Raw genomic sequence first — 72,089 nt, 5'->3', positions numbered from 1 at the left:
GTGGCTTGATCTTCGATCCTGAAACGCGTTACCAAAATTACAGGCTGCAGTGCTCATTCTCATAGCATAGTTAAAACATCAAACAGTACAAATGAGAGACAAATACTTCTAAATGTATTCCAAGTCAACTGTATAAAGGAAATTTACAACAACAGACCGTTTTCAAACATTTTTCGTTACCCTTCTTATCCACACCCCCATCCCTGCCAATAGTGGAGAATCTTACTCACACGGAGTTTTCACACAGAGTTATTTAAGTCATGAAGCTAATAAATTTTGTTGAAATTGCTACAGGTGTTCCTGAGTTATGATTCACTGTTACCCCGTTTTTATTACAACCTCTATGGGAAGTATTAGGTTCTGAGCCCCATAGTGCTTACTGAGCAATAAGTAACCAGCAAATCCCTGATTCTTTAAAGAAGCGAACTCCCTCACTTGAAGACTAGTTTGATGCTGCTCCCATGCTACTCTATCGTGTGGAAGCCTCTTCATCTGAATAATTATTGCAAAACTTACATCCTTCTGTACTTTCTTGCTGTATTCCTCTCTAGGTCCCCATGCACGATTTTATCCGTCCCCCCACAACTCTCTCTCTCTCTCTCTCTCTCTCTCTCTCTCTCTCTCTCTCTCTCTCTCCCTCTCCCTCCCTCTCTTTCTCTCTCTCTCACTTCCCTCCAATTCTAGTGATCAATTGATGTCTCAGAAAGTGTCCTATCAACCCATTCCTTCTCCTACTCAGACTGTCCCCCGTTCTATTCAGTATCTTCTCATTAGTAATGTGATGTACGCATCTAATCTTCAGCATGCTTATGTAACACCGTATTTCAAAAACTCCTGTGCTTCTCTTGTCTAAACTGTTTATCACCCATGTTTCACTTCCATACATGGCTACACTCCGTACGAATACTTTTCGAAAAGACTTCCTGACACTTAAATCTATGTTCAATGTCACCACATTTCCCTTCTTCAGAAATACTTTTCTTGCATTTACCAGTCTACATGTTATTTTCTTTCTACTTTGGCCATCATACGTTATTTTACTGCCTAAATAGCAAAACCCATCTACTATTTAAAGCGCCTCCTTTCCTAATCTACTTCCCTCAGCTTCAGCTCATTTAATTCGACTACATTCCATTATGCTTCTTCTCCTTTTTTTATGTTCATCTTACATCTACCTTTCACGACACTGCCCATTCCGTTCGACTACTCTTCCAAGTCTTGTAATGTTCCTGATAAAATTACAATGTCTTTGTCAAACCTCAAAGTTTCCATTTCTTCTCCCTGAACTTCACTTCCTACTCCAATTTTGTCTTTGGTTTTCTTTACTGCTTGCTCAATGTACAGATTGAATAATATCGTCGATGGGCTACAACCCTGCCTCACTCCCTTCTCAACCCCAGCATCTTTTTCATGCCCCTCGACTCCTATAACTGCCGCCTGGCTTCTATATCAATTGTAAATACCCTTTCGCTCTCCATATTTTGCAGTTGCTACTTTCAGAATTTGAAAGAGAGTATTCCAGCCAACACTGTTAAAAGCTTTCTCTAAGTCTACAAATGTTACAAACGTAGGTTTGTCTTTTCTTAATTTATGTTCTAAGTTAAGTCACAGGGTTAGTATTCCCTCACGTGTTCCTACATTTCTCTGGAATCTAAACTGATCTTCCCTCAGGGCGGCTCCTGTCGGTTTTTCCATTTTTCTGTAAAGAATTCGTGTTAGTATTTTGCAGCCCTGACTTGTTAAACTCATTGTTCGGTAGTGGTCACACCTGTCAGCACCTTTGGATTTATTACATTCTTCTTAAAGCCTACATCTGCATCTACATGGATACTCTGCAAATCTCATTTAAGTGCCTAGCACAATGTCCGGAAGTACTCGCACCAGTCAGCACCTGCCTTCTTTGGATTTAGAATTATTACATTCTTCTTAAAATCTACATCTACATGGATAGTCTGCAAATCACATTTAAGTGCTGGCACAATTCTCTGTTATTCCAACGTCGTATAACGCGCGGGAAAAACGAGCACCTATATCTTTCCGTACGAGTTCTGATTTCCCTTATTCTATCATGGTGACCGTTTCTCTCTATGTAGGTCGGCGTCAACAAAATATTTTCGCATTCGGAGGGGACAATGGTTCAAATGGCTCTGAGCACTATGGGACTTAACTGCTGGGGTCGTCAGTCCCCTAGAACTTACAACTACTTAAACCTAACTAAGCTAAGGACATCACACACATCCATGCCCGAGGCAGGATTCGAACCTCCGGTTGCGCGGTTCCCGACTGTAGCGCTTAGAGCCGCTTGGCTACTCCGGCCGGCAGGAGACAATTGGTGACTGGAATTTTGTGAGGAGATCCCTCCGCAACGTAAAACGCCTTTGTTTTAATTATGTCCATTAGAAATCCCGCATCATTTCAGTGACACTCTCTCCCCTATTTCGTGATCATACAAAAAGTGCTGCCCTTCTTTGAACTTTTTCGACATACTCCGCCAATACTATCTGGTAAGCATCCCACACCCCGCAGCAGTATTCTAAAAGAGGACAGACAACCGTCCTGCAGACAGTCTGCTTAGTAGATATGTTACATTTTCTAAGTCTCCAGCCAATAAAACGCAATCTTTGGTTAGCCTTCCCCACAACATTTTCTGTGTGTTTCTTCCAATTTAAGTTGTTTGTAATTGTAATTTCTAGGTATTTAGTTGAATTTACAGCATTTAGATTTTAATGTTTTATCGTGTGATCGAATTTAAACGGATTCCCTTTAGCACTCATGTGGATGACCTCACACTTCTCGTTATTTGCGGTCAATTGTCTGAGGGTATTTCGCCTGTCTCATACGTCTTGCACCAGATGAAAGAGTTTTGTCATGGCTGGCTCTCCCAAGGCTACCAGTAGTTCTGACAGAGTGCCACCTACTCCAGGGGTCTTGTTTCGTCTTAGGTCTTTCAGTGCTCTGTCAAATTCTTCTCGCAGTATCATATCTCCCATCTCATCATCATCTACTTCCCCTTCCATTTCCATAATACCGTATTCAAGTTTATCTCCCTGACATAGACGCTCTACATACTCCTTCAACCTTCCAACTTTCCTTTCTTTGATTAGAACTGGTTTTCCGTTGAAGCTCTTTCATATTCATGAAGCTGATTCTCTTCGCTTTTCTCCAAAGCTAAACTAAACCAAACTCCGTCCCAACAGGCCTTGGAAGGCCCAACGGCACCGACCGACCGCCGTGTCATCCTCAGCCCACAGGCGTCACTGGATGCAGATTGGAGGGGCATGTGGTCAGCACACCGCTCACCCAGCCGTATGTCAGTTTATGAGACTTGAGCTGCTACTTCTCAATCAAGTAGTTCCTCAGTTTGGCTCACAAGGACTGAGTGCATCCCGCTTGGCAACAGCGGTTGGTAGACCGAGTGGTGACCCATCCAAGTGCTAGCCCAACCCGACAGCGCTTAACTTCGGTGATCTGACGGGAACCGGTGTTACCATTGTGGCAAGGCCATTGGCCTCTTTCATCTAAAGAGCTCTTTAATTTTCTTATAGACGGAATTTACCTTTCCCCTGAAAATGTGTGCTTCTAACTACTTATTTTGTCCTCTACCATTCCTGCCTAACCAATTTTATATGTTTGTATTCCCTTTCACCTTCTTCGTTTGTTGCATTTTTATATTTTTTCCTATCATCAATTAAATTCAATCTCTCCTGTGCCATCCAAGAATTTCTATTGTGCCTTGTCTTCTTACGTATTTGATCCTTTGTTGCCTTTGCTGTTTGAGGCGTCCAGCAGTGAGTGCGTCAGAACATTTTTTTTTTTTTCTTCAGGAAACGCAAGAAACTTTACATCTTTCGTATCGCATGTATTCTTAATTCCTTTTCATCATAGATTTATGCTTACCTAAGGAGTATATTTCTGACAATCCCCGAGATATTAAGCTTTCCTTTTACTATTTATAGTCTAAAATAATTTTATTCATCGAGTTTTGCATCTGTTCTCACAGACCTACAGAGTTTTGTTTCTGTAGAGATGGGTGTGAGTATATTATCATAACATAACAATAAAAAAGACACCTTAATACCGGTACAAATGAGAAATTTAATGACTACAGTTGATTGTGATTAGAAAGTATGTGACTTTAAACAAAAGTTTGAAAGTAGTCACAAGCTCCCAAGTCCTGTCCTATCCCGTTTAAATTACACAGGCAACTCACTATCCTCTGAATGAATTCAAAGTCTGAATCCTTCTCAGCATTCTTCACAGTACAGATTCTTGTGGAATGTAATATTTTCATTTCCGTTCCAAGTCTGCCCGAAATGCTTTCTGATCAGAAAATCAACTTTCACTTTGGATAACATTTGGTTCCACGGACGAGTGGATTTCGTCTAGTCTGAACATCCCACCTGCTTCACCAGCGTCTGTTCTGTGGACTACTCCACTTCTTAGCAGTGCATTTTCATATTTATTTCTGGCGATCACAACCCGTTTTACAAGGGCATATCTGAAGTGCCATTGACTAGGTAGCTTAATGATATCAACAACTGCGTCCTTCCTACTGTAGCCATCTATTACTGATTGTAAAACTATTCCATCATCCTCGAACACTTAATTGTACTCTATTGGTGTGATAATTGTGACTTTAGACATGCGAATATTTTCTATTCAACCAAAAATTCTGGTCACCATCATCCCAGTCGCAAATTGATGTCAATTACTGGCAGCAGCTGGAAGCCAACCTGCAGAAGACGTAGCCAGCTCCCGTCTAGCACGCCCTGCCACGCAGTCGGAGCAGAGGTCACAAACACGGTAGGCCGAGAACCAGGAGAATGCAGACAAAACCAGCTTCCACCCCGCACTACCTCCCATGCGGTCTGAGTATCGGCTTCCACCTATCATCATGGAGGTTAAAAAGAACTACAAGGGATTCGTGCAGTCCATCAAACAGTGGACGACAGCCGTTTTCACTGTGACGGTGTGCGAGTCTAACTATCAAGTGTCAAAGACTTCACGAAAGTCGCAAGCAAAGAAGCAGCTCTTACTTATTTTTTTAACATTTACACTGTTGTTCCAGACAATCCCACCAAGGCGGTCTTCAAGGGTTCTCCAAAGTGTGCAGACCTCCTAAAAAAGGCACCATAGAACATCTCCCCCCCCCCCCATGAACCATGGACCTTGCCGTTGGTGGGGAGGCTTGCGTGCCTCAGCGATACAGATAGCCGTACCGTAGGTGCAACCACAACGGAGGGGTATCTGTTGAGAGGCCAGACAAACGTGTGGTTCCTGAAGAGGGGCAGCAGCCTTTTCAGTAGTTGCAAGGGCAACAGTCTGGATGATTGACTGATCTGGCCTTGTAACAATAACCAAAACGGCCTTGCTGTGCTGGTACTGCGAACGGCTGAAAGCAAGGGGAAACTACAGCCGTAATTTTTCCCGAGGGCATGCAGCTTTACTGTATGATTACATGATGATAGCGTCCTCTTGGGTAAAATATTCCGGAGGTAAAATAGTCCCCCATTCGGATCTCCGGGCGGGGACTACTCAAGAGGATGTCGTTATCAGGAGAAAGAAAACTGGCGTTCTACGGATCGGAGCGTGGAATGTCAGATCCCTTAATCGGGCAGGTAGGTTAGAAAATTTAAAAAGGGAAATGGATAGGTTGAAGTTAGATATAGTGGGAATTAGTGAAGTTCGGTGGCAGGAGGAACAAGACTTCTGGTCAGGTGACTACAGGGTTATAAACACAAAATCAAATAGGGGTAATGCAGGAGTAGGTTTAATAATGAATAGGAAAATAGGAATGCGGGTAAGCTACTACAAACAGCATAGTGAACGCATTATTGTGGCCAAGATAAATACGAAGCCCACACCTACTACAGTAGTACAAATTTATATGCCAACTAGCTCTGCAGATGACGAAGAAATTGAAGAAATGTATGATGAAATAAAAGAAATTATTCAGATTGTGAAGGGAGACGAAAATTTAATAGTCATGGGTGACTGGAATTCGAGTGTAGGAAAAGGGAGAGAAGGAAACATAGTAGGTGAATATGGATTGGGGGACAGAAATGAAAGAGGAAGCCGCCTGGTAGAATTTTGCACAGAGCACAACATAATCATAACTAACACTTGGTTTAAGAATCATGAAAGAAGGTTGTATACATGGAAGAACCCTGGAGATACTAAAAGGTATCAGATAGATTATATAATGGTAAGACAGAGATTTAGGAACCAGGTTTTAAATTGTAAGACATTTCCAGGGGCAGATGTGGACTCTGACCACCATCTATTGGTTATGACCTGTAGATTAAAACTGAAGAAACTGCAAAAAGGTGGGAATTTAAGGAGATGGGACCTGGATAAACTAAAAGAACCAGAGGTTGTACAGAGATTCAGGGAGAGCATAAGGGAGCAATTGACAGGAATGGGGGAAATAAATACAGTAGAAGAAGAATGGGTAGCTTTGAGGGATGAAGTAGTGAAGGCAGCAGAGGATCAAGTAGGTAAAAAGACGAGGGCTAGTAGAAATCCTTGGGTAACAGAAGAAATATTGAATTTAATTGATGAAAGGAGAAAATATAAAAATGCAGTAAGTGAAACAGGCAAAAAGGAATACAAACGTCTCAAAAATGAGATCGACAGGAAGTGCAAAATGGCTAAGCAGGGATGGCTAGAGGACAAATGTAAGGATGTAGAGGCCTATCTCACTAGGGGTAAGATAGATACCGCCTACAGGAAAATTAAAGAGATCTTTGGAGATAAGAGAACCACTTGTATGAATATCAAGAGCTCAGATGGAAACCCAGTTCTAAGCAAAGAAGGGAGAGCAGAAAGGTGGAAGGAGTATATAGAGGGTCTATACAAGGGTGATGTACTTGAGGACAATATTATGGAAATGGAAGAGGATGTAGATGAAGATGAAATGGGAGATAAGATACTGCGTGAAGAGTTTGACAGAGCACTGAAAGACCTGAGTCGAAACAAGGCCCCCGGAGTAGACAATATTCCATTGGAACTACTGACGGCCGTGGGAGAGCCAGTCCTGACAAAACTCTACCATCTGGTGAGCAAGATTTATGAAACAGGTGAAATACCCTCAGACTTCAAGAAGAATATAATAATTCCAATCCCAAAGAAAGCAGGTGTTGACAGATGTGAAAATTACCGAACTATCAGCTTAATAAGTCACAGCTGCAAAATACTAACACGAATTCTTTACAGACGAATGGAAAAACTAGTAGAAGCCAACCTCGGGGAAGATCAGTTTGGATTCCGTAGAAACACTGGAACACGTGAGGCAATACTGACCTTACGACTTATCTTAGAAGAAAGATTAAGGAAAGGCAAACCTACGTTTCTAGCATTTGTAGACTTAGAGAAAGCTTTTGACAATGTTGACTGGAATACTCTCTTTCAAATTCTAAAGGTGGCAGTGGTAAAATACAGGGAGCGAAAGGCTATTTACAATTTGTACAGAAACCAGATGGCAGTTATAAGAGTCGAGGGACATGAAAGGGAAGCAGTGGTTGGGAAGGGAGTAAGACAGGGTTGTAGCCTCTCCCCGATGTTGTTCAATCTGTATATTGAGCAAGCAGTAAAGGAAACAAAAGAAAAATTCGGAGTAGGTATTAAAATTCATGGAGAAGAAATAAAAACTTTGAGGTTCGCCGATGACATTGTAATTCTGTCAGAGACAGCAAAGGACTTGGAAGAGCAGTTGAATGGAATGGACAGTGTCTTGAAAGGAGGATATAAGATGAACATCAACAAAAGCAAAACAAGGATAATGGAATGTAGTCTAATTCAGTCGGGTGATGCTGAGGGAATTAGATTAGGAAATGAGGCAGTTAAAGTAGTAAAGGAGTTTTGCTATTTGGGGAGCAAAATAACTGATGATGGTCGAAGTAGAGAGGATATAAAATGTAGGCTGGCAATGGCAAGGAAAGCGTTTCTGAAGAAGAGAAATTTGTTAACATCCAGTATTGATTTAAGTGTCAGGAAGTCATTTCTGACAGTATTTGTATGGAGTGTAGCCATGTATGGAAGTGAAACATGGACGATAAATAGTTTGGACAAGAAGAGAATAGAAGCTTTCGAAATGTGGTGCTACAGAAGAATGCTGAAGATTAGATGGGTAGATCACATAACTAATGAGGAAGTATTGAATAGGATTGGGGAGAAGAGAAGTTTGTGGCACAACTTGACCAGAAGAAGGGATCGGTTGGTAGGACATGTTCTGAGGCATCAAGGGATCACCAATTTAGTATTGTAGGGCAGCGTGGAGGGTAAAAATCGTAGAGGGAGACCAAGAGATGAATACACTAAGCAGATTCAGAAGGATGTAGGTTGCAGTAGGTACTGGGAGATGAAAAAGCTTGCACAGGATAGAGTAGCATGGAGAGCTGCATCAAACCAGTCTCAGGACTGAAGACCACAACAACAACAACAGAACATCTTCACTCTTGGTGATCAGCAACAACAACAACAACCAGCAGAACAAGATACTCTTTGAAGTGAAGAGAGTGGCCGAAACTCAGGTCACCGTCGAACGTCTACGGAACAAGAAAGTCCCACTCCAGTGCTTCCGCTGCCCAGGAGTGGGACCTGTGGCCTGCCACTGTACCTGCCCTAGGCATGAGTGAACTGCCATGGCTGTAAACTGTAAGGCCACACTAGCCCTCCACGGCGGAGCCCCAGTTGAAAAGAAGGCCGACCGGCGCGACCGACGTCCTCACCCAGGGGCCCTATTGTGCATCGTTCATACTGATCGGTGTAGTAGATTAGTCTCGGTAGTGACGTCATTTTCTGTTCTTTATCGAAATATCCTATTCAGTAAGCTTCTGAGACCTGTTACCGAACGGTCCTCCCACCGATTTTACGACAATTGTACCGAGAGCTTTTTGATTTCGGTGTGGCCCTGTCGATCGGTGAGCTGTGGTTTATGTACACGTATAATTTGTTATTTTTAACATACTTAGCGGGGTTAGCGTTGGATTTAGTGATTGTGTTACTAAAGAATCACCAGAGGACGCATCTGCTCGGAAAGTGAGTTCATAATAGACTATTTTCCTTTGTTAGAAATATAGTTAGGTTTGGTTGTTACTGTGAATGATTACATCCAAAAAAAACTTTTTCGGTCAATATTCTCTCAAAGTATGTGTTATTTTTTATGCAAATAAGAGTTTAAAGATCATTAAATATGAAGACATCGGCTCTGCTTACATATATTGCATGAGTGTAAACTGACGTTACTAGTGACTTTGTGTACTTTTTCCCACAAATTGTTTAGTTAGTAATTATCGAAATGTGTTTAAAACTTTCAAGTAACAATGGAAAGCAGTTATGTGAAGCTTGACATTGGAAACCTTCCAAACTATGACGCATTTATGACTTACGCAGCACCATTTGGCAACGAAGTCAGCCTATGTTCCTCTCCGCAATAGTACAAGAATTGAGCTTTGCAGTACAGATGTTTGGCGTGGCCAAAAACACGGGTTTGAGCACGAATGGGGTACAATTTTTTTCTTTTCACATATGCAAGACGTTCTAAGGCGATGTTATTCGTGTAAGTGAAGATTTTTCTGCCATATTTGTTATTACTTACATTTAAGAGCGCACTTCCTCAGTAATGATTTCGTGATTCCTGTGTGTTTAAAAATCGAAATATGAAATTGCTGTGAGTGAAACAACCGACAGCGACCTATATATTTTTTCTTATCAGAAATAATTCACCATTTTTTCCGGATACGTAGCGATTTCCGAGTATGCGGTTAGACAGGAATCACGCAACCAGAAATGGGCACACCGACTTTTGCAACTGTAGGGTATCTTGCAGGTATGTTTGAGGGCAGACACAAGCTGTTTTGATCGTGTTTTAAGCGTGTAATCGATAGCGGCAGAACAGAGAACAAAATGGTGCCAACAACTTATTTTATTGAAATAGTGAATTTTTCCTGGAGGCCTCATTTAATCTCTCAGAGCTACCCTTTCGTCTTCTATTGTATTTCTTTCCCCTGTTCTTGCTAAATGTTTCCTAATGCTCCCTCTGAAACTTCCAACGAACATTGGTTCTTTCAACCTAATCGGGTCCCATCTCCTTATTTTCCTACCCTTTTGAAATTTCTTCTGTTTTAATCTACAGTTCATAACCAATAAATTGTAGTCAGAGTCCACATCTGCCCCAGGAAATGTCTTACAATTTAAAATTTCCTCCTCTGATGTCTCCGGGAAGCTGAAAGAAATAATTTTAATGTACCATTACCTGCCCGCTTAAATGCCGGAAAACTGCTTTCATTCAATTATAATTTGAATTTGCCGCGGTAGCGGCTCCCGCGATCGCGGCGCAGCTCTGCTTCATGAAAAATTTTAAATATGCTCAAAACGGCTAAAAATGTGGCCTGCAGGTGTAGGGAAAGCAGTTTTTGGACGAACCTCTGGAGCAACCTCTAACTGATGATAACCAATTGTCAAATCCATCGTAGAAAAGTACTGGCACTGTCCTAAGTGGTCTGCAGTCTCCGATATGTTTGGAATGGGGTACGCGTCCGTTACTGTCTTATTATTGAGGTCTCGGTAGTCACAACAGAACCTGTATTTCTTAGTCCCATCGGTAGATTTTTTAGACACAACGACAATGCCTGCTCCCCAGAAACTATTACTATGCTCTATAATACCGTCCGCAAGCTGCTGATCAATGAAATCCTCCACAATCGGCTGCAAATACCTCGGTATTCTGTATGGTTTACGGTAAACAGGTGCTTCTTTCCCTGTTGGTATCCTATGTTGAACTAACGGAGTTGCTGGTAACGGCCCTTGTGGAAAAAAAACAAATCCTTAAATTCCCATAATAATTCTTCCATATGATCTCTTTCTCCTACTTTCAAATGCTTAATTTTGTCACGCAATGCAGTTCTATCGGCAGTTAGTGGTTGATCGCTTCGCCTGCCTCTCGAACACCAGTCTTCGTCATCTGGCACATACAAATTTTCTACTAAAACTCCTTTCCTCAAATTCGCGTCTACAGTGCTAAAATTATCCACGTTCACGGGAACTACTCGCCCGTCGTTCCCCTCCTGTATGCGCACAACACTGCGGTACACAAAACAACCCAATGAACCTAAATCTTCATTATCCTTTAATGGTTCAATAATACATACTGTACCCACAGGTAGATTTGACTCCACACTTACCCAAAGTGACTTCCTGGTGCCACTAGACACACACTCATGCGAATTAAGTCTTAATGCTAATGTACGCGATTCAATTGGTTTGTTCATATGCGTTGAACGTCCCTCGCGACAGCTCTGCATTGACAACAGTTTCCCCTAGCGGAAATAACATTCCACCAAGTTCCACAGTTCGTTGTCCAAGGTCAATTTTGGCCTGATGTTGATGCAAGAAATCTACTCCTTGGATCATGTCGTAGCCCTCGCTAACCCATGGTAGTACCTCCATGCATGCATTAAATCGGACTTTCAAATAGAGAAAGTCAACTGTCACCGACGCCAAAGGCGTGACCTCCTTATCCCCCACTCTACACAATCTGTAACATGGTGGGTCTAACTTCCTTCGTCTCATTATATTCTTAGTAGCCACTGATACTTGCGCCCCTGTGTCCAACAAAATCTTAAACTTTTTAGTTCCTATGGATCCTACCACTGAACATTCCACCTCTGCATACATATTCTTAGCATTGAAATTAAACGGGAGCTCCCTTAGGTGGGTCTTGCGCCCCCTCTGCCGTTTAACGCTTGTCCACCTCTCCTATCTCCACTTCTCCATCCTCCACGCCGCTGATTTCGACCCCTTCCTTTATTCCTCAGTGATTGGGTACATTGCCTCTGCACATATCCCGTAAGACCACACTTATAAAATTTTATACTTGCTGCAAATACTGTTTGCCTCTCGTGTACCCCTGTTGCCACGTTTATTTCCTCACACTGAACTGCCAGCTGAATGGCCGAAAAAAAATCATTCGGAGTCCCTTCACGCACTTTCCGTGGCATATGCGCCGGTAACCCTCTCAAAACTACATCAGGTGCCCTTTGCTCGGCCTCCTGCAACAGAACACTATTCGCTTCATCGCTCTGACCCAGCTCGTAACTATACTCATTAATTTCCCTTATCCTGTCCGCAAATTTCTCCACCATCTCCCCCTGTCTCCTTGTCATTGTACTTAACCTCTCCCTAAAATACCGAGCGCTATTCTGTTTGTTGTACCTTTGTAAAAGCCCTTCCTTTAACTGCTCAAACTGTCCTGCCTTCCTTAAGGCCTCAGAACACCTTACATATGTTTTCACTTCACACGTTAATCAAATCTTGGCTATATGTAACAACTGCTCAACAGACCAACCATTCATCACCGCTGAAGTCTCCAAGTCCTCCACAAACAGACGCACGTCCTCAGATGCCTTGCCAGGAAACAGAATAATAAGACTCGCGGCAGCTGGATCAATCTAGGCAACAACGACTGATCAGATGCGGTTTCCCGCTCACTTCTAGATGTTAATTCATTTCTCAACTGCGTACTGTCTGCTGTCAATTGTGCTACTTTTTCTAACAAAATCCGCACCACTTCTGGTCCCGACACACCTTGTGTCCTCAACTCTGCCATTGTGTTGCTTTCGTTCCCAGTTAGTCGTTTTGTTTCGGGATTAAGTACAAGAATAATCTGAATTCCTACAGCCCCATATTGTTATACTCAGTATCATCATAAACCAATACAAAAGTAATCAAATGCCACAAAAAACAACATCTTACTGCCCCGAAAACACTAACACTTATTCTGACACAATAAATAACATGCATACGAAAAACATCTAAAACATGGCTTGTCCAGAGCCATACTCGAAAAAACAAAAAAGAAAGAAACCGTCCGACACTCAGAAAGAACAATTTTGTCAGCACTCACATCTTGTGACTGTACTGCAGGTGGTGGGCTCAAACGTCATACTGGACAGATGACATCCGCTATTCTGACACCAAATGTTATGGCGACTTCTACCACCGAATGTATCAGGATGACCAAATGTAGCGGGAAGACACCAAATGTAGTGGATGGGTGTCAGGAGGTGCCATAGTAAAACTCGGCGAGAACTTTCCAAATGATTTATTTGCTTCCACAACAGTGCTCCGTTCACCTCGGCTGCGTCACTGGGTCCCACAATGCGGAAGCCACCACCCCGGTGCTACGTGCTGTATCAAGCCGGCCTTGTATGCCAGCTGCAGAGTTCCGATTATGTGAGGCAGGCTGCGCCAGCAGCCGACTCAGTGGCCACTGTCATTGTCCCCGCGCTGCTCCGCCGGGAGCCGTAGGCGGGCCCGCTGCTGCTTCTTCCTTGCTGGTGTAGCTGAGAATGCGGCAGCAATGACTGCACGCGATCCGGCATCCGAATCTGTGGCCCTCACCTCGAAAGTATCCAGTGTGTGTCAGGAGCTGAGACGACTGCCCGTGGTAGTGAGCCGAAGAGTGGCCGCCGCTAGCTGGCTGCGGACCCCGTATCGGCCTCAGAGGGTCAAACCAATGACCAGCCGTGGACTGGGATGCCGTTGCCCCATTTTCTGTTGCTTCATGAAGCCTGGCAGTGTGACACGACCCACCGTCCAGGGGAGGTGCCACACTGGAATGAATCTCGTTAGAAAACGGCACCTATTTATACTTGGCTCTGCACCTCTGTTTTGTCAAGTGTGCCGCATCATGTATGCATAACACTTATGTTGGCCAGTGGCACTCTTCTGCCTGTGACTTGCGCCATGGGAACTGCTGTGTGCGCCCTCTCTGGCATTTCTACACCCCTGTGGCCTCTATTTGCCTTCGCAACTGCTGGTATGTGTAACTTACTGCAATCTGCCCCACACCTGGGTATAACTCGTGCTCCAAATATCGCACCAAACTAACTTTCCCTATCCTAAATGGTGGTGCCACTACAGCTGTGTCGTAGTGGTTATTGTGTTACATCCTGTGTATGATTTAGAAATCTCATTTTTATTTCTATGTATATTAGGTTCAGAGGCAAGTATAACAGAGTGAGTTCCATCACCTGGTATGGTTTGATACTTCTGGAAGAATCTAATATAGTTCTCAGAAACACTGGGTGACAGAAATGATTCCTACAGTAGAGCAGATCTACTTTCACAAGGTTTGTCCATAAAGTACCCATGCTCATCTTCCTTATGATAACACTGAGCTCATTGTAAAAGCTCTACCTGACTCAACAATCAGAAAATTGGAGTATGATTATGGTAAAATGTCTGTCTCTCTAATATGTTCACATGTTTTCTGAACATGATTGTGTATAATGCAGATGTTTACAACACTGTGCTACTCACCCTCACATCACTCCATGTAAATGCACGTGTGTTTTAGTGATATACTAGCTGGATTGGGGTTCTGTATCAAAGCTGGATGGTATACCCAACAACAGCAGCCATGCCTGGTTGTGTAAGAAATAAAAAGAAAAAATGATGGGAAGTTATTGAAAAGTATGCAAAAATGTCAGAAAACTTGGTAAAAAATGGTGACAGAACATGGTCATATTCAATATCTGTGCTTAGAGTATAGTCAAAATGCACAGAGATCTCTCTTTCATAGAAAGCTACAGGGACAAGTGTTCTGTTTTGATTCCAAATTGACGGAGATCTGTGCTACAGGTCATACAGACCTCTTGGAACTAAATATAAGAATTTTGTTATTTATACAGAGGGAGGGATAGATTGGTTATCACACAAATACCTAGAAATAAAACAAAATTATTACACAGATGGGGTAATCAGTTTTGAGGAGGTGCATGAGATGGACTGACAGCCTGTGTGATTTAATGGCTGGTGGATGATGTAATCTAGAGACAGTGACATGTTATACTCCCATCAGTTCCATGCATGTATGAGGAACTGTTATATAGGGTGTACATAAAGTGTGGGAACACTTTCAATTATTTATTGCACAAGAAGCAACATTGTGCGGATATCATAAATATGAGATTTTGAAGAGAAACCCTGAAAGTCTTTTTTCATGTATACCACCACAGCATAGTTTGGTAATTTGCTGATAGTCACTGTTAGTTGCAAACATGGTGGCTGTGCTACAGGAGGGGACAGCTGTTTCATGAATTGGGCTCCCCGGTCATCAGATCTCACTCTGTGTGACTTTTTTCTGTGGGGACACATTAAAGATCTGGTGTATGTACCTCCTCTACCACGTGATGTAGAAAAGTTGCGGGAGAGAACATGGGAAGCGACTGCCACAGTCAACGATGCCATGCTGGGATGGGTATGGCAAGAATTCGATTACCGTATTGATGTCTGCCGAGTCACTCATGGTTCGTATATTGAATGTTTGTAAAAAAACTTTCATTGTTTCTCTTAAAAATGCAATATGGCATCTGTACAATATTTAGTTCTTGTGTAATAAATAATTGAATGTGTTCCCAGACTTTATGTACACCCAGTAGTATGTTTATCCATTTTTCTCTCTCATCATGTCAGTTGTGGGAGGGATTTAGTGCCTTCAACACTTATAATGCTTTTTTTTATTAATATGAATTTGCTCTTTTACGTACTTCGTATCCCATTGTCAGAACCACTGAAATTTCTGTACACCATTTTAAAATGATTGTGTACCATTTCTTGGACTTATTAAAGCATCTTCTTGACTGAAGTGTGGAAGGAACAGGAACTAGGAAATCCTGTGGAAATTCTTCAATTTAAAGTATATCCTCGCCATCAAACATAAGCTCCACATCCAGTCGAAACCAATATGTGCGTAAAGTTGAGGTAAAAACAGAATATTGTGAAGAAATATGAAGAATACATACAACTGATGTAAATACGAAAAAAATGCAGAAAAAGTGAAATTGGATGAAATACTGGATACAATGTGGTACAACTTGAAACTGAGTGATAATTACAACACACATACACACAAAACAGTGTAAGTGGGATTGCAAGTTCAATCACGTTTTAGATGGTAAGAGCATACGATCACTCGACTAGAAGTGTCATAATGATCTTTGTCTGATGGTTTGCTGCTGCTAAATATTTTCACTTAGTTAATGTTTCTTGCGACAGCGTATAGGATTTCTAGTTCTATTTATGTGTATTTGGTAAGATTTATCAGGACTCCCTCCAGCTCGCTACTGCCTTTATGTGAACAACTTCTTCACCTATGAACATACATCTAAACAAATACCCTATGGTGGACTGATATCTGCTGGAAAAGTTAGATGTTCTATGTTAATTGTGAATCATTTTATAATTTATACAAATTTCCTGGAAATGTTTGATGTATATATTCATCATTTATATATTTTGAGATATAAGATATTTGCAGTTGTATGTAATGAGGGGTGTTCTCTGAACTGCAGGGAATGCTTTACAGTGGAAACCCATCAACTCATATGCATGAAGGGGCTGGGGTTTTGTCTGTGTTCTGGTATTAATCAAAATGCATGTGGAACTATTAGTTTCCAAGATCTTGCGTTTTTTGGTCTTTAGGAGGTATTACTTTCAACCGTTGCTGTGTTAGGGAGGAAGGGGGGGGGGGGGGGGGAGAGAGATTGTAGGAATCTAGTGTTACCCTGCTAGGACAATAACAGCTTCCATGCAACAATACTCTGGGTATTGTCGTGAAGTAGCTATGGTCATCTTCCTTATGATAATGCTAAGCACATATTCCAACATGTTTGATGTCGTACGAAACATTGTGTTCGGTTTATAGGGGTAATGATCAGACTTTACGTATCCTCCTGACTGCATTCATGTTATTGGCCAACTTGTAGTCATGATGGATGTGAGATAGCATTGTCATGTTCAAACTATGAGGTAAAATTAGGATCTTGTGTGCTCGTCGTAAGACAGCCCTGAAAGTTGATGGAGGGCTTAGATTTTTCTCAAATGGTTCTTGGAAAAGTATTTGACAACAATCCATTGCTATATGGTTGAGTTGTTCTTTGACTTCATAAAATATTCCCACAATGACTGATGTGTAGGAATGCAGGAAAGAGGTAGAGTATAGAAGAAGTGGATGGATGACAGATTTGTTGGATAATGATATGTACTGTAGAAGTATACTGTTCTGTAATGTTCTAGAGGACACTAGTAGGATCAATTTTCAACAGGTATTGAACTAAATCAGATATGTTGACCTAGGAGCATAACATTTATTGATCCTACAGCTTTCATGCAATAATTTTCATGGTTTTCTTTCATTAGGTGATGAAGATATCTGGGTTGTCCTACTGTAAAACAAGCAGTTTTTGCAATTTTTCCAGTGAGTTATAAGAATACCACATTATGTTTTGTTAGTTTTACCATTAGTATCAACAACATTATTGTCTTCTTTAACACTGAATCGAAACTGTAACATATCTGATATACTTTTATTCTGTTTAGACATAAATGGAATCGGTCTGTTTCCAGGCCAAATTTGACATTATATTTGCCATGACATTTCATTACAAAAATAGAATAGCACACCATTATATCAATGTCCTTTTCAAATGTTAGCATGATTATGACTAATAAGGATGAATTGTGCATTTTGTAACATGAAACAGATTTAGCAATAGTGACATATTATTGTACCCATAATTTTAATACAATGTAGTTGTTAATATTCCAACTTGACCACTCCAATAAGATGCTGCTGTGTTGGTAGGATTTACAGACTAGCGGTTAACACTATAGGACTATGACACAATCATGTGATAATGAGAGCGGTGATAATGGCAGGTGCTGTAGATTGGGCAATATTTTCCTAGGGATTGTACATATCTTGTATGAGATTTTGGAACAGTTAAAAGATGGATTGATACAATGTATTGCCCTGTAATGTGTAGGTCTAAGGGGTGAAGTCAGCACGATGGGAAAAGTTGCTCAGAACTGAACTGGAGTAGGGTGACAAAAAAATATCGCCTTTCCCAGAGAGGAGGGGGAGGGGGTGGCGGGTTTCTCAGAAGGACATATTATCCCCAGAGGGTCATAAATCAAAGGAGATCACAAACCACTTAGCACAACAATAGGTTAAGGGGAGGGGGAGATGTGGTTTAATTGATCGATTTAATTAATTATTATAGCAATTTTATATCAAGAGTGTGCCAGAAGCCTCTTTGTCCCAGTACTTTACCTAACTAACAGTGCCATAACTGTTTACTACTGAACTTGTGTAGTCATGTACACTGAACAGTACAGATGGTGTAAGGTGCATCTCAAACCATAGCCGTCATATTGCAATTTAGCTGTTACTTGTAACCCAGTTAGTTAAGACTTACAGCACCAGTTATTGGTAAATTTTCGTTAATTTTTTTTTCTTTTTGTTCCACAACTTTTCACCCTGCATCAGTAATAGGCTATTTATATTTGATGTTATTCTGAGCAGTGGTTCACTTTCTACAGCGTTTTGAAACAAGAACTTTGATTACGGACACCCTGTATTATAACTTATTAGTAATGTCCAGAATCTGTTGACATGTAATCTTTGATTCTTTATCAGCTGCACATTATGTCAAGTATTCTAATCCCTAATATTCTGATTACCAAAGTCAAAGTAGTCCATACTCATGGAATGATCATTTGGGAGGAGGTCCATGAATGCTGCATCATCACTTTAGGCAAGGTGCTAGTGGAGCTGGTTCACCATCATCTTCTTCATACCAGTTATGGTCAAGACTGTGTCTGTATGGTCTGGATGACTATTGAGTATTTGTACATTTTAGTGTTGGGTTTGAATTGTTATGAATGAAATTGAGGGTGAGGATGAAATCCAGTACTGACCTGCAACCCGTACGCTGAATGTTATACACTTATAGGTAGTCCAATACTATGCCATGGTTGGAACTACTAGAGGCACACTGTTAAATGATAAACACTTTATTAACAGAATCTCTTTACACAAAAAAGAAAAAACGCATCAGATCCCAAAAATGACATGCAACATGGTTCAACGTGAGCACACTGAAAGTAAGACAAAGAAGTTAGTCTTCGCAAAGGTGGTGGTCAGCTCATACTGAGTTGACTGTCGCCACAGAGCCTCAATTCCTCTGGTAGTGCAGAGCATGGGGAGGTTGTAGGACAGAGGAGTTTCTGATATGATGAGAGGCAGTCTGACCCTGGAGGAGTCAGTGGAGGCAGTATGTTGGCACAGTCTGCGAAAGGAGGTAAAGGGTAATGTTTGAGAACGTTTCTGTAAGCAGTGTTGGGGTCATTGAAGCAGTGGGGAGGGGTATGGAGAAGGAAGAGGGTACTGTCGAGGGTTTGGATCAAAAAATCTTTGGAGGTGAATGGCAAGACATCGATGGGGATGGTTGCAACATTCAGCAGTGCTGATGAGAGATGAGACATTGTAATGAGCACATGAGACTCAATTGTTCTGAGCACAATACTGATGGAATCACCATAGCAGTTGGAGGGAGGGGGTCTGAAGAGGTTGTAATAATCAGTGCGGTTTGATATAACAATGAGTCACAACACTCAACTGGAGCAAGTTCACTGGGTGACTGGTCTTGTGTCGTGGTGTCTTCAATTGTCAAGGACCGGTTTTAATCTTTGCAAGGACATCTTTTGTGGCTTACTGTTGAGGAAAATAACAGAGGACTCTCATGAATATGATGGAGTATCTATCAGAATACCAAAGTATCGTGCTGCACATGTTAGCCCTCTACTTAGCCATATTTGTAATTTTTCCTTTAGGAATTCTTTCCTGAACAATTAACGTACGCAGTAGTAAAGCTGCTTTATAAAAAGGGAGAAAGGGATAATGTAGATAATTTTAGACCTATTTCTATGCCATCAGTGTTTGCTGAGACTGAAAGGCTGTAGATTTGAGAATAATTGAGCATTTCATTTCACATAATTTGCTGTGAAACGTACAGTTTGGTTTCAAAATTGGTTTAACAATTGAAAGTGCTACATTCCATTTTCACTGTGGAGTACTGGATGAATTAAACAAAAAGTTTTGAGCACTTTGCTTGTTTTTAACTAAGGCATTTGATTGTGTTGATTATAAAAATTTGCACCAGAAGCTGGACCATTATGGAATACACGGAGTAGCTCACGACGGCTCATCTCTTACCTTAAAGAACATACAACAAAAGGTCATTCTCCACAGTATTGAAAATGGCTATGATGTGGGGTCTGAGTGGGGTGCAGTTAAATTGGGATGCCCCAGGGATCAGTGCAGGAAACACTCCTGTTCCTTATTTAAGTAAATGATACGCTTTCTAGTACTACAGGTGATTCTAAAATATTTTATGACACTAGCTTGGTAGTGCAATGTTGGCACTGTTTCAAATAGAGCAGTTCAAGACATAAATTCATGGTTTGTAGAAAATAAACTAGCACTAAATCACAGTAAGACTCAGTTTTTACGGTTTCTAACACACAATTCAAAACTCGACATTCTGATTAGACAGAATAGGTATATGGTTAGCGAGACTGAACATTTCAAATTTTTAGGTTTTCATATAGACAGTAAACTGTCATATAAAGCCCATGTTCAGGGTCTTCCTCAAAGACTTAATGTTGCTGTTTTTACTATTAGAACAGCATCTGAAGTAAGTGATAGTTCAACACAAAATGTAGTCTACTTTGCTTATTTTCATTAGTTTTTTATTGCATGGTACTATATTTCAGGGTAACTCTTCCCATTATCAAAGGGCATTTTCGGCTCAGAAACAGGCGGCTCAGGCAAAAATGGTCTAAGCTTGTAAACCTCTTGTTGACCCTGTTCATTGGTCTGGGTATTCTGACATTGGCTACTCCATATATATATTCTTCAGTGTCATTTCTTGTTAAAAATATCAACTTATTCCAAGAATTAGAAACTTCCACCCAGTTAATACTAACACAGAAATACAATCGGCATTTGGTTAACACCTCCTTGACTCTTGTACAGAAAGGTATGCAATATTCTGCAGCACCCATTTACAATAAGCTATCACAAGAATTCAAAAATCTTTGCAGTATGCCGGGTGCTTTCAAATCTAAACTGAAGAGTTTCCTCATGGTCACTCCTCCTATTCTGTTGAGGAGTTCCTTGAAAAACTAAGCTAATTCCTGTGCTACATTGCTGATTACATTTTCATAAACTTGTTCTTATGCCCTGCTGTCTTTTTAGGATTCATAAAGATTTTGTTTTATCTAGTCTTACTTTCTGTTGTAATTTCATGTACTGACAAGTTCCACAACCATGTAGATTTACTCCTCAGTTTAGTCCTACAGAAATAGATGTGTAAAATTTAAAAAAATGCTAGAGTGTGTGATAACCTTGTGAAGGCCCAAATGAGGGGCTGCAAAGCCATGCAAACTGAGTCATCACAGAGCAAAACATAGTCGCAATTGGCAAGGTAGTTGTGAATGAAGATGCGCAACGCTGTGTGGGCATGGAAGGGCTCTTGCCGAATGCATGAGATGTGTGAGTGGACACGCTCGAGTAACATGGGTGGGTTGAAGTGGGGAACAGGATCCGAGTCCTAAACATACTCTGCAGGAAGGACCAAAGGTTTGCTGTACAGCATCTCAGCTAAAGATGATTGAAGATGCTCTTTATAGGTGGTACATTCCACAAGTTCATTATATTGTGGATAGTAGGCAGAAAACCAACCCCCCAAGAATCATGGACCTTGCCATTGGTGGGGAGGCTTGCGTGCCTCAGCGATACAGATAGCCGTACTGTAGGTGCAACCACAACAGAGGGGTATCTGCTGAGAGGCCAGACAAACGTGTGGTTCCTGAAGAGGGGCAGCAGCCTTTTCAGTAGTTGCAGGGGCAGCAGTCTGGATGATTGACTGATCTGGCCTTGTAACACTAACCAGATCGGGCTTGCTGTACTGGTACTGTGAATGGCTGAAAGCAAGGGGAAACTACAGCCATAATTTTTCCCGAGGGCATGCAGCTTTACTGTATGGTTCAATGATGATGGCGTCCCCTTGGGTAAAATATTCCGGAGGTAAAATAGTCCCCCATTCGGATCTCCGGGCGGGGACTTCTCAGGAGGACGTCGTTATCAGGAGAAAGAAAACTGGCATTCTACGGATCGGAGCGTGGAATGTCAGATGCCTTAATCAAGCAGGTAGGTCAGAAAATTTAAAAAGGGAAATGGATAGGTTAAATTAGATATGGTAGGAATTAGTGAAGTTCGCTGGCAGGAGGAACAAGACTTTTGGTCAGGCGAATACAGGGTTATATGTGCAAAATCAAATAGGGGTAATGCAAGAGTTGGTGTAATAATGAATAAAAAAATAGGAATGCAGGTAAGCTACTACAAACAGCATAGTGAACGCATTATTGTGGCCAAGATAGACACGAAACCCAAGCCTACTACAGTAGTACAAGTTTATATGCCAACTAGCTCTGCAGATAACCAAGAAATTGAAGAAATGTATGATGAAATAAAAGAAATTATTCAGATAGTGAAGGGAGACGAAAATTTAATAGTCATGGGTGACTGGAATTCTGCAGTACGAAAAGGGAGAGAAGGAAACGTAGTAGGTGAATATGGTTTGCGGTTAAGAAATGAAAGAGGAAGCCGCCTGATAAAATTTTGCACAGAGCACAACTTAATCATAGCTAACACTTGATTCAAGAATCTTAAAAGAAGGTTGTATACATGGAAGAAGCCTGGAGATACTGGCAGGTTTCAGATAGATTATATAATGGTAAGACAGAGATTTAGGAACCAGGTTTTAAATTTTAAGACATTTCCAGGGGCAGATGTGGACTCTGACCACAATCTATTGGTTATGAACTATAGATTAAAACTGAAGAAACTGCAAAAAGGTGGGAATTTAAGGAGATGGGACCTGGCTAAACTAAAAGAACCAGAGGTTGTACAGAGTTTCAGGGAGAGCATAAGGGAACAGTTGACAGGAATGGGGGAAATAAGTACTGTAGAAGAAGAATGGGTAGCCTTGAGAGATGAAGTAGTGAAGGCAGCAGAGGATCTAGTAGGTAAAAAGATGAGGTCTAGTAGAAATCCTTGGGTAACAGAAGATATATTGAATTTAATTGATGAAAGGAGAAAATATAAAAATGAAGCAGGCAAAAAGGAATACAAACGTCTCAAAAATGAGATCGACATGAAGTGCAAAACGGCTAAGCAGGGATGGCTACAGGACAAATGTAAGGATGTAGAGGCTTATATCACTAGGGGTAAGATAGATACTGCCTACAGGATAATTAAAGAGGCCTTTGGAGAAAAGAGAACTACTTGTATGAATATCAAGAGCTCAGATGGAAACCCAGTTCTAAGCAAACAAGTGAAAGCAGAAAGGTGGAAGGAGTATACAGAGGGTCTATACAAGGGCAATGTACTTGAGGACAATATTATGGAAATGGAAGAGGATGTAGATGAAGATGAAATGGGAGATACGATACTGCGTGAAGAGTTTGACAGAGCACTGAAAGACCTGAGTCGAAACAAGGCCCCGGGAGTAGACAACAGTCCACTAGAACTACTGATGGCCTTGGGAGACCCAGTCCTGACAAAACTCTACCATCTGGTGAGCAATATGTATGAGACAGGTGAAATACCCTCAGACTTCAAGAAGAATATAATAATTCCAATCCCAAAGAAAGCAGGTGCTGACAGATGTGAAAATTACCGAACAATCAGTTTAATAAGTCACGGATGCAAAATACTAACGCGAATTCTTTACAGACAAATGGAAAAACTGGTAGAAGCCGACCTCGGGGAAGATCAGTTTGGATTCCGTAGAAATATTGGAACACGTGAGGCAATACTGACCCTACGACTTATCTTAGGTGATAGATTAAGGAAAGGCAAACCTACATTTCTAGCATTTGTGGACTTAGAGAAAGCTTTTGACAATGTTGACTGGAATACTCTCATTCAAATACTAAAGGTGGCAGGGGTAAAATAAAGGGAGCGAGAGGCTATTTACGATTTGTACAGAAAACAGATGGCAGTTATCAGAGTCGAGGGGCATGAAAGGGAAACAATGATTGGGAAGGGAGTGAGACAGGGTTGTAGCCTCTCCCTGATGTTATTCAATCTGTATATTGAGCAAGCAGTAAAGGAAACAAAAGAAAAATTCGGAGTAGGTATTAAAATCCATGGATAAGAAATAAAAACTTTGAGGTTCACCGATGACATTGTAATTATGTCAGAGACAGCAAAGGACTTGGAAAAGCAGTTGAACGGAATGGACAGTGTCTTGAAAGGAGGATATAATATGAACATCAACAAAAGCAAAATGAAGATACTGGAATATAGTCGAATTAAGTCGGGTGATGCTGAGGGAATTAGATTAGGAAATGGGACACTTAAAGTGGTTAAGGAGTTTTCCTATTTGGGGAGCAAAATAACTGATGATGGTCGAAGTAGAGAGGATATAAAATGTAGACCGGCAATGGCAAGGAAAGCATTTCTGAAGAAGAGAAATTTTTTAACATCGAGTATAGATTCAAGTGTCAGGAAGTTGTATCTGAAAGTATTTTAATGGAGCGTAGCCATGTACGGAAGTGAAACATGGACGATAACTAGTTTGGACAAGAAGAGAATAGAAGCTTTTGAAATGTGGTGCTACAGAAAAATGCTGAAGATTAGATGGGTAGATCATATAACTAATGAGGAGGTATTGAATAGGATTGGGGAGAAGAGGAGCTTGTGGCACAACTTGAGTAGAAGAAGGGATCAGTTGGTAGGACATGTTCAGAGGCACCAAGGAATCACCAATTTAGTATTGGAGGGCAGCGTGGAGGGTAAAAATCGTAAAGGGAGACCAAGAGATGAATAAACTAAACAGATTCAGGACGATGTAGGTTGCAGTAGGTACTGGGAAATGAAGAAGCTTGCACAGGATAGAGTAGCATGGTGAGCTGCATCAAACCAGTCTCAGGACTGAACACCACAACAACAACGGTAGGCAGAAATGATGAGCAAAAAATATTGGTACAACAAAATTTCGATATTTATTGAAAATAATATCATTGTATGCCATCGATAAATTATCAACATATTGATTAATCGATATTTGATACTGAATATCAAAGGCAATTTTTTTTCTGTCATTTCTTGATTCATAGGTTCTATAGTCTTCATCAGCATATTTCTTGCTCATGTCAGCTACTACCAATCTTTGCAATACGACAGTAAATGTCTTGCAATGGGCTTAATTTAATGTCATATTCAGTACTACAAATGAGCACCAGATTTGAACATGAATGTGTCTGTACTGCATATTCATCATTGGTTGTTACTTCCATGTGTCATTTCCACCACTGCAAATGATAGGTACAAGGTGCAAAATGCACACATATAGTGACAGACTGTATGAGAATGGTTGACATTATTACTCCCTGCTCCCAGCCATGAGGCAGAGTGTGCGCTTCTCTTACCTCCTGATTGCTTGGATCAAGGAAAGATAGACACACTGTAAAAATAATGTATAGTCAGCACAAAAATCACAAACATTACTGCAATGGAATTTAATAGAAAATGGACTCTGTTGTCTGAAATTTTTAGCCATTATTCCACACCTGTTTTGTCAGATATTGTTAAAAAATGCTTAATATTCCAATATTATTTTGTTTCATCTGAAAGAGTGGCTTCCTTAATACACTTGGTTGTGACAGATGACAGAAGCAGACTGACAGGGGAACATATTAAACGAAGAGTTAAGTTAATGTCCATCGATGATGATTATTGGTTTCATTAATTAGTTTTTTGTGAATAAGTGAGTTTATAATACAGTGTGTGTCTTTTATTGGTTAATGTTATATGTAATAAAGTATTTATCAGCTTTTTAATGTTTCTTATTCTTTTCTGTGACTTTGATCAGTTTTTTTTTTTTTTTTTTTTTTTTAAATAATGAAAATATCGATTGATTTATTGAAATATCAATAGTTTTCTCTTGATAATATCCATATCCTTCATAAGTATTGATACAATGAAAATGAATATTTTTAAAAATTTGCCCATCCCTAGTAGGCAGTGGTACAGAATATGGCAATGCCGAATAGAGTGCAGAGCTTAGCGAAAAGATGCAATTTGAATTGCCGACCCTGTTCTGAAGTGACTGATGATGGGCAGCCAAAGCAGGCTGGATAGTTTTGAACAAAAGCACAGGCTACCAAGTTGGCCAGTATGTCGGCAAGGGAGCTGCTTCACCAACCTAGTAGTCCAGTCAATCATAGAAATAACATATTTGAAACCTCCCAAGGGAGGTAGGGAACCAACTAGGCTGAGATTTAAAAGTCCTTTTGGGATGTCAAAACATCCTGCAGGAAGTACCGCATATCAACCGACCTTTCTACATTGAAAGGGAATGCACGCACATGCCCATGCACTGGAGCCACTTTTGATGTTCAGCCAAACGAAGCTCTCAGTAAGCAGGTGCATCATGGCTTTGATGCCTGGATGGACCAGGTCACGAGTGGCATTGAAGATCGTGTGTTGCAGGGCAGAAGGAACTACGGGATGCGGTGTGCCAGTAGAAGTGTCACAGAACACTTGAGTAGCTCAACTAGTTAGGAGTCAGGATTCTACTATAGGGGATGCAGACAAGTCTTCTAACAAATTCTGTACATTGGGATTTTGTTTCTGCAAGTGAGCCAGCTTTTCCAGGCTATAATGGGTCACCTTCCTCTAACACTGCCTTTCTTTGTATAGAAATAACTGATACCATGTATACTATTGATTCTAGTACAGGCGAACATTATATCATATGAACTTCATATGATTTTGTATATGATGTGTAACAATATTATGAGAAGGAAAGTTGCTACTCACCATATAGCAGAGATGCTGAGTCGCAGATAGGCACAACAAAAGGATTTTCACACTTAAGCTTTCAGCCAATGGCCTTTGTCAACAATAGACACACATACGCGCACACACACTCACGCAAACACAACTCACACACACGACTGCACTCTCAGGCAACTGAAACCACACAGCAAGCAGCAGCACCAGTGCATGATGGGAGTGGTGACTGGGTGGGGGAAAGGAGGAGGCTGGGACAGGGAGGGGGAGGGATAATATGGTGGGATGACGGACAGTGGAAGTGCTGCAGGTTGGGCGGCGGGGGGCGGAGTGGGGGGGGGGGGGGGGGGGGGGGAAGTAGAAGAAAAGGAAATTAAGAGATAGAAATAAAATAATAATAATAAAATAAATAAATAAATGACTGGGTGTGGTGGTGGAATGATGGCTGCGTAGTGCTGGAATGGGAGCAGGAAAGGGGCTGGATGGGTGAGGACAGCAACTAACGAAGGTTGAGGCCAGGAGGGTTATGGGAACATAGGATGCATTGCAAGGAAAGTTCCCACCTGCGCAACTCAGAAAAGCTGGTGTTGGTGGGAAGGATCCATATGGCACTGGCTGTGAAGCAGTTGTGGCGGTTATCGACTGCAAGAGTCGACCACCTCATCTTTGAGAATGAACTTCTTTGAAAACTGTTGATCTCAGTGTGTTCCAAACTCTGTATTCAAGCGGATGTGTTTGTACCGACATGATTAAAATAAAGTTAATTCATTATAAACGTTCGAATACTTAATGTTGGGTTCGATATTACTATATGTAACATCGCGATTCCCACTCTGATGACCCCGACGCTCACGAACACCGCTTACGACGCCAGAAATGTGTACTGGAACATTGCCATGGACAAACAATGCAGCAACCCTTTGTCGGATTTCTACGTCCATTGACTTCACATCGCACCGCATCTGGATGCAGTGTACAGGAAGTGTAATTAGTGTGTAAATTCCCGACTCTTGTGTGAATCATGCTTTTTGGTAACTTTCGTCACCTTCTCACACATCGACAATGCGATCAAAGCGCACACGTCGTCCATCGAAACCCGCTCAACGCATTGGTATTTTCACATCCGGACAGTGCAGTGCTCCTTCGCCGATTAATTTGGACAATTTTGACTTGCTTTTGTGTAATGCATTAACTTTGTTAAGTGCTTCGACATTGGACAATCATGCCAAACAATGGACTACAACAAACAGGGACTATTTTGCAAATCCCAGTTCGCACGAACTTCAAACTACGGCTAAATCGCTTGCCTGGTCGAATTCACAGGAACAATTTCATCGATGACATCCTACCGATCAACGACAATGCACCAATTACACCGACGACAATGCCGGCAGTTTCTCAGTGCAACGCTGGACGTGCCACACCTCCCTCTACAGAGCACCCGCCGAGCCACACCGACTCTGACCGACAGCGACGTCATGGCCGCCGCCTGCTGGCTCACTGACTTCGACCCAGTCAAAACAAACAGCTGCACGACATACGATGCCGCAATGGCTACTGCACCCGCATCTTGTCAACAACTCACCGACACTATGCACACTTACTGCCCGGCCGTTCACTTCTGGATGCCCGGCCGTTCACTTCTGGATCGCGCCCGCAACTTCTTCACCCACCCCAGAAGACGATTTCAGCCGTATCAATGCTTCATACAGCACTGAACATGTTCTCACTCTGCCTCCGCCAAGTACTGAGTTTCACATTCGCGAACGCACACACGATCACTTCTACTCGAACTGTTACATCAATACTGTGCCGTCGAGCTAGTCTTGTACGCCAGGTTATCCTTTGATAGAGGCAGATTCTGATTTCGACCCCATCTTACTCAGTGATACACAGCAGAATGCTTCACGACACACATTTTCGCCTGAACAACTGCAACAGCTACGTGAGCAAATTGCGACATACAACTTGTTGGTACAAGATCAGTTACACATGCTGCAGCCGACATCAACCGAGCACGACATGCAACGAGATGCTCCTGTCATTGTTCTGCCTCCAACTGCTGATGATCCTTCGCTGTCACTACCAGCTACAACTAATACCCTGACAATCACGCTACATAGATCTATGTCCTATATGTCGCAACTGTCATCATCACGCCGCCTCAAGTGGAAATTCTATGTTACTGATGTGATACAAGCAACTTATTTACGCCACTGCCACCTTTTCTTGGTAGTTCCAGACACTTCGTTTCTGTACCATGGCATAACCAGCCGCATTCCAGTGCCGCTTGCTTTGCCGCCCTCTTCACTGCCTCCACAGTGTACGACCAACACATCTGCTGTTTCTGCTTTGACGAGTGAGCATCTTTCCGCTCCGACACACGACTGTGCAGCAGTTTCGCTCGAGCAGCTTGCAGCCTTACGACTCGACCGCAGCGCCGACAGTGACAGCACACACGCTTCTCCAGTTCCATCGAACTGTGTCGCCTCTCCGCCACGGACCAGTAGTTCATCCACTGATTCGACTTCTTCACGTTCACATTACATCTCATCACCTTCCTGCTCCAACCACGCTTTCGCCAACCACGTCCACCTTCCACCACTCTCGTCGTCGCTATGCCTCATGCACAGGGCTCACGGCAATGCCCCCCAACCTTCGATCATGGCTGTTTCGCACATCAAAACACCGACAGTGTCAACTCCGCTTGGAACATCCTGCCATCTACCGCTGTAACACACTCACCATCCACGGACTCTGAGATGATGCTTCCGTCTATACCGAAGTCATCTGCCACCAAGGTCAGTCATGTGCAGCATGCTGTTTTCTCCCCTGCTGCGACATCAAGCGCCTCTGTAACTCTGTCATTACCGCGAGTGTTGCTCATCCGGCATCTCTTAAGCAACCTGTTAAGCCACAGCATTCTTGCTCCTTTATGTCATACGGCCAATAACAAACTGTTACCAGACACGTTGCACTTACCGCGGCGTTCGCCAGCAAATACTTTGGCAATACATCGCATCGCATCTTCGATGCACTCCGTGCCTTTGATCAGATCAAAACCCCGTTGCGCCGCACGGCCTCGGCACGACGATGTTCTCCCCACCGACACGCCGCCACCTTCTGCTTCCACCATGCCATCAGCAGCATGGCACGGTCAACCTGTGGACGCCTTCTGCGCCTCCTTCCCTCCGCTGGTCGCGCCTACCAAGACATCGAGAAACGGTCCGATGGCGCCTCGCACTAGCGCCTGCCACGACACGATCGGTCACGCGCACCTGCATCATCAGCCGGCCGGATGCACACACGTCTCTCATCATCTTTACCGTGCTCCGCACTACTGGTGGGGGCTCTGTGGCAGTTATCGACTGCAAGAGTCGACCGCCTCATCTTTTAGAATGAACTTCTTTGAAAACTGTTGATCTCAGTGTGTTCCGAACTCTGTATTCGAGCAGATGAGTTTGTACCGACATGATTAAAATAAAGTTAATTCATTATAAACGATCAAATACTTAATGTTGGGTTCGATATTACCGTACGTAACATCGCAATCTCCACACAGTCATTGAAATGAAGGATATCATGTTTGGCAGTGTGTTCAGCAACAGGGTGGGCCACTTGTTTCTTAGCCACAGTTTGTCGGTGGCCATTCATGCAGACAGACAGTTTGTTGTTTGTCATGCCTACACAGAATGCAGCACAGTGGCTGCAGTTTAGCTTGTAGACCACATGACTGGTTTCACAGGTAGCCCTGTGATGTTAGTGACCGGACTGGAGTAGGTGGTGATGGTGGGAGGATGTATGGTGCAGGTCTTGCATCTAGGTCTATTACAGGGGTGTGAGCCATGAGGTAATGGATTGGGAGCAAGGGTTGTGTACGGATGGACGAGTATATTGTGTAAGTTCAGTGGACGGTGGAATACCTATGTGGGAGGGGTGGGAAGGATAGTGGGCAGGACATTTCTCATTTCAGGGCATGAGGAGAGGTAATCAAAACCCTGGCAGAGAACGTAATTCAGTTGCTCCAGTTCTGGGTGGTACTGAATTACGAGGGGAATGCGCTTCTGTGACTGGACAGTGGGGCTTTGGGAGGTGGTGGGAGACTGGAAAGATAAGGCATGGGAGATTTTTTTTTTTTTTTTTACAAGGTCGGGAGGATAGTTACAGTCAGCGATGACTTCAGTGAGACCCACAGTATATTCTGACAAGGAAACCTCCCCATCGCACCCCCCTCAGATTTAGATATAAGTTGGCACACTGGATAGGCCTTGAAGAACTGAACACAGATCAATCAAGAAAACAGGAAGAAGTTGTGTGGAACTATGAAAAAATAAGCAAAATATACCAACTGAGTAGTCCATGCGTAAGATAGGCAACATCAAGGCTAATGTGAGCTCAGGAGCGCCGTGGTTAGCGTGAGCAGCTACGGAACGAGAGGTCCTTGGTTCAAGTCTTCCCTCCAGTGAAATTTTAATTTCTTTATTTTCGCAAAGTTATGATCTGTCCGTTCGTTCATTGACGTCTCTGTTCACTGTAATAAGTTTAGTGTCTGTGTTTTGCGACTGACCGGTAAACCGTGCGATTAGTAGATGAAAGGACGTGCCTCTCCAATGGGAACCGAAAATATTGGATCGTAAGGTCATAGGTCAACCGATTCCTCCACAGGAAAACGCGTCTGATATATTCTATACGACACTGGTGACGGCATGTGCGTCACATGACAGGAATATGATGTCGACCCACCTAACTTGTACACTTGATGAATGGGTAAAAAGAATCTTCTACCTTACCCGATTTCGGTTTTCTTGTGGATGTGATAATCACTTCCAAAAAAGTGATGAAAACATAAGAGTTTGTCACATAAATTGAAAATAAAAAATTAAACTTTTCACTGGAGGGAAGACTTGAACCAAGGACCTCTCATTCCGCATCTGCTCACGCTAACCACAGGACCACGGTGCTCCTGAGCTCATATCAGCCTTGATGTTGCCTATCTTGCGCATGGACTACTCAGTTTGTATATTTTGCTTATTTTTTCGTAGTTCCACACAACTTCTTCCTGTTTTCTCGATTGATCTATGTTCAGTTTTTCAAGACCTATCCACTGTGCCAACTTATAACTAAAGCTGAGGGGGGTGCAATGGGGAGGTTCCCTTGTGAGAGGGACTGCTCATCACTGCAGATGCAGCAATCACGGGTGGGTAGATTGTACGGAAGGGACTTCTTGGTTTGGAATGGGTGGCAGCTGTCGAAGTGGAGGTATTGCTGGTGGTTAGTAGGTTTGATATGGATGGAGGTACTGATGTAGCAATCTTCGAGGTGGAGGCCAACATCTAGGAAGGTGGCTTTATGTTTCAGGTTAAAATATGTAAAAAGAAATCAATTTATAGGTACTCTGTACATGTAGTTTAGAAAATAATGATATAAATTAGTAAAGATTCTTTTTGTGTCAAGAAAGTTTGTAAACTCTTTTGCTTTTTAAATGTTTGGAATATTGTTAGTATTGCAGAAAGTTAGTAGTGGTGGGCATGCCTCTGATGGAAGTAGACATTTTTCTAAGTTTGTCAACCAACAATGTAATTACTGGTTTTTTTGAAAGAGAAATTGTAAAGTTGGTGTGATTTATAAGAATGGGATCAAATAAAAAGATATTTATAGTAACAGGCAAATCTTCATCAGTTATTCAGTTTAATAAGAACCCTCAACATTATAAAAATTACAGCCTCAAGAATGTACCACCAGACAAAACAAGTATTAAAGCCATCAACAACAAGAAGAGAAAATGAAGATAAGTAAAAAGTTCTTCTTTTGTATATCTTATGCCTCTCAAAGCTTTCTAAACATTTTGCAGAGACATAGAACTTTAATGGCGATGTGTGGGAGGTTATGATTACAAGGCCCAGGGGTGAAGTAATGGAGTTAATTCTCAACATGTAGTCTGCGGTGACAATGTCAGCACCTTTCATATAAGGGACATCTGTAGTGTACTGAAAAATGAGATTCATATGATGAGGGGAGAAATTTGGTGCAAGGGTTACGTAGTGCACCCACGAGGGGGTGGCAGCCTGTAAAGGTGGTAACATCACAGTCTTCATTGTCTTCTCGGAAGTATTTGACTACCTCATAAATGGTGTATAGCTCTCTGTCAAAATCAGACCATTTGCACTGAGAGCAAGAGAATTTCTTGGAGAAGCAAAGAGGTTGTGAGATGTCGCCTATATGTTGCCGATGCACAGTGCTGATGAGGGATCACAGGAACTGTGACAGGAAGGGGACACTAATGCGGTAATGTTGAGTTTTATCATGATTAATTTCAACACCATCATTCATGAGGGCTTGTAAGACACGCAATAAGCATTTCTCGTATACCTTGTCGAAAGAGGAAAAGACAAGTATTTCATCCAGATATGTATAGCGGAATGACAACAGGAACAGTAGAGAATCAATAAAGCACTGCACAGGTTTGGGCAACATTATTCAGTCTGTAAGGCATGAAACAACATTCAAATAAACATTCAACTGAGTGGTGTAATGATGGCTGTTTTCAGGATGTCATCAGCATGCTTAGGAATTTGACGGTAAGCCCTGAGGCAGTCTGTGATGCTAAACACATGTGCTCCATGCAGTTGTTTTGTGAAGTCTTGGATGTGAGGAATGGGATAGTTGTCAGTTACTGTGCACACGTTCAGTTTGTGGTAGTCTCCGCACAACCTTTAGGTCCCGTCTTTCCTAGGGACCAAATGCATAGGCGAAGACAAGATACTAGGAGAAGAGCAGCCTATACCTGTGTGTAACAGTTCCTACACAGCAGTCTTTGCCTGGCACAGTTTGTTAGCTGTCAGACAGCTTGCCTTGTAATGGGCACGAGAGCCTTCTGTGGTCATTAAGCTATAATAGGTACTATTTGAAGAGGTGATGAGAGCATCACACACAACACTGATACATGGAGAGTCACTGACCTGTCGAGTCTGCAACACAACAGAATGTGTGTTGTCAGCCAGAGTTGCAGTAGGCAGTATCATGGCAGGAAGAGCACTGGTCACTCTCTGTGGATGTGTCAGGTAGTCGGAAGCATCCACAACCAGCCAATGGGGTGTGTTGTTGCTGGCATGAAAGGCATCAATGTCCTAATATTGGAGTAAAAGCTTAACAAAGGAGTTGGTGAGTTGAGCTGTCAGAATTACATACTCAGATGATGGATGGATGAGCACGTTCATCAAGGTGTAGGATCTGTAGCCATTGGAGCAGGAGCGTGTGCCTGAAGTATGGCGCAACAGCACAGCTGTCTGAAAGTCCGGCAAGAGACCGAAGTGCTTAACCCCTGAATAGGCATGCCATTTTTCATAACATGAGTGGGTGTATGGTGCACTTTGTACACGTGTAAAGAATAGCTGCCTTTATGTTACCAAGGTAAACATGCATGAGCAAAATTAAAGCTTAATCTTAGTTTGATTAAACAGCAAGGTTATACAAGCTAAAACATTTTAAACTAAACAATAATAAAATAAACCTTTCATTCTATCACTCTGTTGCCACACGCAGATGTTACTATACAATAGCGATCCACTAAAAATCTTAAAAAGAGCAGTGTCATTAGCTCCTTGTCAGCCACTTAGTTGATTACTAATTATCTTGAAGACAGCTGTCTTGTAGTGGGATCTTGCTGCTGGCTCCCAATCTAGGTTATTTTCTGGCATGGATCGTAAATTTTGTCTCTTCCTAGCTTGCTGTTTGAAGAGGTGATGAGAGCATCACACACAACACTGATACATGAATATTACTGCTGTTCACCCGGATGTATAACAACACAACTTATCACTGTGTTAGCTGAAGCAATAATGAAGAGTTATGTACAGGCTCGAAACTGTAAAACAATGATGGAATGGTACAAAACAATGTTGTTTTTGATTGGTGCACTTTATACACAGGCACGACCACTTGAGTGTTAAGGAAGTCTTCCGATGTCCACCATGTGGAAGATACATGGGAACTGCATATCAGGAGTGAGCTGAAACTGTAGCATGGCTGCACGATGGATATTGATATCTGAATTATTAGCTGCTTGGAGTGTACCAGGCAAGGGCAGGTTTCTCGATGGAGTGAGAGAGAGTGGGATAATGTTTGCATTTGCCCCAGTGTTAATCAGGATGCACATGTTTTTTAACCTGTCTAGCACAATGAGGTGTCCAGATGCAAGGTGATCATTTTATGATAACTCATTTTGGAGGTGGGGCACTGGAGAAGAAGTACAGGATGTGGCACCTACTGTGGCCCAGGTGGTGACTTTTCCATCACTCATGGAGTGTGGCAGTTACTGGCAGTAACCCCCAAGTTCGCATGGAACCAACGCAGTGAATAGGCAGGGTGAGGAGGAAGACGTGAAGTTGTGATGTCCACCACTGCACTGCACTGGGGAGTGGGGGGCATGGAGTACAGGTAGTGTGGCTCATCTGCCACTTGGTCATTGCACTGCTCTGTCTTCTGATGCACGAGGTCTCACATGACATACTCTGTGTAGGTGAGGAGGAAGGGCAGCTGTATCCACAGCAGAGCTGCAAACATAAGTAGCAGAATCTGTTCTTGTAGAAGAGATGAGCTAGCAGTGCCACTTGACATGACAAAGTCTACGTTCCAATGGTTCTGTAGACAAGATAAGAATTGCAGCTGGATGTCATATTGAAGCTTGATGATCCAAATGGCCCATAAGGCAGAGTTTGACAGGATTTTAGAATCAACAAGGGCATTTAGGTGATCCCAGAATTGAGAGGATGTCCTGTTGCCATCTTGTTCCATGCGAATTACATGAAGTGCTTTTGCCAGTGAATGAGAAAGACACTCAATGATGATCTGCCTCACGCTGAGGTATCTGAGGGGGTAGGGGGTGGGAGAGGGGGGGGGGGGGGGGGGAGATGGGATCAGGATGATATCGCTGACAAGTTCCAGATCAGCATGTGAGTGTCCAATGAGGCAAATAAAGTGTGCATCATCACTGGTGATGCAGCTAATGTCCAGAATAGAATCTTCTAGGGTGAACTATGTTAGAGGGCTATCCTTGCTGGGGGGAGGCAGTTTAGTCAAGTGGCTAGGGAGAATGAGATTTCTTAAAGAAACAGATGGGGATTTTAAATTAAGCTTTTTGTAATTTCTGTTACAAAGTCCTATAAAGTTTTTCCATTACTATACTGTAATTTATTTTATAACTCGGTTTACATATGTTTTACATTATTTTTAAGCAATAATATTTATATCTTCAGATCATTTTAGTGATAATTTCCTATAGGTCATAATAACACATGGCCTGTGGTTACAGGTGCTTTCCATATTTATGATACATGAATTCTCACTAGGGGTAACTGCCCTCATTGCCAATTCCCCCCCTCCCTCCCCCCCCCCCCCCCCCCCCCCTCCCATGCAGGCACTACTCATCATTAACAAAATATCATTAGTAGCAACAACATCGAACATTCTTTCACAAAACACTCTTCATTTCAAAGTCATCACAGATGGTATTGTAACTCTCAGTTCAGGATGTGCAGAAGCGAGTGAAGAGACATGCACAAACTCGTAGCATTCTGCCTAGCGGAGCAGAGCAATGAGGACTTTGAAGAACAGACACTCTTCCTCTGTTGACATTTTCTGGAGTTCGTAAAGTACAAGGGCAACAAGTTGACTTCTTCTTCATAACAGATGCAGTTGTGCAAAAAGAGTTAACCCACCAAAGTACTGAGCCGCGATCAAGTATCAAATCATTATGCTCGACAATGAACTGGAACAGTCATTGGCCAGTGATAACAGATTCATTTCTTTTGAAATAATGTTGAACAGTGAAAACATGATGCAGAACTGTCCATGGCACTATTGTTATTGAAACTGGACAGTCTAACAGACAGAATAACTGTGCTCGGGGGTTACTTACTGCTCCCCTCCACTTCTATTACGGAAATCAAATCCATGCATTCATTTTGACCCACCCTATATCACAGCTCAAAAAGCACATTCACTTGGTTTAAAAATTCAGATATATAAATTTATTTTCTCTATCTTAATTTTGTTTAATGTTTCAAATGAAACAGTCTGACAGTTAATAATCACATGTACATAAATTTGTTGAGTTTGAGTTTGATTAATAAGTTCACAGAATATCAAATAGATGAATGAATTGAAATGATTTAATAGGAAGCTCCCAAAGTGGCACACAAACTAAATGCTGAACCGGTTTCTCTCAAGTAATAATATACTTCATCCAAGAAGAAAACTGACACAACTTCAGTACAGTGAAACATTGTGAAGAAGTTTTCTTAGAGCCCAAAATGAACTACAAAGCTTCTTTTTCAAATTCTAGACCCGGCATTAATTGCTTTGGCTGTTTCAGTAGTACATTATTTATAAAGGGGGAGTCAAATAAAAATGAGACAGTTGTAAAAACTGAGTAAACTGTTCATTATTTCAAAAGAAATCACCATAGCTGTTAATACAAGGGGTGACCAATAAATATGTTTCTCTGTTTTCACAAAAAATATTAAACACTATTTATCATGTTGAAATAATTTTCTTAATACTGTACAATGCTTCTGTTATATTTCTACATAGTCGCCAAGTCTTTCCAAGCAGTTTGGTAACATTGGCATTTTTGTACCAGGTTGGGTCCTGTGCTCATAACCAGCTGTTCACTGTTGACGTGACTACACCATCTGTGTGGAAATGCTTGCCTTCAAGATGACCTTCGATTTGGAAGAACATGTGAAAATCACTTGAGGCAAGATCTGGTGAATATGGTGGATGTTGCAACACTTCCCAGTTAGATCTTCTAAGCTCCGCCTGAGTCATATGAGCTGTATGAGGCAAAGTATAAACATGACGGAACAGAACTCTGTGAGATGAAAGTCCAGGATGTTTTCTTTTGGTGGCAGCTTGCAAATTCTTCAAGACATTACAGTACCTGTCTGCATTCATTCTGGTATTTCAAGGTAGGCAGTGAATGAGCAAAGCCCCCTTGACAGTCCCAAAATATGGTTGACATGTGTGATCTTAGCCATTTTTGGGGCAAATGATGGACCCAAGCCTCATCCTCAGTGACAAGCAATTTGATGACCAGATCTCTCTTCCAGAGACATTCTGGCCAGATCAATCTGTTACTGCTTGTGGGCATGAGTCAGCAGCGTGTGGACATTACTTAGCAAATGTACACCTACTCCACACAGAATAAAAGTCTCTCGGTGTACATGCCGCGTCAGTTCAGGATAAAACTCCAAGCTTTCGACCACTACCTCCATGGTCGTCAGGGCTAAAACTGACTACTGATGCGGTATGTACACCGAGAGACTTTTATTCAAGAAATACGGCACGAAAGACTTCGTAGCCATACTGCACACAGACTTTGTATTAGTGAAGATGATCTGGCAGGGTCTTTGTGCTGGATGAATGTGCAATTGCAGCCCCAAGAGGTAGCTGCATTAGGATGTTGTCAACGGTAAACCTACAAGCATCGTACACAATACTGTGAATAGCAGTAATGACATCATCACATGTCACTGTAGTGGGACTCCTTGTGCACTGTTTGCTATGCATATCTTTGCGCCCTTCCACAAACTGTACACGCCAAAGTCAAACTGTTTGAATGTTCATACAGTGATCCTCATCAACAATGGTTAACTCTCAATGGATAATGACAGAGGATAGTTGTTTTGAAGTGAAAAAATGAATGAAAGAATGCAACTCACAAGTGGACATACTTTGTACTGCATCCTCACCAGTAGTGACAGACAGGGTATTTGGAGTTAGAGAAATCAAAATAAAATGTTTATTATTTATTTAAATCCTTGGTTCCTTTCTGGAATCCAAACTACTATTAACTACTATTATTTGGTAAACAACATTAATGGGAAATTTTAGTAATTCTCCATTATTTTTGCCGCGCGGGATTAGCCAAACGGTCTAAGGTGCAGCAGTCATGGACTGTGCGGTTGGTCCCAGCGGAGGTTCGAGTCCTCCCTTAGGCATGGGTATGTGTGTTGTTTTGGTTGACAGGAGAGCCAACACCGTGTTACTAGAGGAGGCCGAAAGGCACACGTTTTAGCTCAAGCAGGCTGGTGTGAGGTCTGGAACAGGACAAGAAAATTAGAATTTAGAAAAACGGACGTAGCTGGTGGAATACTTAACTTTAATCCGTTAATGAAGAACGTCGGTCTTGATGGTACATAATTCATAATATCAATAGTAACTGATAATGGCGCCTTGCTAGGTCGTAGCAAATGACGTGGCTGAAGGCTATGCTTAACTATCGTCTCGGCAAATGAGAGCGTATTTTGTCAGTGAACCATCGCTAGCAAAGTCGGTTGTACAACTGGGCGAGTGCTAGGAAGTCTCTCTCTAGACCTGCCGTGTGGCGGCGCTCGGTCTGCAATCACTGATAGTGGCGACACGCGGGTCCGACGTATACTACCGGACCGTGGCCGATTTAAAGGCTACCACCTAGCAAATGTGGTGTCTGGCGGTGACACCACATTCCTCCCCTGCAAATCGGCGTACGGTTGTGGCATAAGGCTTCCGCCCGCCGTGGGGAGGACCCCATGTTGACGTATGCGACGAGGTGGGGAGCCTAACAACAGGCGAGACTGTGCCACCCGCACCCTGCCATTCGGACCGCAGGGAGCTAGTAAACGTCTGAAAACCTGCTCCAGGGTGCATGCCAACATGCGGTGTATGCGCCCGCAGAGAGACAGGAGGGGCCGAAGGTTCGACCTCCATCGGGTCGGGGCACCTGACGGGCAAAGACGACATATGGTCCGGAGCGGGCAAGAGTTCCATGTCGGAGGACAACTGGTCACGGGAAGCGATCGGCAGTGCGTGACCCAGGGAGGCGCCCGGTGGTTGCAGCGACGCGTCCACTGCAGGCGTCGCCGGCGGGAGAACAGCCGGCGGGAGAACAGGCGGCGGCGGCGGTGGCGGCAGCACGTCGCTATGGGGCAAAATGGAAGACAGCGTCAGTAACACATGGGGCTGAGGCGAGCCAGTAGATGGGTCCCCAGGGCGCTGACCGGACGGTACCGTCACTGAAAGCAGATGGCGAGCGGCAGATCCCATGCGACGACAGAGGTGCAGCCGGTTGAGATGCCGGTGCACCTCACCAGAGGCCCCCGAAACCAGATACATAGTGCGTCCAAGGCAGCGAAGAATGCGCCCTTCGAGCCAACGCCGTGAACCTCAGTAGTGACGATAGACAACGTTGCCTGGAGCAAAAGCAGGTGTCTGCCGCTGCACAGGAACCTGATGCGGCGGATGTAGCAAAGACATCAAGGTTCAATGATGACGACCGTGGAGCAACTCAGCCGGCAATCGACCATCTCGGGGCTGAGAGCGATACGAGGACAAAAAGAGCAATAACGCGTCCTCCTGAGAATGCGACTCTTTTAACTTCAACATCTGTGACTTGAAAGTCCTGATCAATCGTTCAGCGGCACCGTTTGACTGTGGCGAAAACAGCGCGGACGTCAGATGTTGAATACCATTGGCCTTGTAGAATGACTGAAACACTGCGGACATGAATTGTGGGCCATTGTCGGAACCAATAGTCTATGGAAGATCTTCAATGCAAAAGATAGCAGATAACGCTTGGATGGTGGCAGATGACATCGTGGAAGACATCCGGACAACAAAAGGAGGAGGAGGAGGAGGAGGAGGATATTGGTGTTTAACGTCCCATCGACAATGAGGTCATTAGAGACAGAGCACAAGCTCGGATTAGGGAAGGACGGGGAAGGAGGTCGGCCGTGCCCTTTCAAAGGAACCATCCCGGTATTTGCCTGAAGTGATCTAGGGAAATCACGGAATACCTAAATCAGGATGGCCGGACGCGGGATTGAACCGTCGTCCTCCCGAATGACAACAAAAGGAAAATTACTGAATGAATCTACCACAACCAACCATTCCAGAATGGACCAGCAAAATCGATGTGTAAGCGTTGCCAAGGGGAAGTGGCTTTTGGCCATGCAAAGAATTTCCGTGGTGGGTCTGATTGTTGTTCGGCACACACCATGCAAGAAGAGCACATATTCGTAATCGCGGCATCGATTCCGAACCAAGTACAGTGCTGACGAGCAAGTTGTTTCGTTCTCACTATACCCCAATGTCCTTGGTGGAGAAGCCGTAAGACAGAGGACTGTAACGAACGTGGTACCACGACCCTGGACTGTTCATTATCAGAACGCAACAGCAAAACACCACGTCGAACAAAAAGTCTCCTTGTGAGCAAAAAATCGGCGAACCAACGGATCCCTGATCTGTGACTTTGACAAGGGCCATTGCGTAGCAACAAAACACAGAACGGTAGCAAGGACAGGGTCGGCAGCTGTGGCAGTAGCTACACGACGAAAATCAATCGGAAAGGAGTCGACCACGTCATCGGTTGCCGAATCAATGAACATGCAAGCAAGTTCGGAGGAATCGAATGCTCTATCCTCAGCAACAGGCAAACGAGACAACGCATCGGCATTTCCGTGCTTAGCAGTGGACCGATACAAGATATCATAGCAGTACTGCGAGAGAAAAATAGACCAGCGAATGAATTTCTGCGCTGTACGTGGAGGTACAGGCTTGTTCGGATGAAAAAGTGAAGTCAAAGGTTTGTGGTCTGTGATGATGGTAAAGTGACGACCATACAAGAAATCATGAAACTTTGCAACACCAAATACGAGAGCCAATGCTTCTTTCTCGATCTGTGAATAATTTCTTTGCGCAGACGAGAGCAATTTGGACACAAAGGCAATAGGGCGATCGTGTGATCCATCTTTGTGCGCAAGCACAGCACCGATCCCGAAATCCGATGCATCCACCATCAACAAAAGGGGCTTCTGGTGATCGAATGGCGTAAGGCAAGTATTGGAAAGCAACGCCGATTTCAACTGGCAAAAGGCGCGTTCGCATTCCGTCGTCCAGACAAACGGAACACCTTTACAGCATAAGCAATGAAGCGGAGCTGAAATGGAAGAGGCGTGTGGGATAGAACGGTGATAATAATTAATTTTTCCCAGCACACTCTGTAGCTGCTTCAAATTCTGTGGCGAAGGCAAGTCTTGTATGGCATGGAGGTGCTCGGGACTAGGATGTATGCCTTGGGCATTGAGTACATGTCCCAGGTAGAGCAAGTCACGAGCAAAAAACACACATTTGTCCTTCCGCAAGCGAAGACCATTTTGTCGCAAGACCTGAAATAATGTTCTGAGATTGGCTAAATGTTCTTCTTCTGTCTTTCCGGAGATCACAATATCGTCCAGATAGTTTGCTGCAGTAGGCAAGTATCTACAAACAGTTTGTAGATATTGCTGAAACAATGCAGGGGCGGATGCACACCTGAATGGCAGTCGTTTGAATCGATACAAACCAAGATGCATGTTAACCACCAAAACGCGCTGGGATTCTTTGTCCACTGGTATTTGCAAGTACGCATCTGCTAGGTCCAACTTCGAAAAATATTTACCCGGGCACAGTTTGTCAAAAAGATCTTCCGGGCAGGGTAAAGGAAAAGTTGCAATCACCAGTTATGGATTCACTGTTGCCTTGAAGTCCACACAAAGTCTCAATTTTCCCGAAGGTTTTTGGCAAAATTACTAAGGGTGATGCCCAGAGAGAAGCCTGCACACGTTCAATTACACCTTGTGATTCCAAATCGTGTAATGTTTTTGCGACCTCATCACGCAATGCGTGGGGAACATTGTGCGCTCTGAAAAATTTCGGTTGCGCGTTTACTTTCAGTTCCAAATGTGCTTTATAGTTCTTAGCGCAACCAAGGCCCGGTGCAAAAATGTCTGCAAATTCTTCACATAGACGAGAAACACTGTCTGAAGGCACAGTCTGGTTCACTGATAGGACCTGATTTACTATAGACAAGTTAAATCGAAACCAAACAAGTTCACTGCAGAAGAAGAACGAAGGACGTAAAATGACACAAGTTTTGCTTGTCCTTTGTATGTTGCAAGAAGGCTGCACTGTCCTAACACAGGGATGTCTTGACCTGAATAGCTAGTTAACTTTACATCTGCGGCACGCAACGGAGGTGTGCCCAGCTGTTTGTACATGTCTTGATTTAGCAGTGAAACTGCAGCTCCAGTATCGAGCTGAAATGGTATCACTTTGCCGTTAATGTCCAAGTCTACAAAAAGTTTATTGTCCTGCTGACGACTAGAGCGACTGTCTCGTTCAACGTGAACTGACACTGGTACATAATCACTTGCGACTTGATGGGATTTCCGGTGATGTCGACGCACACTATTTGTGGGACGAACACAGTCACTGTTAGAGAGAGTGGCACTGAGCGGAGTGGAATGAACTACATGAATTTCCATGGGCGAAGTTTCACGAGCCTGAGTATCCGTGGTTCGAATTCAGCGTGAAGCAAAGGGCCGGGAATGGTTGTGAGTTTCCGATCTGAGCTTTTTCTGGCAAACACTCTGAACATGTCCTTTTTTGTTACAGAAAAAGCAAATAGCCTGGCGTGATGGGCAATTCTCACGCTAATGTCTATTAGAACACCATGGGCATGATTTTAGCACTGCATTTGCTTGCCGGCATGGTACAGTGGCTGAGAGCCTGGCGGCAGTGGCAAGGCCGGGCGCGAGGACTGTTTACTGTTCTGTGCAGCTCGCCCAGCGGGCCGGTTAACCTGACACACGGGTGGCGAAGTTGCAAATGATTCCTGAGCAAAGTCAAGTGTGTCCTGCCGATCCAATATGTCCATCACTTGTTGAAGAGAGGGATTGACTAGTTTCAAAATCTGTTCCCTTTTACGAGCATCAGAAACACTCTGTGCAATTGCATCACGTACCATAGTATCTGAATAAGGGAGTCCACATTGACACTCAAAAGCACAATCCCTAGTAAGGCCTTGCAAGGTTGCAACCCACTCTCGATTAGTCTGACCTGTCGTACGTTTTGTACGAAAAAAGGTATACCTTTTCGCAACTACATTGACTGATTCTTTGAAATATGCATCTAATGCAGACAAAATTTCGTCGTAGGACAGAGTTGCTACGTCGCGTCGGGGAAATAATTTGACTATCACACGGTACGTTTGTACGCCGACCGATGATAACAAAAAAGGCTGCCGCTCGTTACCTTGAATTCTGTAGGCAGCGAGATGGAATCCAAATCGGCGTGACCACTCCGTCCAGCTTTCCAGTGCAGCATCAAAAGGACGAAAAGTTGGTGCAACTGCGTGTTGTGGCTGCGTTAGCGGTGGAGCAGCGGCTGCCGCATCGTTTTGCATTGCCCGTTGACCCTGGACGAGCTGTCCAAGGGCATCCAGTAAGGCCTGCGTCTGCTGATTCTGTAAGCGATAAAATTCGGACAGTATATCTGGAGATTGTGGCGAAGCCATTACACAAGTAAATCAGGGCAATATCGGTAAGAACGCGGTATTGCCTCGTCGCCAATGTTTTGGTTGGCAGGAGAGCTAACACCGTGTTACTAGAGGAGGCCGAAAGGCACGCGTTTTAGCTCAAGCAGGCTGGTGTGAGGTCTGGAACAGGACAAGGAAATTAGAATTTAGAAAAACGGACGTAGCTGGTGGAATACTTAACTTTAATCCGGTAATGAAGAACGTCGGTCTTGACGGTACATGATTCATAATATCAATAGTAACTGATAATGGCACCTTGCTAGGTTGTAGCAAACGACGTAGCTGAAGGCTATGCTTAACTATCGTCTCAGCAAATGAGAGCGTATTTTGTCAGGGAACCATCGCTAGCAAAGTCGGTTGTACAACTGGGCGAGTGCTAGGAAGTCTCTCTCTAGACCTGCCGTGTGGCGGCGCTCGGTCTGCAATCACTGATAGTGGCGACACGCAGGCTCGACGTATACTACCGGACCGCGGCTGATTTAAAGGCTACCACCTAGCAAGTGTGGTGTCTGGCAGTGACACCACATTTGACCTTAGGATAATTTAGGTTAAGTAGTGTGTAAGCTTAGGGACTGATGACCTTAGCAGTTAAGTTCCATAAGATTTCGCACACATTTGAACCATTATTTCTGTCTGTAATTCAGAAAAATAATGGCATAATGGGCGGGACAGATATTGGGCCTCGGGTGTTGCAGAGTGCAAAACACTGCATTATTTCTGTGAGTTATGTATACATCTAACACTAAATGTAAATGGTATACAAACTGGGCACTCCAAGAATTATATATAGCATATGTTAATGTATGACCATTAATAAATTTAAATTTCTGAAAGACTAAATATTATGTGATGGATGGGACAGATAGTACAAGTGCAATGACTGGTCCTCCAAAATTTGTTCATTGCCTTTAAGGGCAACACTAAATAAAAAGGTAGTAGTAACTCAAATAAAACTTCAGTGAAAGAGCAGCGCCTTAAAAACAGTCAGCAGAAACCTCCTGCTATTTACTGCAACAGGAAGAGAAATTATTTTCAACACTTCATCTTTGCTATAGCAAATACCATCTATATGCTGAGACCATTCATACAGGCCTGGTTTTCCTTCACATGTCAGAACAACCCATTTTCAAGGTGCAATATCTGAAACAGCTTGCACAGTCATTGCTGTTCTGAATCTCAGGAATAGCACAGCCTAAAACATCTGACTCATCTGAAGATGTACGCTGATGCGCCAAAACATTATGACCACTACCCACCACAAAGCTGAATGCCTCCTGGTGGTGTTATGGGCCTGTGGTGCACTAAGGAAAGAATGTAAGTGGAAGAGAGATAAATGGGCAAACATTATAGCGAAGATGCAGGTCGCAAATCCAGAAATCCACTGATAAAAGTGGTTTTGACAAAGGGCACATTGTTGTGGCACTGGCTAGGAATGAGAATCTCTGAAACAGTGAGGCATGTCACCTGCTGGTGTACTACTGTTGTGAGCTCCTATGGAAAGTGGTTGAAGGACGGCAAAATAACGAGAGGGCGATATGGTATTGGATGATCATGTCTCATAACAAAACAGAGATTTCAGAGGGTTCCCCAATATGTAATCCAGGATAGGCAGTGATCTGTGGCAGATCTGATGACAGAGTATAATGATGGTGCACGCATAGATGTTTTGGAGCACACCATTCAAAGGCCACATCACACAACCCCTATGCGTGTTCCTGTGTTGACCCAATCACATTATCAGTCACGATTGCAGTGGGCACAGCATCACTGAAGTTTCACTGTGGATCAATAGAAACTTGTCACCTGTCAAATTAATCAAGTTTCTTGTTACACCAGGTCAATGGTTGAGTCTTTATATGTCATCATCCAGGTGAACGGCTGCATGAAACATGCACCAAGTGACAGATGCTGGCTGGGGAGGGCAGAATGCCAAGGGATACACTGAGCTGGGCTTCTAGGGGATCCATGGTGTCAATCAAAGGCATCATGACCACAGTGAACTGTTGTTGCTGTGGTCTTCAGTCCTGAGACTGGTTTGATGCAGCTCTCCATGCTACCCTATCCTGTGCAAGTTTCTTCATCTCCCAGTACCTACTGCAACCTACATCCTTCTGAATCTGCTTAGTGTATTCATCTCTTGGTCTCCCTCTATGATTTTTACCCTCCACGCTGCCCTCCAATGCTAAATTTGTGAGCCCTTGATGCCTCAGAACATGTCCTACCAACCGATCCCTTCTTCTCGTCAAGTTATGCCACAAACTCCTCTTCTTCCCAATTCTATTCAATACCTCCTCATTAGTTATGTGATCTATCCATCTAATCTTCAGCATTCTTCTGTAGCACCACATTTCGAAAGCTTCTATTCTCTTCCTGTCCCACAGTGAACTATTGGAACATTATAGCAAACCATCCACATTGCTCCATGCTTGAAGTCTCCCCCTATGGCGATGACATCATCCAGCAGGATAACCGTCCATGTTGCAATGTCAGAATCATGCTGCAGTGGTGTGAGGTGCATTATAGGGAACTCGCATTGATTTCTTGGCAAGCAAATGCACCTGAGCTGTACCCACTGGAACACACATAGGGCACCAGCTGCATGCCTGTAAACCATCATCCCGTAATTTTCTGGAATGGCTTGTCCTGTGTGCAGACATCTTGTGCCAAAAATCCTAGAAACCTGTCAAGGACTTGCAGAATCCATACCAAACAGAATCTCTGTTGTACTGCATTTGAAAAGTGGAACAACATGCTATTAAACAGGTGATCATAATGTTCTGGCTCATCAGTGTATTCTTATTTTTTTTTTTTTTTTTTTTTTTTTTTTTTTTTATGTCCTTCTGTATACTGCATCAACCCATTTGAGATGCACTTGTTTTTACAATTAGCAAATAAACCATGTCATATGGTCTGAAAAAGTGGCTAGACTGAATTATGGGAAAGTCTGATGCTGTCAGCCACCACTTAGAAAGACTCTGTTCATTTTCAAGTACTGATTCTGCAGATACCAAAAGAACTGAGATACCTTTTATTGCTTATTTTGCACAATCCGAGAACTCCTGTCAATTAAGCACTGTGTAAAAACCCAGGGTTAGTTCTATCTTAGTCATCTTTTGAATGGCACAATTGGCTCAAGATAAATTTATTTTTAAATTGCAATGCTGCCCCATCAGAGAAGACAAAGTTTTTTTTTTTTTTTTTTTCAGTTCAGATAGTTTTTCTTTTAGCTCATTATTATATTATGCAAGAAGGTTCTGTTGAATTGGTATTCAACTTTTTTCTTCTCCAGTTCTACAGCTTGAATGTTTTTTATAAAAGTGTTTTTTGTTAATACTGGAACCTGATCATTAATTTCAGAAATCACTTCATCGAAAGTATCACTTTCTTTTGAAAGTGACTGGCTTTTCTTCCCTCTTCCACTGCTTCCATTTCACAGTCCAATTCTTGTCAAACGTTTCTGGGAAAAACTGATGAAGATTACAGACTTTATAACAATCTCCTAACATCTCCCTGCCACAAGAAACAAGAGGGAAGACTAAGAAAGTTTACACACACACACTATAGACAGACTCCTGCAGATACTTAAAGTTATCTTGATACTGGTGCACACAAGCGAGCGAGCAAGCGCATTTGAAAAGTGGAACAACATACTATTAAGCAGGTGGTCGTAATGTTCTGGCTCATCAGTGTATTCTTAATGTCTTCGCCCACACACACACACACACACACACACACACACACACACACACACACGCACACACACACACACTCTCTCTCTCTCTCTCTCTCTTTCTCTCTCTCTCATGTTAATGGTAAGCATCATACATCTTCAACTCTTGCTTTCCTGCTAATTGCACACTACTATTATTTTTAAGATAAAAATAACAAATTGTCTGCTTCATTTCTTCAATATCCCGAGGCTGCTATGTTTAATTTGTTTGACAGTTGGATCTGAAAACAGTTTATTTGCTAATTCTGTGAAGTGATTGTGGATTACTATTTTCAGAATTACTCTCTTTTTTGTACAATTCATTGGCAACCCCAATCCTGTCCTTTTTACAGCCTTCCCAGGGCTTTGAGGACGTTTATAGCACCATAAAATTGAATTCGGTGATGTAATATTTACAGTGGACTTTTCTGCTTTCTTTTTCAACTGGTATTTCTGCTTTCTTAGCTTTTCTTTCTCTGTTTTCATTTTCAAAGCTTTCTTGTTCTTTAACATAGCCCATTTTTCCTTAATTCTTGCCTATTTCTTTCTTTGTCTGTCTTTTTTCAAATATTCACTTCACCTAACACATCTGATTTCGGACAATAATAATACTGCTTTGGTCTCACCTTGTCCTCCAGTTTCTTCACTTAAATACAGCTAATTAACTTACAGCTAACTAACTTACTGTTGAAAACAATCTACAGCAACCATTAATGAGTCAGCAAACCTGTTAATAATTCTGACCAATGTTTTACACACAATTCTGAATTAACACTGTAAAAATAAAATAGAGTAAAAAAATTAAAAATTTAATGTGAAATTTAACTTAACACACTTTGGACACTTCAGAAAACATTACTCAAAGTTAGCACTGCAGAAAGGATATGTCATGCTTTGATGCTTTAGGGGTTAGGTTTTAACTAAATTATCTTGTATAAACTGTTCCATCTGTCACAAGCAGAATGTCCTTTCTGTCACAGTGTTTTTCATATATAAACAATTTGAATTACAATATAATTTACACAGTTTAATAATTCTTGAGCATGACTAAATGAAAACAGTCAAACAAAATTAATTCATTATTTTATTGATGGATGGGACAGCTTGCATTGTAAATGAGAAATCTAATCCAAAAGGACTTAGAAATCCTTAACAGTTCTCAGATTTTCTAGAGGTTTAGTAGAAAGACTGCTCTACCAGAAACAAGCCTAACAGTGAACTTTCTGTCAATGATGGTGGGAAATCATTGCCAACTTGACAACCTATACCAATACCAACCATGAGCATAACTTCACTAAGTTGACAATGTTAACAACAGAAAAGAAAAAAAAAAGTTGCAGAATTTTCTATCCTCTACATGTAATTTCAGTTCCTTAGGCTTTCATTTAAATGACTTACAGCCATGACTTCCAGGTATAAACAAACTCAAAAATTCTATCTTGGTGCATCTAAATATAAACAGTTTAGCAGAAAAACGTCCAAATCTAGGTTACTCTAAAATTTATGAAATGCAGGTCATATTTTTTGAACTGGCAAACATACAGGTAGTCTCATTAAACAAACACTGGCTCACAAAAGAATGTGTAGACATTCTAAATAAAATTAGTAATTTCAAACTTCCCAGCAGCTTTTGTAGAAAAAGCAAATCTCGTGGGGACTCCTGTATCTTACTGCATGCCCCCTTAAACTTTACAGTGAAAGAAGATTTTAGTTATCTACATGAAGAATGTATTTTTGACAGTTGTTCTGTACAGCTGTGTGATTTAAATACTGTGATAATATCAATTTACATAATTTCTGGGAGTTCTGCTACTAAAGTGTTTTTAGAAAAATTTCAATATCTCTTAGATAAACTTAAAAAAAGAAAGCAAGAAAAAGATTGTGATTGCAGGAGACTTCAACTTAAATACATTAACTGAAAGCAGTGACATTGAAAAATTTCGTGACTTAATCCAAAAATCTGGTTTCAAGTTAAACTTTACTATGTGCACTAGAGAAAACTTCCACTCAAGCAACCTGCATAGATAATATTATTACAAATTATCAGATTGATGACACAAGGAAGTTTTGCCTAGATCTAGGGAGGTGTCCTCGGAGTCTTTCACGATGGCATACATGAATAAAGCGTTCTCGGTTTTCCACATGCGTCAATTCGAATAAAATGCTCAAGCTTTCGATGGCCATCTCCGCCATCGTCGTCAGGAGTTCACAGACTGCCAGAGCTGTTACGGTCTCTCGCTTATATAGGCATGAAGACATCATCAGCAGCCAATCAGATCAATCCAATGTGGCGTGCGCGCGTAAGTCGACCCGGGCAGCTAGCGGAGCTATTGCCCATGGCAGCACCGGTGATGTCAGGTGGTGCCAGGGGGAGGCACCACGTTTGAAACTGCTGCACCTGCATCGTGCATCTGTCTCTGCTTTCTTTCGATGTCCAACGCCCGTCCCCATGCCCTGCTGAGTGTGTATCCCCGGTCTCTGTTGAAATTGTTGTTGTTTAAGCAAATCTCGGCCACTTCCTTTATAACGGAGTCCCAATATGTAGAAGCATGAGCCAACACTTTTGTATTTTTGGACTGTATTTTATGTCCATTTTCTAAGCAATGCTCCGCTATGGCCGACTTGTCAAGCTCCCTTTGTTTTATATGGTGCTTGTGCTCAGTACAACACTCTGAAACTAGGCGAATTGTCTGTCCAATGTACATGCTGCTACATTCACAGGGTACACCATACATACCGAACACTCGAAGAGCAATGTCATGCTTAACAGGGCATAACATATCTCGTATCTTGTGGGCAGGCCGGAACACTGGTCTTAGCCAATGTTTCTAAGGATCGCCAATGAAAGACAGCTGGTGAATCAGAAGAACAGGCCAAACGGACTGTATTCCTGCCATACTGTGGAGCAACTAGCAGTAAGTTAGGACGTCTGCTGCAGACGTGTAATGTAGTAAGGTCTGTAGTTCACACTGCAGCTAGCATGTGCTGCATCTCAACATGCACCACAGAAATGGCAGTGTGTTCTGCATTTAATATCAGTTCCTGGCAAATGTGGTAGACCTCTGCTGACTGTGATGCTAATTCTTCTTTGGGACTTACTTCCATTTTTTTTCTTCAATCAAAAGATCATTCACATTTTCAGCAATGCCATACAGCTGTTCAGAGAACAATTTCATGCAGTCACTGCCTCCATACAATTAAAACTCTGAATATCGCTTGTCATTGCCACAATATATGTAGCAGACTAGGCTGAATGATGTAAGCAAATGTACCTGATTGCAATATGAGCCAGACTCACTAATATGACTGCAAGGAGCAACTGATTTTAACACACACAGCATATCAGTATAAATGAAGCTTTAGCTTGTTGCTGCACTCAGTAAATGTTATGAACTCATTCTTGCTACTAGGCATGACACTTGTTGACTGAATTAAACTGTGCTCAGTCAACTAACTGTGCATTTAGGTTTTCTTTGTAATCAAAATAGCACAAATGGTGTTCACATACTACAATAAGCAATAGAAATAGTATGTATGACATCTGTATTAGCAACCTGCAACATCAACAGATGTTTCTCACAATGATGTTTTGTGATCTGTACCAGTAGAACTCTTAAACTGTCTCTCCTCCAGTCATCTATGGCCATCTATTCATAATCAGAATACTGAATGTCATACATGTTTACAGAGATTCTTTTCCTTTGTTTTTCAAAAATGTTTCAGCTACACAGGAAATGATATGTTGACAAATTTTAATTTGTTTGCAAATGGAAAATAGTTAGATACACAGTCTGCATTCTTATTTACTGGATACAATTTGGTTAAAACTGACCACTTGAAACAGGCATTGTCATATGACTGAACATTTAATACTGTATTTATTCACCATCACTTTGGGCAGTTTTTTTTATAGTCCTGAGTAAAACCCTTTATTTTCATTAACATTCATTAAGCTTCTTTATTTTAGTGTCCTGCCTGCCACCTCTCGATTGAAGGGAGGATGGGAAAAAGGGGACGGGGAAAGGGGGGGGGGGGGGGGGGGGGGACACAGCAGCTGCTTACAGATTTTCCATTGTCCCAAGAGGTACTAGAGAAAAGCAGACGCTTGCAGAATCTGTAATACTGAATAAAAAGCATGTCCTCGTTACAGCAAGTAGGTGAAACTGGTTGTATTCATAGCTATGAAAAGAGATGCAACCAAGAGACATTTGTAACAAATGTTTCAACGATATACTTAATGGTCTAATAGTCACTGCTCTCTCCAACTGCCTGCAGAATCTGCAACACTAAATGAGAAAAGCAGGCTTGCATGAGATAAAACAAGTAATCAATAGGTCAAAGATGTAGGCTTGTTAATAGTAATATACACTGAAGAGCCAAAGAAACTCTTCCACCTGTCTAATATCGTGTAGGGCCCCCGCAGACATGCAGAAGTGCCACAACATGATGTGGCATGAACTCGATTAATGTCTGAAGTAGTTCTAGAGGGAATTGACACCATGACTCCTATAGGCATCCCAGATGTGCTCAATAATGTTCATGTCTGAGGAGTTTGGACGCCAGCAGAATGAACAATGGGCATGAATTGATGCAGATGATCAGTCAGGATGCTTATGTACATGTCACCTGTGAGAGTCATATCTAGGGTCCTATATCACTCCCACTGTACACGTTCCACACCATTACAGAGCCTTCACCAGCTGGAACAGTCCCTTGCTGACATGCAGGGTACATGGATTCATGAAGTTGTCTCCATAACTGTACACATACATCCATTCAATATATTTTGAAATGAGGCTCGTCCGACCAGTCAACTTGTTTCCAGTCATGAACAGTCCAATGCCAGTGTTGACAGGTCCAGGCATGGTGTAAAGTTTTGTGTTGTGCAGTCATCAAGGATACACAAGTGGGCCTTCGACTCCAAAAGTCCATATCGATGATGTTCCATTGAATATTCGCACACTGACACTTGTGGATGGTCCAGCACTGAAATCTGCAGCAGTTTGATGAAGGATTGCACTTCTGTCATATTGCCTGATTCTCTTCAGTCTTTGTTGGTCCCATTCATGGAGGATCTCTTTCCGGCCGCAATGATGTTGGAGATTTGATGTTTTATGGATTCCTGATATTCATGGCACACTTGTGAAATGGTTGTATTGGAAAATCCCCCCCCTTCGTTACTAACTCGGAGATGGTGTGTCCCACCACTCATCCGCTGACTACAACACCACATTCAAACTCACTTCAATCTTGATAACCTGCCATTGTAGCAGCAGTCTAACAACTGCACCAGACACTTGTTGTCTTATACAGGCATTGCCAACTGCAGAGCCGTATTCTGCCTGTTTACATCTCTCTGTATTTGAATACACAATGCTTATACCACTTTCTTTAGCACTTCAGTGTGTATGTGCAGTTTTCGGTTGCACACATGTCCTTGAATGAAAAATCATTATAAATATTGGCACTTATGATGAAATACCTTAATACATTGCCTCAAGCAGAAACTCTACATTTCCGCTGAATAGTTCTGAATACTTCTGAGCAGTTCTTAACTTTACTGATGAATCAGCAAACGATGGGAAGAGAAAAGTGTGTGTGCATGCACATTCCCAGAATTATTTATCTCATGTTAACTGCCTACTCAAAAAGTTCCCATAAGTTTCAAGATGTGTTCCATCAGTCAAAAAAGCAATAATAAGTCCTCTCTTGTCAATATATGCATCATATTTCTCTTCTATGTTTCAAGTAACTCAAATGCAGCTGTTGCTTTGCCATATGTATGCTGCATGAATTACATGGCTGGCAATAATTATAATTTCACAGTGCAGTTAACTCAGTTGTCTAATACTCAGCAGCATGAGTCATCACTGCAAGCTATGATAACAGCAGCTTATCACACTAAGCTGTTGTTCGCCAGGGCATCACAAGTTGTCTGAAGTGATATGATGGAGTATGCATTAACTTTCATGTTATGGAATTGTTTATCCCACTTAGCTTCATTTTGCATGTAACAACTTCCTTAACTTGTGCATTTATTCTCTTGCACTTCAGGAATTTTTTGAGACTTTGTTGATTGCGATAAGCACTTAATATAGGATGGCTTTGTGGCACTGCCTGAGAGCAGATAGGGCTCCTCCAAACAGGAGGAGGATTCCTGCCAAAAATAAAGTCTTTCTTCCAAGGAATGGAAGTGTGTGTTGCATCATTAACAGCATCAAGTAACATCTTCTAGGACGTCTGTGGGGGTAATGAACAGCTGATGTACTGGACTGGTTGGTTGGTTGTTGGGGGAGGAGACCAGACAGCGTGGTCATCGGTCTCATCGGAACTGGGAAGGAAGTCGGCCGTGCCCTTTCAGAGGAACCATCCCGGCATTTGCCTGGAATGATTTAGGGAAATCACGGAAAACCTAAATCAGGATGGCCGGACGCGGGATTGAACCGTCGTCCTCCCGAATGCGAGTCCAGTGTCTAACCACTGCGCCACCTCGCTCGGTGATGTACTGGACTGATTCTTCTCAAATCAACGCATAAGGTGGCCAGGATGCCTGTCCAATGTTCCATGGGATAGAGAGGAAAAGTATGTGAGTGCAGTTTAGGTCAGTTGCGATTGTTATCTCAAATGGGAAGTGATCGGACCCTGTTTTGACACACCTGAAAAACTGAACAAAGTGTGATGTCAACAGCTGGTCTGTTTCTATGCGGTGCTGAGACCACTGTAAGAGATCCTGCATTCAGAATAATTAGGCTGTTGTCACCTATGACCTGCAACAAATCTATGCCATTCACATTCACAATGCTACATCCCATAGCTTGATGGGGAGCATCAAAATCTCCACAAACTATATGTATATATGGAGATGGAAGTCATTTAAATAAGTTGCCTCAAGAACTGCTTTGGACTCTAATAACAGGAAGGTTGGTATTCTGCGGTGGTGCAGAGTTCAGTAGTAGGAGTCTTGATCTTAACAGCTATTGCCTGTAAGTCTAACTCACATTTATAGGTACTCACTGGAAAGAAAACAAAAGGTTATTAAAAGAGTGATACTACCTTTACTGTCTTTTCAATCCTTTGATACTGGCTTGTAACTTCAGAAGTATACATTAACATTAGGTTTGAGCCACATTTCGCTCAAAGCAACTGCATAACAATTGTTCTGGAAAAGTTCTCTCAGAAAAGCCTCTCAATTACATAGAACATAACAAGCTTACCATTTGAGAGCAGTACTAGCTGTTGTTGTTGTTTATAAAAGTACCAGCTATGTTTCTTAATTTCCAAGCTTTCCCTGTTTTGAATAACTACTCTAGTGATCTGTTCATGATTCAAATAACCTAAGTCAAACAAGAAAAGTCCAGGATGGAATGTAACAACATAATGAAAAGGATAGTTGCTACTCACCATAAAGCGGAGATGCTGAGCCATAGATAGGCACAACAAAAAAGACTGTCACAAAATAAGTTTTTGGTCAACAAGGCCTTTGTCAAAAATACACACACACACACACACATTTAACCCACACACACTTACTCATGCAACAAACATAACTCACACACAAATGACCACAGACTCTAGCAGCTAAAACCCAAGTCAAACTTCATCGCATTTCCTAGCATCTGCTGAATATCTGACACATCAATTGGGACTTCTACTTTTGTTTTTTCAACAATTTTCATAATGATATTAAGAAGTTTCTTGATAACTGAACTAGAATCATGATTTGATGGATTGCTGTTACACAAGACATCAATTCTTTCTGGTATCCTTGCTGTAGCTTATGGACATGACGATGTCATCAATGAATATGGATTGCCTTTTGTAGTACTAGATAAGCTGGTTGCTCGGTCATACACACAGGAGTCGGAGTTGAGTTCATTGGAACTAATCAGTTGACTTTGGCCTTGGTAACTACACAGATATTGCTGCAAGTTACAAAAATTGCTTTGTCATGTGTCTGTCAGATTATAGTACACCTTTGGCTATGGCACACTATTTGGTGTTAACTGTAGTATGACTTACCTGAAGCTCTGTTGATTGGTGGTTGTCTCAAAGGAGGATTCTATAGTGCAGTGCTTCCTGTTGGTGACAGCACCGACACCGTCTGATCACAGGAGTGGTCTGCTGTACAGGGCTGCAGGGGCACAAGGACCTTGTACACATATTCTCAACTGAGTGCAGCTTAACATTGATGTTTGGGACATTTTCTGTCCACTGGCAAGTACTTTGACAGAATAGGGAATAAAGTTCATTCCATGATGTGCACTGACTGAATAAGTGTTGGCCAGAAACCTAGAGCATTTGGGCTGTCCGTGACACTTTGAACTTCTATGATAAAATTTTAGACAATTAAAGCACTGAATCTGAGGGGGAATGTATAGTTCCACATGGCATGAGACTTCATACAAATAGACATCTTCTGGGAGTCTCTGAGATTTAAAGGTTAAAGTACAATCTGATTGTCAGGTAGCCTGTTCTGATACATTAAAGTTAACTTCTTTGGTATACTGTTTAACATTTAAGATTTCTTTTTCACAGGTAATTTCCTGCTTGATTTCATCATCTATTAGTGAGATGTATGCATATTTAACAACTTATTGCTTTGTAGTCATGAAATGAGGGGTGTAAGCCTCCATGCGATTTTCTGGGAAAAGCTTCAGATCCACTAAACTATTTTCAGTAGACGCTGAATGCATTTACACCTTATTTCTGTTTCTTGTAGCTCTTTACATGGTCTGGTATTTTATGTGACTGATTTTACTGATGTGACAAGTCCTTGATTCTAGTGGCCTCAACTTTTATATGTGGATGTACAGAACACTGCCAACACATTTCGTGTGGAGATAGCTTTACTGACTGTGAAGTTTGTTTCTTGCCCTTCTGAGGAAGATGGGTTTAAATTCATAGAAACCATGCTAATTAATTGAAAACCACTATTTATTACAACTGGTTGGCTGTTATTTCACCCGTTATGATGTGTAACATATCTATGGCTGAAGAAATGAATGACAACCAACATGAATGAGTGCACTGGCTGTATGTCACAGGAATTTCTGTGGCTATTTGAAAATTTACAGAGTGAGAGAGGTTGTCAGACATTTCATTGATTTCTTTCCTGGTTGTCTTGAGCGTATACTTCTTGTTTCTATCAAGATGAAGTGATCATGGAGGAGTAAAGTGTGGAATCATTTCACTGCTCCTGATAAAATGTAGTTTGTGTGGCAAACAGTTGCCATACAGAACTATTAAAATGAAATTGAAGAAGCATCTTGAAATATCACATATGATGGTGAACTCTGCAACAAATTCATCAAGACCTGTGGACCTGTCGAGCCAGAGCTAGATGTATAAATATAAATGACTGTTTTATGGGAAGCATAATTATTTTTTTGTCTGCACTCTCTTTTAAATCATTGTTAATAATAACGAGAGAACAGCATACTGGGCAGTATGATATTTTACATAATTAATATGGAAAATTTACTATTGGCTCTATGATTGTACTTTTATTTATTTTCTCCCTACTGTATCTGCGTTCAGAAGAACAACCAGGGTTGCCACAAGTTTCCCCAAGTGAAATTTGCTGATATTTCCCTGATTCCCAGACACGTTTTCGCATTTTTCCTGGACAAATTGTGAGATCGCAATGGTAAGTTAAGATGTAAGTTGACAATCTGTCTTTGCAGCTATGGTACATGAAACAATAGTGTAAATGAGGAAATATGTAAAAACACTTGCAAGCAGATGGCGTTTCCTGATGTTGATGTCAGCAAAAATCTTAAGTACTAACATCACCATCATTTGTAATGAACTGTTTTTAGATGGGGAAAGCAAGCCAGATGGTATATGTGTTTCATTAAGACCACTGATGTTATTTTATTTCAATAAAATGAAACATTTTTGGTGACAAAAATAAGCATTTCCTTGGAATTGCAAGATGGATTTAAAATACCTTCAGTGATTTCAGAAATAACCTCAGAAAAAAGTAGTCTTCTTGAAAGAACTGTATAAGGTGGAAAGAACTGGGTAAACCAAGTCTACAGGTGACTGCCAATAAAATGTTGGCCCTACTATGTTCGTTATTGTCAGTTATTACCCACTGTGTTATATCTATTATTTTAGAGGTATTGTGTGATTTTTATTTTGAGAAATATATGAATACATGAAGTACAAACAACCAGAAACTGACACAATTTCCTTTTTCTTTTCATCCATACTTTCTAACATATAAACTACTTTTGAAGTTCCAAAATGTAATACAACAAATAAAATGTCTATAAAACATCACACTGTACAACTGATACAACGGTGAGACTGTCACATTTCCTGAAATCCATTATCCATGGCCTCTGGCCTGCTGAGGAACACCGCAATCCTGAGTCCATTGATAAACCATGAAAATCTGCCACATTGCATCATGCATCACACACAAACAGACCCAGCCTGTGGGCAGATTAGTGAGACTAGATCCAACAGGCACGAGCCACACATTACTGGGAAACAATGGGCTTCAGATCGGCAGGCCCGTTTCATTACAGATACCTGGAGAAACAGCTCCCAGTTGTGGTCTGTCATGGAAATCCACTCGTGTGGTCAGCTGTTCATGAGCCACAAGCATGTTGATGAAATGAGGCCACAGTGATCAATTCACGCAACAGATAACTTGTTCAAATACTCTGAGAAACAATAATAATGAGGATAGGTAGAAACTCTCTATAAATATGATCACTGAGCTGCAGACAGGCATGTAGAGAAGACAATCGCACTCTCACAACTAAATTTTCAGCCAAAGCTTTTGTTAGAAAACAAGAGCACACACGTATTCACACAATCACCCAGACACAACTCACGCAACCATGACCACCATCTTCTGCGACTTCGTTTACACTCTCTGAAAACCAGATCCAAACAAACCACTCCTCAATGGCTCCCTGCCTCTTGTCAGTAGCCACTGGGCTAGTGGCTAGAAATGATAGCAACACTGATTGCAAGCTGAGGGAAATGGTAGGAAGGGGAGATGCAGTAGGAATGAGGGAGTAGGGAAGCGGCACACGTACTGAGCTGCACCCAGCCAGTGACAGTGCCTGACACCTCAGTAAACAAACTATTTCATCTACTGACACAAAAATTAGATTTTTTTTTTTTTTCAATTTTCCTTGATATTCCCCTGACTGCCTAGACTTGGTTGAAATTCCCTGATCTTCCCTTATTTCCAGAACATGTGGCAACCCTGACAACACTTTTCATTGGTCTTGATTGAATGAGAGATTTCCACCTTCTGTGACACTTGAGGTGGCGTGTTTGTGCCCTGTAATATTGGTGAAGTCATGAGAGAGCCAATGTAAGTCTCATCCGAATGTATGCTACAGCCATTAAAAATGTGCATGTACTCCCATCACATAACCAATTCGGGGACTCTCGTGTTCATTCATTCCCCATGGCAATCACACACTTGCATCCAGAACACTTTTATCACTAAGTGTCTCAAATGTAGTAAAAGTCTCAACTTCTAATTAAAAGCAAGGGAAACTGATAATTTCCATAGGAGTGACAAATTACAAGTGGCAAATACAAAAAATCTGTAAATGTAATGGAAACAATGACGCTCTTCAAATCATAAACAAATACAAAAACTCTCCCCTATGGTTTAACAGCAAAATGTCCAAATCTCAGTTACTCTAAAATTAATGAACTAAAAGTTGTACTTTCAGAATTTGTAGACATAAAAGTAGTGTGCTTAAATCAAAACTGGCTCACAAAATAATTTTAAACTCGGCTGCAGCTTTTGTAGAAACAACACATCTCATGGAGCCTCCTGTGTTCTACTTGATGGTGCAATAAACTATAAAGTTAAAGATTTCAGCTGTTTAAATGAAAAATGTTGTTTTTGAAAGTGGTTGTTTAAAGGAAGGTGATTTAAAAACTGAGGTCTCATTGTACAGAATTCCTGGAACTCCTGCCACTAAACTTTTCTTAGATAAATTTCACTCTGCTTTGGAAAAACTTAAGAAAGAAAACAAGGAAAAAGATACTGATCACGGCAAACTTCGAATTAGTACATTAGTTGCAACCTGTAACACTATAAAATTTCATGATTTAATCCAGAAATCCGAATTTAAATTAAACTTTAATGTTTTTGCTAGGGAAAACTTCTGGTCAGCAATCTGTTTACATAACATTCTAACTAATTATCAATTTGCTGATACAAGGAAGTTTTGCCTAGCTCTAGGGATATCTGATCACTCAGCTTTACTTACAGAGCACCCAAAACAGACAAACTATAATCTGAGTTTATATATGAAGCAATTTAGATTTGTTTTGTGAAAAGTTAGGAGTTATAAACTGGACGAGAGAAGGAAAGTTGCTACTCACCATATAGTGGAGATGCTGAGTCGCGATAGACACAACAAAAAGATTCACACAGTCATAGCTTTCGGGCATTAAGGCCTTTGTCAACAGTAGACACACATGCACACACACACTCACGCAAATGCAGCTTGCACACACGTTTGTAGTCTCAGAGAGCTGAAACTGAAATGCGAGCAGCAGCACCAGTGCATGATGGGAGTGGGGACTGGGTGGGGGTAAGGAGGAGGCTTGGGCGGGGAGGGGGAGATAGTATGGTGGGAGTGAATTGTTTCAGTTTAGACGAAGGGCAGGGGAGAAGGTGCAGAGGGGGGAGGGGGTAAGAAGCGGGAAGGAGAGAAATAAAAATAAAACAAATTAAAAGACTGGGAGTGCCAGTGAAATGACGGCTGTATAGTGCTGGAATGGGAACAGGGAGGGGGTTGGAAGGGTGAGGACAGTGACTAATGAAGGATGAAGCTAGGAGGGTTGCAGGAATGTAGAATGTATTGCAGGGAAAGTTCCCACCTGCACAATTCAGAAAAGCTGGTGTTGGTGGGAAGGATCCATATGGCACAGGCTGTGAAGCAGTCATTGAGATGAAGGGTATCATGTTTGGCAGCGTTTTCAGCTACAGGGTGGTCCACTTGTTTTTTAGCCACAGTGTGTCAGTGGCCGTTTTTGCGGATAGACAACTTGTTGGTTGTCATGCCTACATAGAATGCAGCACAGTGGTTGCAGCTTAGCTTGAAGATCACATGACAGGTTTCACAGGTAGCCCTGCCTTTGATGTGATAGGTAATGTTAGTGACCGGACTGGAGTAGGTGGTGGTAGGAGGATGTACGGGACAGGTCTTGCATCTAGGTCTATTACAGTGGTATGAGCCATGGGGTAAGAGATTGGGAGCAGGGGTTGTGTAAGGATGGACGAGTATATTGTGTAGGTTTGGTGGATGGTGGAATACCACGGTAGGAGGAGTGGGAAGAATAGCAGGTAGGACATTTCTCATTTCAGGGCACAACGAGAGGTAATCGAAACCCTGGTGCTGACTGGGATGGAATACCTTCCACAGTAATCAAAGCAGTATGCCACATTTTTTCACACCCACTGACTTCTTATAAACCATCCTTTGAACAAGGTTGTTTCCCAAATGTGCTAAAATGTGCTGAGATAAAGCCTCTTCAAAAAGGGGTCACCAGGAGATATGGAAAATTATGATGCTATATCTCTCATTCCTATCTTTCCTAAAATAATTGAAAAACATGTGCAAAAACAACTTGTAAATTTTCTTACAGAAAAAGACATTGTTTCCAAAAATCAGTTTGGTTTTCAAAGAGGAAAAATCATCATAAATGCCATCAGAGAATTTAGAGAAAGCATTAACACATCATTGGACCAGGGTAAAACGGTTTTAGAAATATTCTATAATCTAACAAAAGCTTTCAGTGAACCATTCGTTAGTACTTTAAAAAGCTTAAGAGCTATTGGATCATGGATACTGCATTACAGCGGTCCAGTTTGCAATGATGTTTAAACGTTACTACTTAACTTGCGTTGGCCTGTGATTAATCGATGTTGTGGATGCTGCGAATATTGAGAACATCACGAAAATTTCAAGCTTGACAAATTATTTATTGACATCAGCTAATCAACAGAACTGACAGAAGTGCAAAACAACTGACAAAGCTGAGCTAAACCAAACTGAAACGCACTGACTCCTGAAGTAAACAAAACTTGACTGACTCCCGCACAGCATCGCTTTGAATATAATTTTAACAATCACTACCATTGTTAATTTATTAGAAAATGTAACTTACTATTAAAACCAATTTCATCTAAACTAACTGCTGTTACATTTGTACAGGTTACAAAATATAATGTCAAATAACATAATATTTTTATCATCATCTTGGTTTTATGGGTGAAAATTAATTCACAATCTGATTTCAACATTTATTTTGAGGTTACTTTAATTTCATAATTGGTGACTGTATGGATTTTACTGCTAACATTTGTTTGAAGTATACACATTGTGCTTCACCAGATTACATAAATTAAATACACACGTTTTCTCAAATACCGGAATTTAGAAAATTTGAGTGGTGTAGCTAAAAAGAGGTAAATATCTGTGTAATTTATAAGCATCATTAATTACAGTGAATTACATAAAAATGAATAATGAATGAAATTACATCACTGGATAATGATTGTTATTTTCATTTGAATTGTAATGAGGTTTTGTGTTAGTGAATTTACAAATTGCAATATAAAGTAATTAGAGGTGTTAGTTACTTATGCTAACATTTGCACAGCCTCTTAATATGTGTTGATAAACATTTATTACTCCAATGTCACGATCTGATATTTAATTTGGCATATGTACATATTTTTGTTAATGACAACAATCTATTAACAATTATGATAATGTACATCATTCCAGAATATTCTATATGTATTTGCAAAGAAGAATAGGTTTTTGGGCAAACTGAACTGAACGATACCTATAGAAATACACATAAAAGGCCCTAGGAAGCACTGAATCATACAATAAATACATGGATGCATATAAAAAAGCTGGTATTGGACAGTTCATAATAATCTTGGGGGAGGCTGTTCCATAATAAGTTCTTGTCTGATAGAAAGGAAACAAAGAGTTATTTTAAAATCAAATGCAGCTAACTACTACTACAAATGGAAAATATTCTCCCAAGGGGTTCTGCAGGGTTCAATACTACATCCACACCCGTTCTTCTTGTATGTAAATGATATACCATTAAATATTGATGCTTGTTCAGTCTTGTTTGCAGACAGAATATGACACTACAGAAAAAAAACAGCAGATAGTGTGCAAAAGGTTCTAGGGAAACATGAATCCTGGTTTCATAAAAATGAACTAAAACTGAATCAAACAAACAACTAACCCTCCTGGACTCAACCTTCGTTACTCACTGTCGTCACCCTTCCAGCCCCCTCCCTGTTCTCATTCCAGCACTACACAGCCATCATTTCACTGGCACACCCAGTCATTTAATTTATTTTTATTTCTCTCCTTTCCGCTTCTCCCCCTCTGCACCTTCTCCCCTGCCCTTTGTCTAAACTGAAACACTTCACTCCCACCATACTCTCTCTCCCCCTCCCCGCCCAAGCCTCCTCCTTACCCCCACCCAGTCACCACTCCCATCATGCACTGGTGCTGCTGCTCGCAGTGTAGTTTCAGCTCTCTGAGACTACAGACGTGTGCAAGTTGAGTTTACGTGAGTGTGTGTGTGCATGTGTATATGTGTGTCTACTGCTGACAAAGGCTTAATGGCCGAAAGCTTTTATTGTACCTAACGCGAATCAGCATCTCCGCTATATGGCGAGTAGCAACTTTCCTTCTCTGGTATTGAACTAAAACTGAATGTCACAAAGACCCAGATAATGAAGCTTGTCTCTAAATCATTAGCAATGTGCCCTGTAAAAGCAGCTCATAATAATCGACTGATGACAGAAGTAAGCCATATGAAATCCTTGGGCCCAAACCTTGACTGAAGTTGAAACTGGAAGACACATGTAGTCTTCTTGACAAATAAATTAATGCCCTATTTTTTGTAATGTTTATTTTTCTGGTGCCAGTCACGTGAACACAAGAAAGACAGCCTGTCACATTTATTTTGAATTGGTTACTAGGTATGGGATAATTTTCTCAGGAAATTCTATGAACAGCACAAGGCTATTAATTCTTCACAAGAAAATCATCAGAAAAAGCTGGCCATAAAAATGAGTCACTTCACCCGTTATTTAAGCAATTACAAACACTAACCATTCCTTTACTGCACATACTTGAAATGTTGATTTTTATATACTATAAACATCCGCCTGCTTAGCTGAGTAGTAACGTGTTTGCCTACCATGCAGCAGGCCCGGGTTCGATTCCCAGGGGGACTGGAGATCTTCTCCTCTTATGCACTAGGTGTAGTGTTGCCCTCATCATCCTCTGATCATCATCACCGACGTGCAAGTCGCCCAACATGAAATAAGACTTGCAACCCAGCGGCTGAACTTCCCTGGATGGGGCCTTCTGACCAACAATCACATGATCATTTCAGTTATTTCATTTTGTTTACTACAACCAATATAAACTTGAAAAGTATCACTTCAACCACAGCTATGGTACTTGCCACAAGGAGAACGTCCAACTTCCCTCACATCACTTAAAAGTTTTATGCTCATATATCACTATACACAGGGCTGGAAGTATATAGCTACAAGACAATAATAACTACAAGATAGGAACATATTAAACATGGGGCTTGGCTTTCTGAAAATATTACTCCGCATTATTTTAATAGAGAAATGTTATTATACCCATCAATGAATTCATAGAACAGAATCCGATACTCTGAACAACAGAAATATGTAGATTACTACGTGTAAACTGTTAATGTATAACAAATATTGTAGTGTTATTGATATTTTTACATGCTCTTGCATAACAGTTAATTTTTAACACACAACTTTCTAAAAATAAAGTAAAAAGTTCTTTTGTAAATCATTATATCCTCCTTAAACTTGACATTTGTCCTGTACAACAAATCCAATGATCTTACATTTTACGCGATGAGAATAATAAATTACATTTCATCTGTATGTACCAAATTTGACTTATCAGTATTGGTGCTGGATGCCAAGCGGCCAGCACTATGTGGTTACGTTCTCTATTTAAACTATAGTGCAGATGTTAACTAAAATTTACAATGTACGTTCGGTCTAATCAGCCATCAGTTTCCACCACTGTAGCTGTGTAATGTAACCCAAGGTTGTGATTTTGTTTTGAATGTATCAAATTAACACAGTGAAGTGTGCTGTAATTTAAGATTGGAATGCTGAATAGTATTCTACATCTACATAGGTACTCCGCAATCCACCATACGGTGCGTGGCGGAGGGTACCTCGTACCGCAACTAGCATCTTCTGTCCCTGTTCCACTCCCAAACAGAACGAGGGAAAAATGACAGTCCACTGTCATGGCGGCTGCAGTGTAACACGTGTTAAGTTCGGCTCGCGAAATTTAGTTGAATTCGAAGGTGTTCTCGCAGGTGGTGTTGTCTAGTACAAGTGGTAATCGTGAAAACAACAGTGTTCTGTGCAGTAGTGCTATTTTTTTTCTGTGCTCCGCCAATATCTTCGAGAAAATGGTAAACAGAAGAGTGAACAGCAGCGCGTCCAGCAGCGGGGAAGCACCAGGTGCGGCAGGCGCGCTCTTGGCGGAAGGTGCGGCCGCGGCTCCCGGTATGGCGTAGCTGGTCCGCTCTGAGGTAAACGCTGCGCTTCGCGATAAATACAATCTCGATCTGATAGCAGGCACTATATCAGATACTGTAACGGCAGCAGTATTGGCCAAAATGCGTGAAACTGTTGAGGCCAATACTGCCGAAATTACAGCACTAAAAAAGTCTGTGTCTGAATACAAGAAAAAGGCACGAGAGTTGGAAGTGAAACTATCTGCCGCAACTGACGAACTAGAACAGTACCAAAGGCGAAATAGTCTACGACTGTTTGGAGTAGTAGAAAATAAGGAAGAAGACACGGACAACCTGCTTATACAGGTTGCGCGTGAAAAATTAGGCGCTGAAGTGACCAAGGCAGACATTGACAGGAGCCATCGGGTGGGACGAAAACTACCAGGTGCCACCAAACCTCGTCCAATAATAATTAAATTTGTCTCGTACCGAAAAAGGGCAGAGATCTTTACCCAGAAGAAGAAGTTAGCAAGGACAGGGCTTACAATAAGGGAAGATCTGACACACGAACAGCTAAAGATTTTAAACAGTGCCATATCCCATTTCGGTCTTCAGAATGTGTGGACTCAGGATGGCAGAGTAATCATTAAGACAGCAGCTGGAAAGAAGACAGTCACAAACATGACAGAACTGAATAGTATTAAGTGAAGCTACTCGAGCCAAAAGTGCAAACTTAATACCATTTGCAATTGTAACAGCCCCAATACTCAGATACAGTCTTGTAATTTTACTAATTTTTTAATTATACCCATATTTGTACCTTCAACTAATTGTTTTTGTAACTGTATTAACTTTTCACTATTTTTTTTGTGTCTGTAGCTCTAACCATTACTTAATTTTAGTTACTGCTAATACTTTTTTCATTTTCTCAGTTTATTCTCTTCCGTTCTGAAATAGTTCTATTACAATTATTAGTCTCTCCTTTAGTTCATTAATCACCCATCTCTTCGGTTTAAATTGTTCATAACAAAAATCACTATCAGTATCACTTTAGCAAATTTCAATCTAATTGTAGCTTCCTACGATAATCACTACCAGTATCACTTTAGTAAATTTCAATTTAATTCTAGCTTCCTACGATAATCTATTAATTATTAAGCTTACTTCTCTCTGCTGGCAGCATCGGCCTCTTAAATCATTCCCTTCTCCCTTATTTCCACCCTAAGCTGTTTCAAATACGCTAATTACATTTCTCCTCTTACGACAGAGGATACACAGTGACACACAGCCGTCACTATTATGGTCATATTCTCCTTGCACCGAATACCACTAATCCATTTTCTATACTCCTGCCACCTCAGGAAATCTTTAGCAGTCGCCTTTCTTTCGGCACTCGCGGTGTCACAAACAGGGCGTGCAAAATCTCGGACACCCCTGTGTTATGTCACTTGGCGGAAGCAGCGGCCAGTGCCCCTTGCGGCAGGTAGTGCCTAACAAAGGGACAAACCAGTCTGCCACCCTACTCCAGGCTGCTCAGCGGAACGTGTCAGAGCTTTTAGCAGCTCACTGCAACATCCAGTCTTTACCTGCGCATTACGAAGAACTTAGCCTCCTCTTCAACCAACTAAACTACCACGTAATCCTCTTATCCGAAACGTGGTTGAAACCACACATATCCTCTGCATCTTTTCATCTCCCAGGGTACACATTTCTTAGGGCAGACAGATCAAAAAAGCGAGGTGGCGGGGTCGGCGCGTATATACGAACAGACCTCAAAGCGAAAGTCTTATGTACGTCAAATCCTGCTGAAGAAAAAGAGGCTGAATTCATGTTCATTGAAATAAATATACAAAGTCGGAAGTTCTTGACTGGCGTCGTGTACAAGCCGCCAAAAATAAGCTCAATGAGTTCCTTCCAGTCGGAATTACATTCACTTCAGTGTCAATACGAACATGTCATCGTAATGGGTGACTTGAACATAGACCTGCTAAGAGACACTCCCTCCGCAATAAACCTAAGAAGACTGTTTAGTTGCAATAGCATGATCATTCTTCCATTACAACCTACACACCATACGGCGCACAATCATACTCTTATAGACGTAATCGCAACGAAACAGACTGACAAAGTAAGAGATGTTGGTCAAACATCGGCCCCTGGCCTCTCAGCACATGATGTAATATTCCTGGCCTACTCTGTGCAGCCCCCAAGGATCAAATCGCGTTACATAACTTGTAGGAACATGAAACGTATTGACCTTGACGCTCTAACAACCGATTGCTCAGAAATCTCATGGCATCAAATAATCAGAAAACCCACAATCGACGGCAAAATTAACGAACTTGGTGATAAACTCACTGCCCTCTATGACAAACATGCACCTGTGCGCACAATCTGTGTAAGAAAATCTCCTGCTCCATGGCTGACAGCTGAATTACGTCAAATGATGACTAATAGGGATGCTGCCCACAGACGTTTCAAGGCAGATCCGAAACCCGAGCGTTTCGAAGAATATAGAAAGCTACGGAACAGAGTGAAATAATGCATTCGCAATGCTAAAATCAGGCACGCTCGCTCCCTTGTATGCAGCGATCTGATGCCCACGACTCTATGGAAGAATCTCCGTAGCTTGAGGGTCGGAAAGGCAAAATCGGAAACTACTTTTCATGTGTCAGCTAACGAATTAAATGAATTCTTCTCTGCACCTCTGAATACCAGCACAGCTGATAATTACCGTCCACAAGAATCCCCAAACAGGATAACTAACAACGATACCTTCCATCTAAAACATGTAACAACAAATACGGCAAGAAAAGCAATAATGAGAATCTCTTCTGATGCAATAGGCAACGACAGTATCGGTATAACCATGATTAAGAATGTTGCCAATATCTTAGTACCTGTCTTAACTGACATATTTAATTTTTCCCTCGTGAACGGAATATATCCCACTGCATGGAAAAGAAGCCTAATTCGACCCATCCCTAAGATCGAAAATCCGCAACTACCTAGTGATTACCGACCAATTAGCATACTGCCTGCTGTTTCCAAAGCACTTGAATATATTGTTCATGACCAAATCATTGAACACTTGCATGAATTCAGCCTATATGACAAATTTCAATCTGGTTTCCGTAAACATCACAGCACAAACACTGCTCTAATTAAAGTAACTGATGACCTGAAATATGCCATCGACAATCGAAAGGCAACAATATTGACGCTACGGGACTTCAGCAAAGCTTTTGACACTGTTAACTTTGACATATTGCTCAGAAAAATGCAACAGCTTAATTTCTCTGATAGTGCAATGAGATGGTTTCAAAGCTACTTAAAAGACAGACAGCAATGTGTTGTCTGCGTAAATGAAAAATCTTCCTGGAAACATGTTTCCTCGGGAGTGCCACAAGGATCAGTCTTAGGACCACTTTTGTTTTCTTTATATGTCAACGATATTTCGTCGGTTCTGTCCTCCTGTAAATATCATTTCTATGCCGACGACCTCCAGCTCTACCTAAGCGTCAGACCTGAAGATGTAAACACTGCAATCGCTCAGATGAATGATGATCTGTCTTCAGTAGTGACATGGGCGAAAAACCTGGGGCTTAAACTAAATGCAAAAAAGACGCAAGTAATCTTAATATCCCATCAGAAATTAATAAGTTCAGATTTCCGCGAATGGTTACCTCCTATTCTGCTCGACGGTACTCCAATACCATATCAGAAAACTGTGAAGAACTTGGGTGTAACTTTGGATGAGCATCTCAACTGGGCGGAGAATACAGTCGCAGTGTGCCGAAAGACGTCTGCTTGTCTCTATGCTCTCAAAAAGTTTCGGAACATATTTCCACAGGACTTGAAACGCCAGCTTGTGCAAGCACTCGTTCTACCGAACCTCCACTATTGTGATGTGATTCAACAAGGCATGAGTAGTGAAAACAAAAGACAGCTAGAGCTAACCATGAATGCCTGTGTGCGTTACACCTGCAACATTCGCCGATATGATCATGTTAGTGCTTCATACTCCGAGCTAGGGTGGCTGCGGCCGGGACAAATTGCGTGACTACCACACTCTATGTCTACTCCACCGACTCCTCGTCGCGCAAGCACCCCAGTACCTTGCTTCAGAGATTAAAAACCTGTCATGTCATCATAATCGAAACACGAGGTCACTCTTATTTGGTATCCTAACTGTGCCCACTCACAAAACAAAAACTTTTACAAACTCCTTCTCAGTTGCCGCTGTCCGCCTCTGGAACAAACTGCCCCTTACCTTGCGCAAAATTCGATCTCCTGCTGCTTTTAAGAAGAAGTTGAAGCATTTCCTAATATCATCCTCACAAAGTTCTCCACAAAATTAATGTACAAGGACAATCCCCTCATCTGTCAAATAGCAAAGCTAGCGTCTCCTATCTTGCTCCTGAGATGCCTTCCTCTTCATCTATCTCTATTAGCCACGCAATCTTCTTTTCCTTTATATTTCCTTAATTATGTTTCATCATGTCTCTATTCTTCTCCTCCCTTCACCATGAGTCTCCCTCATACTCCCTGCTGCCAGCACTCCTATCTAAAACCTGTCTCTTCAATAATGTCTAATTATCACAGTACTTGTGACCTAAGAATATAAACTCTATATGTATGTATTTTTCCAGGTGTACCTTTCAAATTGTTTATTTCACTTTTTGTACTAGATGTAGTTTAACATGCCTACTAAAACATATGAATGTAAAATAAGTAGAATGCCTGGTTAGATGTAAGAGAGGGCCTGATGGCCCTAATCTTGCCAGGTTAAATAAATAAATAAATAAAATAAATAAATAAATATATGCCTCTGTATGAGCTCTAATCTCTCTTATCTTATCTTTGTGGTCTTTCCGAAAAATATAAGTTGCGGCAGTAAAATTGTACTGCAGTCAGCCTCAAATGCTGGTTCTCTAAATTTCCTCAGTAGAAAAGAACGCCTACTTTCCTCCAGACTCTCCCACCCAAGTTCCTGAAGCATTTCCGTAACACTCGCGTGATGATCAAACCTACCAGTAACAAATCTAGCAGCCCGCCTCTGAATTGCTTCTATGTCCTCCCTCAATCCGACCTGATGGGGATCCCAAATGCTCGAGCAGTACTCAAGAATAGGTCGTATTGGTGTTTTATAAGCATTGCATTGTATTGTATTTTATTTGACTCAGTTGTCGATTACTCTGACATAAGACTTCAATCTTCAAGTGCCATGGAGAAAGTTGTACAATGCATCTGTAATTTGTAGTACTGGGAAACTAAACAGTGCTATAAACTCATATCCTAACTCTGTTGCTGAAACAGTCCTTACATTAATGTCAAACTGTTTGTTTTATATGTGAGGTGTCTCTTGCAGAGGACTTGCCAAGAGAAAGCACCACAACCAACCACAACTTGGAAGAAGTAGTTCACTCCACCTAATGGCAAGTTCATCGGAGTGCCATTATGGAATATGTCCACAGGAAGATGGACTGAATGAAAATAAAAGTATTGATAGAAAAGTAATGCATCTATTTACAAAAGATTACAACCTTTTTCCATTGCAAATGACTTGGAATTTAGTAGTTCTGTACATGTACTGAATCAAGCAAGGTGTAAGGACAGTTTGTTTGACCACACATTGTTGCATATCAGCTACCAATGAAAGCCACATGGCTGCGACAGGACACTTCATTTCACAAAATTTTAGATTAGTCTGTGTTGATGGAATGGGCTCATTTCAGTGGTGCACGTATCAGCCCAAATTTGTCAACAGCTTTAATTGCAGCCACAGACAATTTCATCTCATTGGCAAAACTTTAATGGTAGTAAAGACAATGCAACCAGTGGGAAAACTGCCGTTTCCAGCCTTCTGCAGTGGAAACATTTTGGCTGTTATGTTATTAAGCTCTTAATTTAGTTGTCCAAGATGTCCTTAACCCACAAATGCTCAGAGAGTTGAAAACGACACGGCTGTGACCTGACAAGGTTGCCTGGACATGGACTGATGTGTAAAGCACATGTGCCAGTTTGGGTAGCACTAAGCATCTGCATGTCTCCAGGAATATGGCAATGCTAAAACTTAGTCTGGACCACAGCAACAAATGAGGTTGACTGTACCTGTTTCTGTAAGAAAACATTTAGCTCAACATATTGTTCTTACCGGTCAGGTCAGAAGAAAACGTGCACTTTGAAAAAATAATACATATTTGCAAAACAAATGCTTTGCAGAGTTTCATGCACAATTATATTATGTTTTATGATTACTTAATAGTTTGTAATCTGTAATAATAAAATCTGATTATCAAATTTCAATTAATAAACATTAATTGGTCTAAGATTTATTTTGGTTATTTCTGTTCATAGTAGTGTGTGACCTTATGATTCCATAGGTCACTGTTGGCCCACTGTAAAAATCTCCTTTCAGAACTGACAACTACAAATTATTGTTACTGTCATTATCTGTGGTCACTAATAAATCATACGTGTGAAAATAACACAACTCCTTGACATAAAAGTTTCTGGGCATATAAGGGTAAACACTACCGGTCCACCATAAATTAAGATTATTGTACATTTTCTTTTTTTTTTTTTTTAAGGAACATTAGTGTAATAGAATGGCTATTAATGTACAAGATGAACGGTGGCAACATTAACGTCAAGAAGCTGATACAGTACTTGCCAATAAGGTGTCACTCTACTCTGTTTATGTTGGAGAT

The sequence above is a fragment of the Schistocerca americana genome, chromosome 2 (genome assembly GCF_021461395.2).
Source record: "Schistocerca americana isolate TAMUIC-IGC-003095 chromosome 2, iqSchAmer2.1, whole genome shotgun sequence".
In the NCBI taxonomy this organism is placed as follows: Eukaryota; Metazoa; Arthropoda; class Insecta; order Orthoptera; family Acrididae; genus Schistocerca; species Schistocerca americana.
The sequence above is the reverse complement of the archived record's forward strand: the minus strand, read 5'-3'. Positions refer to the sequence as shown.